The 72,089-nt window shown below is 36.6% G+C and overlaps 3 protein-coding genes across 6 annotated transcripts in view; all 3 read right to left on the bottom strand.

Annotated features, from left to right (window-relative positions):
- Positions 1-726: 726 nt before the first annotated feature.
- LOC306848612 (ras-related protein Rab-35) lies at positions 727-10,372 on the bottom strand. 2 transcript variants are annotated; one of them, XM_079383258.1, is made up of 6 exons: positions 10,088-10,372; positions 7,698-7,748; positions 6,311-6,434; positions 4,534-4,658; positions 3,885-4,009; positions 727-3,504 (listed from the first exon to the last, which is right to left on the bottom strand). In XM_079383258.1, the coding sequence occupies exons 1-6, from the start codon at positions 10,137-10,139 to the stop codon at positions 3,376-3,378; spliced, it is 606 nt and encodes a 201-aa protein (XP_079239384.1). In that variant the 5' UTR covers positions 10,140-10,372; the 3' UTR covers positions 727-3,375. The 2 variants fall into 2 exon arrangements, with proteins under 2 accessions (XP_079239384.1, XP_079239385.1); XM_079383259.1 differs by lacking the exon at positions 10,088-10,372 and adding an exon at positions 9,977-10,081.
- A 3,095-nt stretch (positions 10,373-13,467) lies between these two features.
- On the bottom strand, positions 13,468-58,763 carry LOC306848685 (stalled ribosome sensor GCN1-like). 2 transcript variants are annotated; one of them, XM_079383379.1, is made up of 58 exons: positions 58,716-58,763; positions 57,869-57,977; positions 57,208-57,271; positions 56,997-57,128; positions 55,797-55,905; positions 55,539-55,637; positions 53,617-53,751; positions 52,730-52,798; positions 52,537-52,645; positions 50,596-50,670; positions 50,391-50,519; positions 49,304-49,354; positions 48,737-48,835; positions 47,873-48,046; positions 47,634-47,786; positions 47,458-47,550; positions 47,309-47,384; positions 46,593-46,752; positions 46,324-46,513; positions 46,116-46,240; positions 44,906-45,084; positions 44,716-44,809; positions 43,851-43,964; positions 43,556-43,754; positions 42,024-42,164; positions 40,564-40,751; positions 39,089-39,169; positions 38,853-38,996; positions 38,646-38,770; positions 37,509-37,698; positions 37,207-37,277; positions 35,926-36,091; positions 35,245-35,439; positions 34,500-34,746; positions 33,771-33,892; positions 33,396-33,510; positions 32,391-32,570; positions 32,037-32,257; positions 31,047-31,115; positions 30,812-30,950; positions 30,485-30,681; positions 29,322-29,464; positions 29,121-29,238; positions 28,774-28,989; positions 27,861-28,025; positions 27,620-27,781; positions 26,734-26,826; positions 24,967-25,110; positions 23,820-24,089; positions 22,923-23,036; positions 21,298-21,528; positions 21,024-21,217; positions 19,997-20,111; positions 19,018-19,114; positions 18,762-18,910; positions 17,794-17,904; positions 16,554-16,775; positions 13,468-15,239 (listed from the first exon to the last, which is right to left on the bottom strand). In XM_079383379.1, exons 1-58 carry the CDS (start codon positions 58,731-58,733, stop codon positions 15,114-15,116), a joined length of 8,016 nt encoding a protein of 2,671 aa, XP_079239505.1. In that variant the 5' UTR covers positions 58,734-58,763; the 3' UTR covers positions 13,468-15,113. The 2 variants fall into 2 exon arrangements, with proteins under 2 accessions (XP_079239505.1, XP_079239504.1); XM_079383378.1 differs by having other exon boundaries at positions 42,015-42,164.
- Positions 58,764-63,653: 4,890 nt separating this feature from the next.
- Positions 63,654-72,089, bottom strand: part of LOC306848618 (paxillin-like) — a 41,552-nt gene continuing 33,116 nt past the window's right edge. Inside the window, exons 3-11 of one of the 2 annotated variants that reach the window (XM_079383267.1) lie at positions 71,865-71,947; positions 71,557-71,696; positions 71,253-71,445; positions 71,035-71,170; positions 66,103-66,249; positions 65,816-65,989; positions 65,256-65,337; positions 64,778-64,926; positions 63,654-64,431 (exon numbers count right to left, since the gene is read on the bottom strand). In XM_079383267.1, coding sequence (XP_079239393.1) covers positions 64,165-64,431; positions 64,778-64,926; positions 65,256-65,337; positions 65,816-65,989; positions 66,103-66,249; positions 71,035-71,170; positions 71,253-71,445; positions 71,557-71,696; positions 71,865-71,947 — 1,371 coding nt within the window. In that variant the 3' untranslated portion in view covers positions 63,654-64,164. Of the gene's footprint in view, positions 64,432-64,777; positions 64,927-65,255; positions 65,338-65,815; positions 65,990-66,102; positions 66,250-71,022; positions 71,171-71,252; positions 71,446-71,556; positions 71,697-71,864; positions 71,948-72,089 lie in introns of both variants that reach the window. The other variant, XM_079383266.1, reaches the window with a different exon arrangement.

Below are 72,089 nucleotides of genomic sequence, written 5' to 3' on the forward strand. Positions count from 1 at the left end.
AATGGTTCTCACCAGCCTCATTAGTGCCAAGTTTCCTTCCTTAAATGCACTTTCTAAAAATCGACATATTAAAAACATACATATATCTACTCAAACACTTTATCTTTGCAGTAAGTCTCAAAAATGGCTGCTAAAATACAACTTCATATCAACATGAACCTCGTTACATTTATAGTAATATGATACATTTAAATGTGAATTATTCACGCCGATTACTTGTTAATTCCTAGAATAAAACCTGAAAAAGTGTCAAATGGACTTAAAGCGAATTATCAAACGCATTTTGTAAAATTCTTCACTTCCAGACAAAAGTATATGTATCTGTACATTTGTAAGTAATACCGTGGTAAACATGTAAATAAGGAAGATTTTATACTTTCCATAAGGTGTTTGCTATTTGTACTCACAGTCAGTTTGATCCAATGTGTTTTTATAATTATTAAATTCTTATTTTTCCAACAGATTCCTTTAAAATATCAAGTTATATACAAATGCAGACAAATGTATGTCCATGTTTAAAAAGCTTCCAATGTCTTGACGTGGAACGCACTGTGATGTATCAGAATAATAAAAAAATACAAATGCAAAATCTTCAATTATCAGATATTCCAGTAATAAAACTGGAGAATCATTGCAGTCCTGCAATAAACATTAAGAAGAAAGAGCAAAGCTTGTAAACAAATGTGCAACGTGATGATGCTTAATAAAGACAAGGACAAACATGCTCATGTCAAATATTAATTCTTAAAATATTTATTAATGATTTAATTCATAAAGGGGAGATCCACTATACATTTCTTTTCTCCAGTGTATAATATAACCACAGCTGAAAAAGTGTTTCAGCCAGCACAGTTTGCACGGACATGTGCAAGTATGTCAAACGTGCAACGTGCACACGTACGACGAACTGAAGTCACATGACTGCGGTGAAATTGGCTCACAGCACATCCAGGGCTTGTGTGTTTTGGCTTACTAAATTAATCATGAAAATACTTTTATTGGTGAATCTCACAAAACCGCTTAAAAATAAAAAATCTTTAGATATAAAAAAAAAAATGAAGCTCATTTTAGGTTCCTTAATCTTTTTCCATGTTTTGCATATTTCAGTTTCGAAGCATTTATATATCATTGTACTACTTGTTGTAATTAATTAATGCAACTCTAAATTCATTGCATTACGTAACAAAAAAATCTGCAAAAAAATGCACAAAAAAAATCGTAATGACTTCAATACAGATATAAAAAGTAAAAATGTACTTATCTGCAAAAAATTTACATTTTAATGCAAAACAAGAACATATGCCTTTTTGTTGTTGTAATGACTTAAATGCGGATCTAAATTCATTGCATAAACCTTTGCAATTAATGCATATTGCATAAAAAAAACAAATCATGTTTTTTTTTCTGCAAATAAAAAAAAAGCTACATTTTTACACTACCATTTTAATGCAGAAGAAAATAATGTGCCTAAAAATTGGCTTCACTTTCATTGGGGAAAATTATTGTTGTAATGACTTTGTAGATGTCATTTTTTTTTTTATTCTTTGCAAAAAATGCTACATTTTTACATTAACATTACTTTTTACATGTCAATGCAGAAGACAACATTAATGTGCCTAAAAATCAGCTTCATTTTTTTTGAGAAATAACTTTCTTTTAAGGTGAATTGGGACATGTTTTGGTGAGATTCACCTCCATAGAGACGCCAATAGAAGATCACACAGAGGGATGGCAGAGGTTGTGTATCTGCCATAAAGACTACTCAGTCAGTGTCAATAGCGTATTCAAGAAATTTAGGGATGAACATGGGTCAGGTTCACCCTGTTGGCTTAAATACTTTAACATAACATCTCCCTTCCACATATAAAAACATATTACATTTCATATTAGCGATAGACACTTTGCATAAACACGTTTTTAAACCTTGTATCAGCATCTTCCGGGTCCAGATGATTGTACTTCATACAACCTCATATGGCACAACAATGGAGATACAGAAGATGAAATCTTGTTTTAACACCGGCTTCAATCGAATGCATCCACAAACCCAAAGATGCGACTCCAGCGTCCAGAGAAATACTACAACACCTGATAGAGAAGAGAAGTGTGTGGCAACACAGTTCTGAGGTTATGGCAGCATCATCCACCCTCATCCTCTTCATCTTCATGGGAAAAGCGAAAGCAGAAAAACACGAGCTTGAAGCGGCAGATGTCGTCATTGAATGTCAAAGGAGCTCTGCTGTCCACATCATGAAGACCCGAAGCCTGAACTAATGCAGTGAATCTCAAAAACATGTAAATCTAAAAGGCAAATAGAAATTATAATTTGCATGAAAAAATGAGGCCTACTTAAGGACCATGATGCTGTTTTTTTTAATTGACTTAATTTTCATGATAATGAGTCATGTTAATGCTCTTTTTAATGCACATTACTGAAAAGCATCCAGATGATTAAATTCTCATTATATTCTTATTACTATAATAGTCATTTTTAATGTACTACAGCACAAAAAAAAAAACTGTTACAATGATTTCTTTAAATAAGCATCAATTAAATGCAGCACAACAAATACTATGATAATATATGATTACTTTACAATGTATAAACGTCAAATTTCAGCAAGAATTTGGCATGAAATGTGCTTGATCCTAAACAAAGCCTTCATTTTCTTTATGCAAAATATAAATACATTTTAAATGTGACTTGGAGATGTTTTTTTGTGAGATTCACTCAATGAAAGGAAGGAACGGGTTTGAGGAACAACAAAAGATCCAATCAGAGAATAAAAACACATGATGGATCACTAATCAATAGTCTAAAATGAACAAAAAAAAAGCAAAAAAAGAAAAGAAAAGTTGTTGGCATCTGTCTCAGACTGAGTCCATTGTGAGTAAATGTCTGTATTTGTATGATTTCATAAAAAAAAGGGGGGGGGCAAAATGTTCTTGCAGGAAAAAACACTGGCATTCCACAAAGAAAAAAACAAAAAAAACAAGAAGCAAAACAAAGAAAAAAAAAATCACTCCTGAGATGGTGGAAAATAGAGAGATATATAAATCACTGAAGAGTAATTGTGAAAGCATACAGAAAACTGCACGGCTTGGTGATCACGTCAGCTTTCTGGTTCTTCAATAAAGGAGGATCTTTTATTAAATATCATGAATTCCACATAAAACTCCTCTGCTCTCATAAAATCTGCATTTTGTACATTTTCAATGTACAATGTACATTATCTTTTAAAAAGTCTTTGTGGTTTGTCTCAGTCCAGAAAGGACTGCATTTATCCGCACTGTGTTTTTGTGAAATCTTAACTGAGACGATCACAGTCCGTCTGTGTGTACAGAATGCCATGCAGAGGAACGTCTGTTCATCCACTAGCAGCATTTTTTCTTTCGTTTGCTATTCTTGCTGAGTTTAATCACATCGTTCTGCTGCTGTTGCTGCTGTTTGGCCACAGACTCTTTCTTTGCCCGGAGCACCAGCTCTGTGATGCAGTTAAACATCTACACAAAGACCAGAAACACACACAGATATGTTATTGCACCGTCCAAAATTGATTCGAATAAAGATTAACACATTTTATACAACATATACGGCTCTAAAATTTGATTAGGTGAGCCTCGTTTGAAGCCCCTGTAAAATAGATGTCACACAGAGACAGATCAGGTATTTAAATTTTGTTTTGACTACATTCAACTAGGGATGTGCACAAGTGATTCATTATTCAAGCGTTCATTCTGTGAAATATGAAATATGAATTAAATACACTAGAGCAGAGCAAAAGTACATTTTAGAGCGTTTTCCAGACCTGGTACATAAGTGAGTTTTAGGCGTTTCACAGCACAATCTGAATGGTCCTAATACAGAGCCCTGAGGAACTCACCTCCTCCACGTTGATGTTCTCTTTTGCACTTGTCTCAAACAAACTGATGTCCATCTGCTCAGCAAACTTCTGTGCGTCATTCGTCTCCACAACTTTAGAGTTTGGATCATCATTTTTATTGCCCACTGAAGGGAGAAAATGTAGACAGAAATTAATGCAGAATTCTGCTAATTCATGTACTACATGGTTCATATCATGGAAGTAACATCACAACCATGGACTCATTAACATGACAACCCACAGTGTGAATTAACACTATTTCATATGCAAAGATATTAGCCAATCAAAACAGTGGCCATTTACAAATAGAAGTCGACTTAAAAATAAATAGTCGTAGTAGTATATATTTTATTTAATGCCATGCCAGCATCTTAGGCTATTTTCATGGCAAAAACAATTAGAAAAAATAGGATTATAACAAATACAATAAAAACTAGCAAATAAACAAACAAGTTATATTACACAAGATTGTTTACATTAACATATGATAAAAATTCTAAAAGTTTTTCTGGCAAAATTATACTAAACTCTAAAGTGCGTTCATTTCATAAAAGGGTTTGGTACATAAATTGTTAAGAAATAAAAAACAAAACAATATACATAAAAAATAATAAAATTAAATAAAATGTAACATGCAACATTTACTCACCTAATATTCGACAGACATCATCGCAGTTCTGGTTTATTTCATGTAGCCATCGTTTGACATTGACAAAGGACTCGGCACTGGTGACATCATACACTACTATGACCCCATGGGTTCCTCTGTAATACCTGAGAATTAAAATAAGGAGTTTTAGGAGTTCAGCTTTAAAATGAACAAGAATTTCTCTCAGTAACTAACAGTGGATGGGGGAACAGCCCTCTGACTTCAAAAGCACAGGCCGTCTTCTGTCTCCAAACACAGACACAAAGACATGAGCGCACAAAGAGCTCTTTGAGAGGCCTGGAGTGACCAAACCCTTGTGTCATTGACCGAGCCTGTCACAGTTCTGTCACAGTCCTTAACAACAGATCAAAACCTCACATAAACATGCATGAACGTACATACACACAAACAAACGAGACACTAATGAAGCGGCATACATTCCCTTGTTAGCTACGTAATGACCAACCGGCTTCAGGCCATTGCACACTTCAAGTCCAAAACTTACAAAAAGTTTCTCTGCATTCTGACAGACATAAAAGTACTTTGAAGTCTTAAATATTTGAATGTAAGGCATAATTCAGAGAGTTTTTGCAGGTTTCATGAAGTAAATTTAAGACTTTTTAAGTAAATAAATTGAATGCAACTCAATGTCAATACGGTCTCTATATGTCTTGTATTGTCAACACTTAAAAGAAAAAAAACAACAACTTTCCAATAAATCTATTACTTTTTCACTTACTGTACAAAAAAAGGGCTTGAATATCTCTCCTCCCAACCACTAGAACATGGAAATAGCTTTTACTGCATCTTCTGATCCCACTGCAAAAATGTGTATTTTTGCCTTGTTCCCAAGTGCAAATTCTTAAAAAGATTCTTAAATCAAGATGCATTTACTTGAGAAGCAAGTCTTGTTTGAGAAATCTATCAAAATTAAGTGATTAAAACTAGAAAATTGACAATGGGCTCAGAAATATCAACTTAATTCAAATGGAAAACATTCCTTTAGCAGATATCGGTTTCTTGTTTTGGGTATAAACTTATTCAATTTTGTTCAGTTTCTCAGAAAACAAGACCTCATGTCTTCATTTTGCATCTCAAGGAAATGTATCTTGATAAAGATGTTTAGATATTGGAAAACAAAACAACAATAGTAAGGAAGTCATAAGACCTGCAGTACTCTAAATTGAAACTTAAGCTAGCTATTGATTAAATGTATTTTATGAGGCAAATTCTGTATGATAGCTTCTACACAAACAAAGTTTATGATGTAATGGTGTGTGCTTCAGGAAATGTAAGACACATCCAAACATCGCAACAAATAAATCCAGGAACTGTGAACTTAAAGCCCAAGGACAGCTTCAGTCCCAGAGTGCCGATGGTAGACGCTGACCCTCAGTCAAACAGCGGCTAGAAACCGTTACAGCACTAATTAGGGACCTCAAACAGATTCCCTGAAGCGTTCTGGTAGCATGCGCCACAGCCACGCTGGCACACACAACACCCACAAACAAAGATGTCTCGGAACATTATTTTCAATGTCTTAAAATGTTATAACTGAAACTAAGAATGAAAGCACCATTTCTATTCATTTCAAAGAGAAATACCATAATTTATTCAGACCAAGGAAGATTTAGTCTTCCTGTACTACACCTCCTTTGAGTACATTTCTGATAGTAAATCTAGTGATCAAATCCCTTTGTTATGATTTATTATGAAATATGAAAAGCACATTCATGTGCACATCATGTCTAGAACATATGTCATGCATTTGACTCACGTAGATGTGATGGTTCGGAATCGCTCTTGTCCGGCTGTGTCCCATATCTGCAGTTTCACCTTCTCTCCATTAATCTCCACCGTCCGGATCTTGAAGTCGACTCCTATAGTGGTGATGTAACTACCTACAACACAAAGCAACACCAAAGAGCATTGAATATGCCATCATAATAGATTAGCCTGGGCTTTTTCTAGTCCTTTATTTTCATAATACGCCCTTCAAACCTTGTCCTGAAGGATATTTTAGGAACACCACACTGTTGGCCTACATAGAGCTTATGCATCACACGACCCATTAGACATGATAATATGCCAAGGATTTCAGTCTGAGCAAAAATACTGTAAACATTTGTATTCATGTGGAATATTACTATAACTTCTCTATTTGAAAATATTTTAAAATGTAATTTATTGCGGTGATGTAAAGCTGAATTTTCAGCATCAGTCTTCAGTGTCACATGACCCTTCAGAAATCATTTTAATATGCTGATTTGCTGCTCAAGAAACACTTCTGAGGTTTCCCTGAGTGGTTAAGTCATATTTACAACACTGTTCCAGAACAGTACAACGCAAATATTTGAGTGTGTGCAGTGCATTTTACAGAGGACTATATCCTGATCCTGGGAGAGAGTAGCCTACAATGTAAACACTATGAATGGCTGTGAGGTGAACATTAAAATTGGGGCAATTCCAACGTCGCAAGGACAATTTGGTGCTTCTGACTCGCAGCCTGTAAGTTCATTTCGGTATTTAAAGAATGTGCTACTGACTATTCAAAGGCAAGTTTTGAGCTGTGTAGAGTAGTGCTTGTTTGACGTTTCTACAATCACAAATGCAGACATGGTGTTGTTTACGCGGTGCAACACATAAAAAGACCGTCTAAGTCATTATAATCAGTCATTATGTCCTCACTGAATGCAACAAATGCCTCGTTTATAATGGGTTTTATTGTTTTAGTCTCGCCGCGCCGGGACACTGCATCACAGCATGGGAAGGGGCGCAACATTTCCATCACACGCTTGAGGTATTCGTCCAATCGCAACGACCGGATAGCTGGCCAATCAGAGCACGCCTCGCTTCTCAGAACGACGAGGCTTTGTAAAAATCAGCAGAAAGGCGGAGCAACAATAATGTACAGTATGTGGAAAATAATGTGTTTTTTGAACCTCGAACCGCGTATTATTGCATTACACCAAATAATGTTATTTTTAGCAACATCATATGACCCCTTTAATTTAATGAACATAAGGTAGAGGACAAACAAAAATACTCTCAATCGCAAACAGCAGCTGTAACAGGCCGTCTTCACGCTCTGGGCTTCAGAAAATCTCAGGACTGTCTGTACCCTTCAAACATGAGAATAAATCAGACATGTTCATGCACCTTACCTGAAAAAGTGTTGTCTGCGAAGCGCAGGAGAAGACTGCTCTTTCCAACACCTGGAACGACAAACAAAACCAAAGAATGAGGAAAAACCACGCAACATATGATGCAGCAGATTTCAGCTGAAAGTGATAAATACAGCAAAACCAGACGAAACCTCTAGACTAACGCCCGCTCACCATTAACGTTCACCATGTGGTTTCTCACAGCTTTCAGATTTACTGCTTAGAGACAAAACCTAAACTCTGAGAAACATGACGTCCTCGCTGAGACGCTTTCCTTAAATGACATCAGGACCAAAATGATCTCACAAACCAGCATAAAATCTGATCCACACAGCAGATTATTCTAAATTTAGACAGGAAGAGACTGTCTGCCAATGACCCTGTAACGTTCTTCAGGGGTTTGAAGGTAATTCAAAACAGCAAAGTCAGCCAATCAGATTTGAGCAGTGAGATTTTTTAGTGGAATATGAATGTGGTGGTTTATGAACGGTCTGTAGGCGTGCCGTCTGAGACTACAGCCAACACACACGAACACTGACTCTCAGAAAGGAAGATAAACCAAGCAAACATCCTCTCCTGACAAATGACGCCACTAACACACAGGATAAAAGAGTTGACATGCTATAGAAATGCATCAAATCACTTGGAAAACACTCAGATTCCAGTAGTATGAGTATAACTTGTTTACTGAAGAACACGGATCACAACACAAATACTATAACAGCAGTTTCTTGCAGTGGACAACCTGCATTTTGATTCTGCAGACAGATATTCATAGCAATCGATCAGTCTCAAGTCTCTCAAAAAGAGAACATAATCGAACAAATCCAGCAGCAAGAAAACAGATCAAATGTTCCAGCTTAAAATGAAATCAAAAATCATATTACAAGCCAGGCAACCAGTGTCAAAAGCGAGCCTGTCTATCCATGTGGGACAAATCCAGCCGATTTTCTTTCATCACAGACCAGAGATCTGTACTATATCATTAGATCACTTCATTAGAGATCAGAACTGAAGCAGAACCCAAATAAAAGCCCTCAGAGGACAAAAAACTGAAACACAGAGGCCTGTGTGTCCATCTACTGTAGCCGACAGCGTCTCTCACTCGTGTAATCCATGCATGGACAATCATCGTAAAGAGATACACTTCATAGCTAATGTATAGTATAGTATATAATAATAAAATACAATAAAATTATTTGTTTATATTATATATACACAGTATATAAATAATTCATATTATAATGATTTCTGAAGGAGTAATGATGCTGAAAATTCAGCTTTGCATCACAGGAATAAATTACATTTTAAAGTAGATTAAAAAAGAATGCATTTATTTTAAATTGCAATAATTATTTCACAATATTACAGTATTTTTTATTTTTGAATGCAGCCTTAATGAGCACAAGAGACTTTAAAAAAACAAACAAACAAAAATATTAAATATCTTACTGATCCAAAACCTTTGAGTGGCAAAACACATTTATGATTATTTTAGTATTCAAACAGCAATTGAGATCCACTAAACAATGTGACATTTTAATAATATACAGTTCATCCAAACGGTTTGAGCTCATTTGAGTCGTCTGCTTCATGTGAGAAGGTGCAAGAACCGCAAGCTGTGATGTGTTGCTGGCTGTTAACCATCCCGTGAAAACAGGACACACTCGCCTTTGCTTTTGTTACTCACACCTGAACAAGAGGCTCAGCTTTAACACTTACAAACACCTGAAGTATCCAGATCTCAGATTCTGAGCAGTTACATCTGTTACCCTGTGAACCTTCACATGTAATTTAAGTAACAAATGAACCCGTTCACTTAAGTGACACTTAATGTCATTTATTAAATCTGATTCAATCTCAAATGCAGCCAGATCAATCTTCAGTTTTCTTCATTTTTGTATAAAGGTCAAGTCAGCTCTCCTCAAGTTCACACAGGTGTGGAGAATCACATGCACTATCAGCATATTCAAGCAAGTGTCTCCATACCATCTTCCTTTTCGACGCAGAGCTATTATTTGATCATTTTAAACCAATTATTTCAAATGTTTGGACTGTAAAGCGTTTATATTTTCAACAAATCGCTCTTCCTTTTATATTCTAGATTCTAATGCATTGATATTAAGCGTTAAGTACTTTCTGGAGCCACTCAAATCAATGCACTTCTGTTGTGGTACAGAATAAATGATGCATAGAGCAGGATCTCCGGATCTCGGGCCTGTGTGCGGCGACCAGCCCTAAAGCAGCGGCATAATGACAGAAACACGCTCAAATCAGACCTGCGCTCATTTACAGCCTCTCGGAGCTCACAGCTTTAACACGACACACGCAAACAGCCTCAGAGCCTCGCGCCAGGCCGCTTCCCGTCACGCATCCGCGGCGTCTCTTACCGCTGTCACCGATGATCAGCAGTTTGAAGAGGTGGTCGTAGTCGCGGGCCATGCCGGTGGTGGGAGGCTCAAACCCCGCGCCTTTGCTGCAGCTTCGCGACTCTCTCCAGCCGAACGCTTGGCTGGAACTCGTCTGACGTCCCGCTCGGAGAAGAGCGGACAATTTCCCCCGGTAGATGCCGAAAGCAACGGGTTTGTCGTCGGGGTTTGTCGGTGTCAGCAGCCAGTCACTCGCTCATTACCGGAAACGGCGCTTCCTCCTGCTGCACAGCGCGGCGGAGAACCAATCAGAGCGCGCCGACGCCATGCGACGTAACAGCCGTCAACAAGCCCGCGTCGCGAGATCAAAGCATGCGTGTGTTTGCTGTATATGGGTCAATGGCGTCAAGTGCATTTAATTATATATATATATATATATATATATATAAAATTAGAACAATGCTAAAATATATATTTTTTATTTCATTTAAATTGAATGGAAAGTGAGACGTAGTTTTTCCCTTTAATAACTTTTTTTTATCATGTTATGCAGTAACAACAACAGCATAATAAGTAATAATAATAATAATACTTAATGCTTCACAACTTCAGTGTATACTATAATACAAGCACTTGATTATTTTAAAGCGTTTTTAAAATGTATTTTCTAGGCTATGAATTCAATTCATGAATATCAAGATGTTTTTTGAGCATATTTATGTGTTATTAAATGTGCATTATTTTTATAGCATCATTACATTACAACAAAATGGTTTACTGGCCAAAAAAGTCACATAACATACTATGACAACTGCTTTATATACAGTCCCCTCCATAAGTATTGGAACATTAAAGAGAAAATTGCTCTGTTGGCTGTGGAGTCAAGACATTTACAAATATGATTAAAAGATGAATATGAGACAAAACTACAGAATGTAACATTTTATTATTGGGTGATTCAACACACACGTTTTACCAGCTAAGAAGTTCAGCACTTTTAGAGTTCATCCCTCTATCTGATGTGAGCATAAGTATTGCAGCAGTTGCCTCACAGGTCTTTCTAAGTGATCAGCTGTGTCCTGTTGCATTCATTCTTCAGATATTAAAAGCAGGGAATGTGTCGTATCAGTTATATCCATTACTTCTGTATTCTGAATCTTGCATTCTATGATGACACACACAAACCAGGATGAAGATGAGGGAGCTGACTTTGAGAGAAAAGCAAGCAATTTGGATGCTAAAAGAAAAGAGGAAGTCAGTTAGAGCTATAGCAAAAACAAAGAGCATGGAGAAATCAAGAGTTTGGAAACCACCAGCAACCAACAACGACCTGATCGGCTGAGAAAACAACAGTAGTTGATGACAGACAAATCATAAAAGCTGTGAAAATGAACCCTAAAAGACGTGTCTGTAAAATCACCAACAACTTCCAGAAAGCTGGGGTGATGCTCTGACAATCTACTGTCCTCAGGAGACTTTGACACAGAATTACAGATGCTACTCAGCAAGATGCAAACCTCTGACCAGCACCAAACATAGAAAGGCAAGATTAGAGTTTGCAAAGGAAGGGTACAAAACCATCTTGCCTACCAATATTCAAGAAAATGCCACCAGATTCATTGGGAAGTGCTTCATATTGCATCAGGACAATGACCCAAAACACCCTGCCAGTTCAGTCAAGGAGTTTATAAGAGCAAAGAAATGGAAAGTCATAGATTGCCCAAATCAATCTCCAGATTTAAATCTGATTGAACATGAATTTCACCAGCTGGAGAGGAGAGTAAAGGCAGAAACTCCCCAAAACAAGCAACCATTGGAATTGTCTGCATTAAAGGCTGGGAAAAGTATTTCAAAGGATGAGAGCAAGAGTCTGGTGATGTCTATGGGTCACAGACTCACTGCTGTGATTGTGTGCAAGAGATCTGCAACTAAATAATAGCTTTTAATCTTTTATATCTGCCTTATGTTCAACTGCTCCAATACTTATGCTCACATCAATGAGTGGGATGAACTCTAAAAGTGCTGTTCTTTTTATTTGGTACAACATATATGTGTTGAAACGGCTAATAATAAAATGTGACATTCTGTAGTTTTGTCTCATATTCATCTTTTAATCATATTTGCAGATGTCTTGACTCCACAGCTAACAGAGCAATTTTGTCTTTACTGTTCCAATACTTATGGAGGGCATTGTATATATATACACACACATACACACACACCTTTTTTATAATGGAAACATGACATGCTTAACAAAACAAAAAAACATGTTTTGGACATGTCTAATAATACAGTATTTTTATTTATTTTAAAATTTGCAAATACCATGATAACATGGTGATTATGTACTATAGTGTTGACAGTATTGCCATCTGATACCATCACTGTACCATGGTACCACCACAGTGCTTTTTAAAGCAATGTCTCATTTTTTCTTCCTTAGTGCCAACAAAGAAATGTATTCATGACATCTTAGCAGTTTCTCAGTGAGAGCCAGAAAACTCTGCGACTTTCCAAAGCAGTCTGAACTTTGACAGTCTGCCAGAAAACTTCGGATTTTATTTCCTCGGGATCAGCTGAAGATGAATTATGTTGCATATGAGCTCAGTAATGACACACAGATGGGTTTGTGATGCACTAAATCTGCAGATGTGTCTGATGACTGCTGAAACCCTCAAACCTTTCAATAAAGATTTCAGATCTGTGGCTTCATGATCATAGAAACTCCTTTGTTAGTGTATAACCCTATGATCTAATAATTCAAGATCTATCTTATATTTCTAGCTAAGTTGCAGCAAAATGTCGATGCTTTTTACCACCCAATAAACCTAGAAGTTTGAATCTGTCCTTATCATTTAAGACACAAAGACTACTGTAACAGACACCCCAAACTCAGGGAACAGCTTACCCAGATGCGGAGGATATATTAACAATGAGAACTGGCAGGACAACAGAAGAATTCCAACAGTGACTAATAAGGTAAATTAAACAACAACATACAGGAACAAGTTTCTTTTCACAAGAAATTAGTTTAAATGTGACATTCTTCAGGGAAACACAACTTCAAAACACAATAGGATTCAGAGAATAAACATGAAAACAGCCCCTTCCCTGAAATGGGGTGACTAGTATAATCAGGCTTTTTCAGTTCATATAAAATAAAAGTTAAATGAACAGAAAACAAAGATAAACTCATCCAGCAGAAAGGAAACAGCTATAGCTCATGATTCCAGAGAATTACAGGGAAGTCTGATTTCAGAGCGGTAAACAATCCAAAAAGCAAGAAATGGTGAGTATTTAACTTTATGTTCCGCTGTTTTGTGTTCATCTGCTTCTCCCATTTGCTCTTTTTACATTGACTATCACTCTATACAGACTAATACAATCAGATACAACAATTTCTCAAATATTTATTACAATACAATATCATTTGAACATTCATTGGTAAGCATTTGATAATTTGATTTAGATTGGAACTTTGGAGCACGGATTGCGAATCATTTGATTCAGATCTTTTTTCCAGTTTTACTACATACACCATATGGTTAGTGTAAAAACATTTACCATGGTTTAACTGTAGTAACCATGTTTTATGCATGTACAATTTAGGTAGTATGAAAAATTATTTTGTTATATTTTCTCTTTTGAGAAGTCAAACATTCCAAAGAAAACCTCTTTAAAACAGAAAAAAAGTCACAAAATTAGATCAGATGAACATTTAAAAAACTGACCAAAATTGAGGTTTCATTACCAAAACCAGTGAATGAATCTTCCTCAGAAGAGTGAAAAAACAGCATTTTTAATATAACTCCGATTGCAACATTGTCTGAAACTTTTTTTTTTTGGTTATGCTGGTTGAAAATCTCTTTACATCCTGATAGCAGTCACTAAGTGAAGTGGTCTAAATGTATTTATATAATCTGTGAAAGGCGTAGAACCGTGAAATGTTCGTCCAATTATAGAATGGAAGGTGTTATTATTGTAATATTATGTGCTTTTCTTACCGGTGAATGAGACAGAATCTGACAGCACTGCATTCGACCCTCGGTGCGGTCTCTCATCGTCTACCTGTGCGCGGTCATGTGTTTTAGAGGAGGCGTGGCTTTGGAGAGTGATATGCAGGGAGGGTGGGATCTTATGCTTTTAAATCTAGCTTGCGGTTACTGGTCTCTCTGAAATTGCTTACCTAACTTTCATGTGTGATTGTGACTTTCACTGATAGCATAACTCATTAGTTTAAACCACTTTAAACAAATAAAGAGAATTTAAATTTCAGATCATTTCCTTTTTATCAACTCAAAATACACGCAAAAAAAAAAAAATACATCTACTACACAAGCAATGGTTCAGTTATTTGAATTGTAAAACCAAAGTCAAGATTCCAGGGTACACAATGTCTTAAACAGGTGATTTCTCTTGAAAATTATACTTCAGTTGAGTAATTACGAGTTTTCAGATGTTATAAAGATGCATGAAATGTGGAGCAGGAATTAAAACATCAAAACACAAACAAATGTAATTTAAGTCAAACCGTTTATTAAATCAAGGTTTTCATTTTCTATTTATTCATACAACCATTACTATTGGACACAGCGCTAATTGGAAAAATCAGCATCACATCCTTTGGGTTATTAATGGCTCACGCGTCTCTCACACACACACACACACACACAGAGAAATCAATTACAACAGCGAGAAACTGCTCACCATCCAAACTAAATATAAAAGGGCATCAGAGCATCAATGTTTGAAAAGAATTGGCACAAATTAATACTCCATCTTTTAGAAGAGAACCAAACGAAAAATATACATTTACAAATTAATAGCCAATTAAGGACAATGCAGATTTTAGATGATGATTTTAGGGACTCAGCACAATAAATACTTTCCCAGGCTTTCCTTGTGGTGTAAATGACACGAGTCAAAGCTAGCATGAGGAGAGTGTGTGTGTGTGTGTGTGTGTATGTGTGTATTTGACTGACTGATGCAAGATCTCTGAGAACAGCAGCGGCTACAGGACTGGATTCAGAGCAGCTGAAGATGTCCATCATGTCAGGATGGTGTCATCGATCTCTTCGTTGGAGTCGGGAAGGCTGGAGATCTTCTTCAAAGACCTGCGGTGACATTCTGACAGCAGCTCATTACTGGCCGAGTCCAGGATTGCACTGATGCTCTGAAACGAATTTACACATGCAAACGTTATTCCAAGTGCTGTGCCATGACTGCTTACCAGACGCATTGTTTAAGAGGTGACTTTTAAGGTGTTTTTTGATCACTGGTCTGTTTTTATTGTATGGAAAAAGCTGTTAATATTCTGCACAGCATCAATACAATACAATAACGTATTACAAGTAATGCTATTTATGTAATCAGATTACTTTTTAAGTAACATTACTTTGAAATTTAAATTCATTCAGTTCACTTTTTGTGTCAAAAGGCCTTTACAGTTTCCAATTTTTGTTATTAAACAATAAATAAGCAAGGTGAAAAACGTAATGCAAAAGTAACAATGCATTATTTGATATAAAAAGTAGCACAATTAGTTACCGTTTTAAGAAATAATGCAATGTTGTAACATTACTTTACCCAACGCTTTCAATAAAACCACCCTTCATTAGAAGCTATGTCCATCCACATATTTTATGCAAATTTTGAAATATTGCATAAAAATGCTGTTTGGAGATGGCAAGACGTGCATCAAATCTTAAAATGCGCATGAAGACTTGTGTGCTCAATTGAGTTGGATACATTTCTTATCTGATAAGAAAATGTGCATATGCATAAACAAAATGTGAAAATTTTGCGCACAAAATGGAAACAATGAATAAATTCCTCAATGCGCAGCAAAAAAACTGATGTGACTTTGCCTCAACTGACCTGTGACTGGATAACTGGACTAATCAGTGCACTGATCTCATCACAAACCATGCATAAAATCATACAGTACACTCATACACTGAATATACACACGCAACACTTCTGGTTTACTATCCTTGTGGGGACTGTCCATAGACGTAATGGTTTTTCTTCTGTACAAACCGTATTTTCTATCACCCCACACCAACCTTGCGCCTAAACCTACCCCTCACAGCAAACTTTCTGCATTTTTACATTCTCAAAAAACACCATTCTGTATGATTTATAAGCTTGTTTACCCATGGGGGCCTCAATTTAGGTCCCCACCGTGACACGAGTCCCCATGAGTCTGTGTGTATTCAGGCTCAAGTCCCCACCAGGATATAAAAACAGGTACACACACATTTTTTTTTTAAACATCCTCATTCTTATTTTGTGGAAAAAAAAACTAAGCATCAGCATCATCTGATTAAGTAATATTAGTTTTTTTTTTGCAAATCAGCAGATTCAAAGATAGAGGCCTGCATTTTCTTTAATAATAAAAAATACACTTTTTACATTTAGATAATTCGATTTAGATTACATCATTTTTATGGTGCATGGAAGAGAGCAACATCGTGTGATGACTGACCTGCATGCCGTCTTCTCCCTGGCGCAGCCGCAGCAGGCTGACGAGTGTGTGTTCGCTCTGCGCTCGGACGCTGGTGTTCTTGTCCTTGGTGTTGTCCAGCAGAGCTTTGATGACCGGTTTGACCAGACTGGGCTCCAGAGCGGGAGTTTCCGCCTCCTTACACACCCACCACAGCACGCGCTCCGTCACCAGACGAATGTCACTCGACTGGTTCTGCAGACACTGTGGGAGGAGCCAAGGAAGAGTCCAACTAACGTGTTTGAGTTTGTTCGCAATGGTGTACAATAAACATCTTATGGAATATGTATGGAACATAACCAGATAGTGATAAATCAATTTATCATTAAGTCCATATTGACAAAGTTTTTTTTTTTTTTTTAATTTTCAATATTTTGTAGAAATTATGCCAGAAATGTATTACTATTGTACAGTAAATGTACTTAAAGTAATAATCATAATAAAAACATGACAATGATTTACTATTATTAGTTTTAAGGAATATCATATAACCAAGATATTTTTATTCATGTACTAATTTATACACTATACAACTTTTCTTGTGCAGCACCTCATTTGACAAGAAAAATAAAAACTGCTAATTGTTATATTAACATTTGATTACATTTTAAAACATTGATTAAATCATTGAAGTTTTATGATTTCACCTTATACCTTTTTAATTATACGTGCCTAAAATACAATTAATTTCACACGTCCATAAATTTATTTACTCAAACTAGTTGTTCATGTTCATTGTTGAAGTCTAACAAATGTCAAATGCATTTCCTTCCCTATTAATGGTATTAAATGAATATTTTAATAGCAATTTTGAATGATATGAAACAAAATTATATTCTTGTCCATATTATCCAGCCCTACACGACATGACAAATTGTCTCCCATAATGCAAAGTGCTCTAATGAACCAGAAACAATAGTGATAAATTCACTAGCAATGAGAAATACTTCTAAAGCATTTATTATGTTAATTTCAACAATTACTATTACTTATTAGACCATAGTTAACATTACTAACAATAACCAGCTTTATTTTTATTAACTAATGCTGACATATATTATTAAATACTAGAACAAATGTATTGCTCATTGTTAGTTAATGCAAACTAACTTACTGTAAAGTGTTACCAAACATATTGACTATGCAGTGTGCATTATACAGTAATCTGTACACTACTGTATGGTAGGTGGTTTATCTCAGTGTTTGCTGGAGTCAGTCTCACCTTGACGAACTGCGTGATGATGCGGGGCGAGATGCTCTCCGGTCCTCCTGAGCGGAGCTGGTGTCTCATCAGGTAACCCATGGCTCTGATGCCGCTGCAGGCAATGGGGATCTGCAGAAAACACACACACACACACACACAGAGAGATGAGAATCAAATGTTTGCACCACAGTTACACAATAGAGCGTTCATGAATGCATAGCATAAAAAAGCAAGATCTTGTAAATATAATGAGCTCTAATCTCATTGGCTGGTGTTAAACGATGTCCAGAAGTCAGGCTTCCAAGGTTCTTACACATTTTCCATTTCAAATTCGATACTATTCCATACTCAAATGTCCAGATTTTTCAGACCATATTGAACATGTGATAAATTATTTTATGTATTTATTGATGATATTATGATGCCTTATCAGTAGCAATGGCTATTCAAGGCAAAACCAACAGTATTATGGATTACAATACAATTTCAATACATTGTTTACAATAACAATTTTTTTTTCTTAAAGCATATAAAAGTTTACAATTTATTCAGTCATGGACAATTGTGATTCCCTGCTCTAAATGTCACGAAAAACCACTCTGCTTGAAATTAAATTTATGATAAAAAAATTTTTTTTATTTAAATGTAATAAATCAATTAACTTATTTATTATCTTTTTTTTTTTAAGTTCTTAATTTTACATTTTAAACATCAGGATAGGGACAACAGTCTGGAAACACATATATGACTAAAAGAAACCCTGAGCTTTATTCAGTATGAAAAGCTGCTGCAGTGAGCATTTATGAGGAAGAACCAGTCAGTGGCTTTAGGAAAGTTTTAAAGGTTCAAGCAATGAACAAACATTTGAATATTCCTATGTTTTGACTGTCAATTTTAAGATTTATTTGGCCCTAAACAGGCATTTTTTAGCCTTACTGGGTTGCAACACGAGTGGGACTTTCTGCTGATTCACTGCGGTGTCTTACTCTGTCTGCGGTGGCACTGGATAAGACGGCCTCCAGCACAGTCGAGCTGTACTCCTCCGAACACAGCCGAACAGGAGTGGACTTCACCGCAATAGCCAGAGCCAAACTACGGCCGTGACGCACCATCCAGTCCACGCCAGACACATCCGCTGCAGACAAACGGATAACATGAGAGGATTCAGTTCTAGATTGAAGTGCTTTTCTTGATGCATCTCATCCCAAAGCACTGGCAGGCCCGAGATGTGTGTGATCTTACCAAGGACATGCTGCTGTAACACATTCTTGAGCTCCTCTTCTGACAGGAAGGCACACAGCTCGCCAACACAGCCTGCAGAGGCCATTCTCGTAGCATCCTACACACACACACACACACACACACACACACACACACAGAGAGAGAGAGAGAGGTAAGGCAACAATGACACACTCACAACCACATCCTGTGCTAGTTACTGTTTTAAAGACAAAGATCACATCCACTCATATTCTTGCATATCTTCAAACATAGAAGTAATAATAGGAGTAAAAAAGTTTTCAGATAATATATTAATAAATGCAAATACATTTAAATATTAATATTTTACACACACAATTTACATACAAACATACACTATAAATAGACAATCTTTAAGTATTGTCTATGCATGCATATATATATATATATATATATATTTATTTATTTAGAGAGAGTGAGAGAGAGACAATCCTTAAGTATGGTCTATAATAGGACTAAAATAATATTATAGCAATAGCAATATATCTATATTTATACTATATTTAATTATTTAAAACTTCTGCATATACACACACACAATATAATAAAATGTTATAAGAAATATAATACAAAAATATTTTTGTTTACTCGACACATAAAACTATTAAAATTACTACATTTATATTTGAATCTTTTGTTAATATATGTGTCGAGTAAAAACTAAAAATGCAATACTAGCAGTGTTATTGTAGTATCAAGATACTACTATAGTTCTTATTTTGTTTTAATCTTAACTACCTAAAGTTCTAGTAATTCTGATGTATTTTTGTCATTTTTATAAGTTTTAGTTTTTTCATTTAATTTGAATATGTCTATATAGTTTTGATTCATTTTGTTTTAGTAATAAACTAAATGCAAATGAGAAATGTTGGCTGTGCAACCTGTTTAAAAAATGTATTTTATATATGACATTTTTTTCATAATTTTAGTTAACCATAATAACCCTGACTAGTAGCTGTACCTCATCATGTCCCAGCATGCCCAGCAGTGTGGTGGTGATGCTCTTCCTGATGGTGGGGTCGACCTTTGCTCCTGCACCCTGGATGACGAAGCGCAGGGCCTGCAACATCGTCTCCCTGCAGAATAAAGACAACAACAGAGTGACTGACAAACTTAAAATAACTTTTCTCTACAGAAGATACATTAGAAACCTTAATTATGAGCAAGAGCTAATAATAATTAATAGTGACTAATTAATTTGGCAAAAACTATAGTGGTTATGAATCAGCTACTGCCAGCTAGCCTTAAGACAAATGTTTGATAAAAAATACATAATAATTTCAGACAACTTTCAAAAATCATTTATTTTCCCAAGGGTGAACACAAATTTGTCAGTATCTGTGGCCTTCTGGGATATTTAACTCTGATTGGTGTCATTTTGTTATAATAAGCATCGAACCGTAAAATGGCTCATCGCACCAGTACACACTATTTCCTGAATAGTTTGTTTCATTTCTTGTCACTCTGTACTCTTTTTATTTTCACCTAATAAAATTATTTAAACAAACCAACATTTCATATTCAACTACTTCGTAAGAAAATTCATATTTTATTCAGCAAGGATGGATTAAATTGATCAAAAGTGAAAGTACAAAAATAAATGCTGCTCTTTTGAACTTCCTATCCATCAAAGAATCCTAAAAAAGGTTTTTACAAAATCTTAAGCAGCACACCTGTGTGATGATAACTGAATTATTTCATTGATATTATGTTTCTTGAGCAGTAAATCAGGATATTAGAATGATTTCTGAAGGATCATGTGACACTGAAGACTGGAGTAATGATGCTGAAAATACAGCGCTGCATTACAGTTACATTTTAAAGCATATTCAAATAGAAAATGGTAATAATATTTTCATAATATTACTGATTCTACTGCATTTTTGGTCAAATAAATGCAGCCGTGTTGAGCAGAAGAGATTTTTTTTCAGTACAGTACTGTATTTGCAATCTTCATGCCATAACTGCTGCAGAAGTGTGTTTTTTACCTGACTCCAGAGTCCTCTGCGTTGCGTATGGCCGACAGCTGTTCTGTGAACAGTGGATCTACTTTAGTGTGTATGGAGACCAGCTGACCCAGAGCCTCTGCCGCCCGCAGCCTCACGGCCCGGCTGGAGTCCAGGAGGGCCTTCAGGAAGGTGGTCTGGAGCTGCGGCAGGAAGGGTTTCAGAGCAATGCCCACCTGCGCATGAGAGAGAGGAGTTATGGGTGTGAATGAAGGGTCTAACTCAGCATGAGGACAGAGGCGTGATGGACACTGACTTTGGCCAGCAGCAGAGTGAGCGTCTCCAGCAGAGCCGTCTTCACAGACCAAGCGAAACGGTCTCCTAGGATACGGATGAGCGGTCCGGTGATGTTGACCACAGAGGGCCGCAGCGCCTCCGCTGATGTCAGTTTAATGACTCCGCCCAGCGCACGAGCCGCCTCCTCCTTCTGCTCAGGACTTCCTGTCAGCACACCCTCCCTCAGCACGGGGAGAATACACGTCACTCCCTGAGGAAAAATACACAGAACGTCACATCAGTGCTACTGCAGGATTATTCATATACTATTACAGTATTTATTGCTATATTGAATTAGCTTATTTTTATATTTTCAGTTTTTATGTTACTTCGTTTTTTTTTTTTGTAATTTTAGCATTTACAACATATTTCAATTAGTTAACAAGGCAACATTTTAAATATATATATATTTTTTTTAAATCTTTACATTAGTTTCTTTTTTCATATTTCATATTTAATTTTTTGTGATTTTAGTACTTACACATGTCAGTTAGTTGCCAACTTTGCCCGTTTTTTTTAATCTAATACTTATATTTGCTTTCGTCATATTTTGTTTTTTAAATAATTCTATTTAGCTTTAATTTTAGTTAATAATAACAATATTCTCCCATTCATAAATGCTGCATTCAGAATGGAATACTTTGTTTTTTTTCTTTTAAAATATATCTATTTAACATTAATTTTTTTGCAGCTTTTGTTGTAGTAATTTTAGCACTTAAATGTATTTTCAGTTAGATACCAATGTAAAATTTAAATTATGCTGAAGTCTTTTTAAAAAATCTATTATTTCTATTTTTTTCAGCTTCATTTCATCTACAGAACATTATTTTTTAGAAGTTTTACTTAAAAATAACGACATGTTTTCATTTTCATAAGGCTTCACTTTGCTTTTGTCATTTTTATATATTTTTTTAAATATAATTTTTAAATGATTCTATTTAGCTTTTAATGCAATTCATGTTTTTGTTTTTGTATTTTCAGTACTTCAACCTAAACGTATTTGCATTTCAGTTTAAGTTGAACTTTAGCTAATACTTATATTTCCTTTTATTCTAGAATGAATTAAATTACAGACAATTATTAACAATAGTTTGTTTACAATAATGACACTTTCATATTCATATTGAATTGCTTTTATGTTTTGTTTTTTTTACCGCCACATACATGCTGTATACTTCCTACGACAACATAATAAATACAGTATGAGAAATGGTGTGCAGTATAACAGTGTTTCCAACAGTAGTTTGACAAATATCATCAACTGGAATCAATATGCCACACTGCAAGTGACATCCAGTTATAATCTTGACAATAAAAACTCTTTTGCATTTTGAATGTCATACGTGTTCAAAATTTTGGCTCTCCCATCAAATAATGAGTCAAAGAACAAAAAGTTAAAAATCATAGTTGCTCCAGTTCATTTATGACAGCTGAATATATTTTGTCATATGCAGTAGGCTAACTGGGTATTCAAAACCGTATACTAATTTTTTCACAAATATTAGGCAGTGTGTCATTCTGAACACTTCCATATTGATTATGTGCAATCAGAATCAACATGTGCTGAATTTTGCTCTGTAGTTTGCCACTGCAAGTGATTCTTACCTTCTTGGGCAGACAGAAGCCAGGTAGGTGTTGACCTCTGACCTCAGCGGCAGCAGAGCGGATGTCCCTGTGCAGGTCATCAATCAAGGACAGCTGACTGCCAGCATCCAGTTTCTGCACAAACACAGTGAAGTTATGAGAACTGTATCAACCAAACGACAATACCAGTCGTATTTTTATTCATATTTCTTGTTTAAATCCTGGTAGTAGCATAAATCAAGTAATAAATATAGGAGAAAGAAGTCACTTCTGCTCACCAAGGCTGCATTTATTTGATCAAAAATGCAGTAAAAAAGTATGAAATTATATTAGTATTTAAAATAATTTTTTTTATAAATGTATTGTAGAATGCAATTTATTTCTGTGATCAAAGTTGAATTTTCAGCATCATTACTCCAGTCTTCAGAGTCACATGATCTTCAGAAATCATTCTAACATGCTGATTGGTTTCTCAATATTTCTGATTATTATGAACATTGAAAACAGTTATGCTGCCGAATATTATTTTTGTCGAAATTGTGTTATTTTTCAGGATTCTTTGATGAACAGAAAGTTCAAAAGAACAATGTTTTTTTTTTAATTTGAGATAGTAATGTATATACAGCAAAATATTGTAATATTTTCTTACAAAAACTTTAATACATGAGTAAAGTGAGTGTGTAGATATATATATATTATATGTGTGTGTGTGTATATAACTTGTTTTTTTTTTTGCTACTGTATTTGACACTTGAGATGTTATTTAAAACATCTCCACCTTACTAGCAGATCAAGGATCTTAAAAACCCAGTTTACTTGTGGCTTGCGATTGGATCGCATGAAATAGATGATAATAGCAGGTAAAAACATGGACTTTCAGGAGTTCCGCTCAAGTACACGGATGAAAGCATCGCTTACCTTTGTGATGGAGTTGATGGTGTCCCAGCTCTGGCTGAGCACCTCGGGGTTGGGGTCGTTCATGAGCCGCATGAGGCCAGACAGCAGCATGCGTGTGTGAGTGCTGTAGTCCAGCCGTGTTCGAGAGAAGTATCCGTTGAGGATGGTGACAGACGCCTGCCTCAGCCCAGCGTCTGCTCCTCGCGTGGCCTCCAGCAGATCCTCAATGATGATTCTCTGGCCGACTTCTTCCTCCACCGAGAGGATCACAGTCTGACAGTTGCTCAGCTCCTGCAGACGACCAGAAACACCACATTTACACTGTTGTTCATTTCTGTTGCAGAAAAAGTTGAGTGCGTGTATTATTGGTCAAAATGATGATTTTTGTTAATGTTTTATAAAGAAGTCCCGTCTGCATTTACTTGATCAAAAACACAGTAAAAATTGTGAAATAATATTACAACTTAAAATAACTGTCTTGAAATTAAATATATTGTGAAATGTAATTTATTCCTATGATCAAAGCTGTATTTTCAGCATCATTACTCCAGTCTTCAGTGTAACATGATCATTCAGAAATCATTATAATATACTGATTTACTGTTCAACAAACATTTCTGATGATTATCAATGCTGAAAACAGTTGTGCTGCTTCATATTTTTGTGGAAACTGTGATGCATTTTGTTTTTCAGGATTCTTTGATGAATAGAAAGTTCTATGAAACAAATCTTTTGTAATAATTATACAATTGTAATATTACTCACTTTGTTTTATTAATGGCTCCTTTGCGGAGTGTGTTAATTTCTTTTCTATTTTTTTTTTTTTTTTTAAATCTTACCCCAAACCTTTGAATGTTAATATATCATGGTTTCCACGACAACATGAAGAAAATTAGCGATACAACTGTTTTCAACATTGATAATATTATTAATAATAAATGCTTCTTGATCAGCATATTAGAATGATTTCTGAAGGATCATGGAATAAATTACATTTTACAATATATTCAAATAGAAAACACTTGAATTGTAATAACATTTGATCAAATAAATGCATCCTTGGAGAGGAGAAAAGACTTCTTTCAAAAACATTAAACTATCTTAATTATTCCAATGTTTTTGACCGGTGGTGGATTAAGTAGAAATGATTGACAGCTGTCGTGCTCACCTGCAGGCACTCTTCTGAGCCCAGCTTGTCTTTGAGAGAGGAGAGCAGAGCGGGCAGAATCACCCCGAGGTGTCGCGTCAGAGCGTCTCCTGCCACCGCAGACAGGAAGGCGAGGACACGCGTGTTTACAGGAGGAGCCGTCAGCTAGAGGATAAAAATAAAGCGTTAAATAACATAAATCTGGAATAGAGTCCAATTTTAACAGTGAAACAAGTGCAAAGAATAGTCTAGTCTCCTTCTGAGAGACGCCCACAGACGGCCGTGATGCACACAATAACGGCTAGAGCTTTCTTAAAACAGAGAGATCCATTCTGATTGGCTGGCTTTATGCAAATGTGTGGTTATTATTGTTAACTAAAACTAAAATCATAAAAAACTAGGCCTGGTAAGCTATTAAAATTATGAATCTAATTAAATCCCAAATTAGTCGCACATCAAATTTGACTGAGAAATTACTCCCAAAAGATCATTTAAAGTCATTGTTGTGTAAAGCATCAAACAGACATTACAAAAAGTAGATTCAGCAAGAAATATTTTGTTTGATAAAATGTATTACATATTTTGGACCATGAGGGTGAGTAAATGATGAAACAGTTGTCAATTTTTGGTGGGTGAACTGTACCTTTAATAATTTATTTTATGAATTTTATTATTATTACAATGGAAATATGAAAATATTTCTTTAAAGAAGTGATACTCTAAATAATAGTAGGTGCAGTAGGTGGTGGTAAATGTCTTGATTAAGTCACGAGTCATTTATTCATTCATTTGATTCGTTCAAATCGCTGATTCATTCAGGAGTGAAGTAAATGGTTCATTGAATCATTAGGTTTGTTCAACTTGAAGCAGATCATCATCATCAGATCGATCGGTTTGGGACATCAAAGTACCGCAAGAGCTACAGAGAGCAGACAACTCCTTATGCTTTTGAATCGCTCTCGCGGTACTTTGATGTTATACAGCGATCGATCTGTGCAGTGCCGCTTCAAATCCAACACGCCTGTGGCCAATGGTTCAACACGCCAAATGGTTCGCCCAATTCATTCAAAACGTGCATTAAGAAATTAAATGCCACTGTGTTGCTGGGAGATGAACAGATCTGCTTCGTCTTTATATTTTCATTGGCAAAATTTAGCAAAACAGACAACGTGTCTAAAATAACACAATATTAACTTCTTACTTACTGAACTGTTGTATAAGATCAGTATCACATTTGCACTGATGTGATATTGCACTTAGCCTACTGCTATTGCTTAACTGTATGATGTAAATATGAGACAAACACTCAAACAGAGGCATTTTTGCCCCATATCTTGAACTTTAGGGACATTCTAACTACGTTCTCTACATATCAATCAACTATATGAAATGTCAGATGACCAACAAAGGTCTGGGGCAGGGCAAAACAGAAAATAGGCTATAAAATCTAATTCAAAATATTAAGAAGAACAATATTAGTTCATCAATAATTCTAAAATAACACTGGTTGGATGTACAAGGTATTGGGTGGATATAATGAGTGGCACAAGTTTGACATTTTTCGAGGTTTGTGAGATCAAATCTTTCAAATATAAAGAGCTTAATCTTGATAAAACATTGTAAATAATTACACAAAATAACACTGTGGTTGGTCACTTTAAATGTCAGTAAAGAAGTGGGCAGTTCTTGGCCCAAAAAAAAGCTTTTATTATACTGCCTTTGTTATTCAAAAGACTGGATATACAAGGTTATTAATCTTTGTTTATGCCTCTATTAAAGAGAACTCACCTTAGGCACGAGGTAAGGCAGGACAGATCGACTCTTCACAGACATGACCTGTTTCAATCCATCCAACGCAAACTCTGAGGTCTCCTCGTCCTCCTGCAACAAGATGCAAGCACATTTTAGTTCACCATGCATACTGTTTTGAAGCAGCCTGGATGGATGGAAACTGGAAATTGAGAATAAGAGAACTAACAGTACTATATTTATTTATTTAATAATCAGAAATGTTTCTTAATCAGGATATTAGAATGATTTCTGAAGGATCATGTGACACTGAAGACTGGAGTAATGATGCAGAAAATTCAGTTTTGATCGCAGAAATAAATTACATTTTAAAATATATTACAATACAAAATAGAATTTTAACTATTTTTGATCAAATAAATGCAGCTTCGGTGAGCAGAAGAGTCTTCATTCAAAAACCCAAACATTTGAATTGAAGCATATGTATATTAGATCTACTGAGCATGACTTACATTATTTATCTTTTTCTTATTTATTTTTTTGTTTCTTAAAAAGAGTGCACCCAAAAATTACAATTCTGTCATCATTTACTCATCCTCAACCTGTATGAATTTCTTTCAGCTGTTAAACACACAAAAAAAGATATTTTGAAGAATGTTTGTAACCGAACAGCTGACGGTAGCCATTGCCTCCCATAGTATGGAAAAAAAAAAATACTACGGAAGTCAATGGCTGCCGGCAATGGTTTGGTTACCCACCAAACTCACACAGGTTTGGAGTGGTCAGTGGAGGGTCAGTAAATCAATTTTTATTTTTGGGTGAACGATCCCTTTAATACTATTTTGTTGCTTATTCATTTTTGAAATGTCTATCCTCTCTTTATTTTCTGAAAGTAAAGGCGAGGATTGTGGGAAGGAGGCAGTACCAGTTGCTTGAGCAGTGTGGGCAGGATGTCGTCGAGGGCCTGGTGACCGATGGTGGTGTGGAGCTGCTCGAAGGTTTTGGCAGCCGCTTCACGAACCTCCTCCAGAGGATCACACAGGGCCTTACGCACGGTGGGAACCAGAGACTCGGAGAACACCAGAACCTGACACAAAAACACAGCGTTACCACAGTGACATGAACAGAAGGAACCCGCTGAGCATATTTCATCAGCTGACACTCACTGCGTCTCTGCTGGTGGACTTCATGATCTCGCTGAGGCCGATACACACACCCTGCCTCTCGTCGCTCTTGTCCGAGCGCAGACCCTCCTCTAGGATGGGAATGATTTCAGGCAGGATCTTCTCACCCAGTTTCTTCACCAGGTCACCCAAAGTACGAGCAGCGATCTGGAAACACAGATATTAAAGTAAACAGCATAAGCAATGGAGGCATTCAAATTTTTCTGTAGAGAAACATGGACTGATGCATCATACATCATTTTCTATTACTAGCTATTAGAAACATGATTTTCTTTAATATTTGGAAAGTAAACATTTTCTTAAAATTAAAAATTAATTCTTTAATATCTTTAAAAAAATTATATTATAACTAACAAATACTTTAATTTATTATTAAGAAAAATGTTTAATATTTATTTTTAAGAGACAATAAACAGCAATTTAAATAATTACTTAAATATTAACAAAGTAAACATTTTCATTACATTAAACATTTTCTCAATTTATTAAGAAAATACAGTCCTTAATATTTTCTCAAAAATATTGAGAAAATAAACGATTTAAATATGAATTACTATAATAATAATAATGTGCTATAATGAAAATTATTTTCTTAAATATTAAGAAAATAAAAAATTTCTTAACATTTCTCATTTTCATAAAATTAACAAATACATTCTTAATTGATTATTAAGAAAACATGAATATTAATATTTATTTTCTCAAATAAATATTACAAACATTCATAATTAATATAAGATTTAAAAAAACATCAAATATATGAAACAATAAATTATGGCATGCTTTGTATGATGCTAAATATACGTTGTTAACACGGAAAAAAATCCCAAAAAACAAATGCATCTTTTGCAGGCCACAGAATCAAAAGGGAGTGCAGTTTGTCGTTGGATTGTACCGTTCTCTTGTCCGGGCAGGTGGACGCCAGGAAGCCCAGCAGCAGCGTGAAGAGGGTGGGCAGGATTTCTCGTAGCGTTCGCGGCGTGTTTGACACCACGATCTTCCACACGTGGAGAGACGCCTGTCTGACCACCAGCTGTATGTCTGAGCGGCCCATGTAGAGCCCAGAAAGCACACGGTTGCGTCTCTCTGCGCCCAGAGCTCCAATAATGGCCTGGGGAAATATTTTACAAACATTTACACACAAAGTTTCCTGGGACACAACAGGAAGCGAGGGATATATTTTGGTCTTGTAATGAAAGCCCGGCCGTACTGTGGTCTGTTCCAGAGGCTCATTACTGTTACCTTATTCGACTGGGCCGTGCCAAAATTGTCATCCTCTGATGCCGTCTCTGTTGTCATCTTTCCTGTTACCCCGGAGATATGGAACAGCAGGTCGCCTAGCAACTGCACCGAGCTGAATCTAAGAGAACACAAACACTCAGCATCAGCATCCATCGCTGTGACAGCCATCCTCTGAAGTGATGGAGGGCAGATGTTTGGTACCTGATCCTCCAGAGATCGTCAAACAGGCCCTGCTCCAGCTCTGGCAGCAGCAGAGCGATGGCCGTCTCGGCGTACATGCTGATGATGCGCTGGCCGGCGCGCAGGGCCGTGTCTCGCACATACTCGTTCTCATCGGCCAGAGCCTGAACACACACACAATCGCCCATCAAATAGTTTAGCTATGCTAAAGAGACAACTAGATGACAACAATATTCCTGTATAAACAACCAATAAAAGACAGCAACAGATCAGCAATATAAAGCATGTTCATTTGCTGGTAGCCATTGACTTCCACTGTATTTTTTCTCCCTACTATGTTTGGTTACCATTATAATTACTGTCGGTCACTATAAATTTATTTATAGTTACAAATTTTTTTCTTTAGTGAAAAGAAAAAAAAAAGTTTTTTGTTAGAGAAACATAGATTGATCCATTGCTGCAGATTAACCAGCAACATTTACTAAGAAAATAAATATTTTCTTAATTTGTTAGGAAAATTAATAAATTCCTTCCCTCAAAACAAGATGATGAAAATAAGCTATTTATTTTCTTAACATTTATCAAGTAATAAGAATTAAAATAAATGTTTTAATATTTATGAAATAATTAAAGAATTTCATTCTACTTTATTATTAAGAAAATACATGTTGTAATATTTCTCAAATAAATAAATAAAAACATGAAGTTAAATCTCGGTTAGTTTAAAAAATGATTTATTATTAAGAAAATAAATCTCAGTATTTATTTTTCTAAATATTAAGTTAACATTTTCTTACTATTAAAATAAACATTTTCATAAATATATTTAATAATTTATATTAAACTTCTTGAACTCCTTCATGAATAACAATTTATAATAATTTATTATTAAGAAAACAAATCTCAACATTTCTTTTCTTAAATATTAAGTAAACATTTTCTTACTATATAAATAATCTATTTTTAACAGTTTGTTAAACTTCGACTCATTCTTATATTAAGAATAATAATAATTTATTAAGAAAAATTATTTCCTGAATATTAAGAAAGTAAACAGCACCTTAATATTAAAATAAACATTTAATAATAAATATATTTTTAACAATTCAAGGGTTTACATAAAGTTTTCAAACTCATTAAAGTTGAACGATGTGAATCTAAAAGTTCAGTTCATGCGTTCTCACCTTGAGGATGCAGGGAATGATGGGACCCACGTATGGGGTGAATCTTTCCCCAAAGGTCAGAGGGAGGTAGATGAACATCATGATGTATCCGTCTCTGACGTGAGAGGCGATGTCCACCTTACTGGCCGTCTGAACCACGTCTGGCATCAGTTTATCCAGCTTCTCCACACCTAACGCTGCCATAACTTCAGCCAAACCTAAAGGACGAAGATAAAGAGGAATGAAGAACAACAGAGAAGTAGAAAGACAAACACACATGTGCAGGTGTAATATATGTGTGGTGCAGCTCTCTGCTGCCCTCTAATGGTGCAGTGATGGCTCTCTCACCTTGAGCGGCACCGGATCGATCCACAGAGCTCTGTTCAGACGCCAGCGTCTCCATGAGCCACGGCAGCAGATCGTCGAAGGAGGACTCGCCCATTCCCTTCACCATAGCACCCAGAGCCTTAGCCGACACGGTCCGCACCTGATCGACAGACGCCGTTAAAAACACATTCACATATAACACAGTTAATGCCAGCAGGCTTCAGAAGCTCTCGCGGATCAGTGCGGCTGATATTACCTCGGGCACGGGGTCCAACAGAGACGCTTTGAGTCCTGGAATCACGCTGGGGAGATATGGAGACAGATCCTGCAAACAAATACAACACATAAAGAGATATTAAAGCCAAGATCCACTCAAGGCCGTGAGTTACAGTGATTTACCACAGTTAAGAGGTGATCTTATCTAAAACTATGGTGTCAATAAAGCCTAAAGTGGCTTGTATTCTAATGATAGTTTTTCTGTTTGTTTGCATTGACTTTTTGGCTCTACGCACCAGAAGCAAAAAGATTTGACTTATTTGGAGTGCAACAATTTCTTCTAGTATATTGATTCTAATAATATTTCACATCTGAATGAACAATTCTTTAACCAAATGAATCCAACTATGGATGCTTAAGCAAAAATGATCTGGTAAACAATAAATAAATAAAAAATTGCTGAATAAATAAATAACAAAACTGAGAAAAATAAAATAGTTTTTGATTAATTTTGTTGCCAGTACTAGTATTTATTTTACACTACTGGTTAAACATTTTTTTTTTAATGTTTTAGAAAGAAGCTAATACAAAAGTACAGTAAAAACAGAAATGTTGTGAAATATTATTACAATTTCAAATGTAAAATTACTGTAAAATGTAATTTATTCCTGTGACCAAAGCTGAATTGTCAGCATCATTACTCCTGATCCTTCAGAAATCAGTCTAATATGCTGATTTGCTGCTCAAGAAATATTTCTGATTATATCAATGTTGAAAACAGTTTTTTCAGGATTCTTTGATGAACAGAAAATTCAAAAGAACAGAATTCGTTGAAGTTGAAATTGTGTGTAGAATTATAAATGTCTTGTTTGATAAAATTAATGCATCCTTGCTGAATAAAAGGCTTTATTTTTTTATTTTATTGGCTCATCCAATCTGAAAAACCTGAAACATTTGTTTATAAAAATTAAATTCAAACTTAATAACACCAGCTTTGGTGGAAAAAAGGAAACAGAAATTATCAACCCACCTTCTGGTCAGTAAGCGAGTACATGTTTCCGATGATCTGCGCAGCCATCTTGCGTGTGTCGGTGGAACGGTCCTGAAACGCTCTCTGGACGATGGGCATGATCAGAGCCAGAGACGGGGCGTCGATGAAGTGCACAAACTTGGTGTCCAGCAGCATTTGCAGGCAGTGGTGCGTCTTATGAGACGGGTCGGTCAAAGCATCCAGCAGGATGGGGGTGATCGCTGTCCAATTCACAATATCGGTTCAGTGATTATGTATGGATCGAACCTTAAACGCTTCCATTAAAGCCCCACTGTGCTACCCTTTCCACTCAAACCAAAAAGCATTAAGCATTTAAGCAATAATATTTCATACCCAGGATCTCAGGGTTGCGGATGACGGAGCCGATCTGTCGGAGCGCTTGCTGACCGGCCTTCTGCACCTTCACATGAGAGTCCGTCAAAACCTCCGTCAGTTTGGGAACGATGTTCGGCAGACACGAGGACAGCTGCTTAGGAGCACAGAACGCCATCGCACCCAACAACTCCACCGACCCTACAGACACAGCCATGAGAGCATTACAAATAATACAAAAGCATTATACTTCTGCATTTCCATGTGAAGCACTGGTAACGATTAATAATAATTCTTATAATAAAACTTATAATCTTATAATAAAAAACATAAAAAAATGTCCTGCACTTCCTTATAAGACAGTAATAATAATCAATAAAAAAATACTAAATGCATAATAATAATAATAACAAAAACTATAAATTTAATAATTAAAAATACTACTACTAATAAAATAAAAATAATAAAAAATTTTTTTTTATAAAATACTAAAATAATGATCTGCATTACCATCTGAAACAGCAATAACGATTAATATAAAATAGAAATCATAAAAATGAAAAACTATACTTACAATAAATAAAACAAAAAATATTATGTCAAATAGATAATGCAATATATAATAGGTAAAAAATAAAATACAATAAATATGACAAACAAATGCTATAAAAAAAATTATGCTATGCATTTTCATGTGAGACAGTGATAATGAATAAATAATTGTAATAATAATATTAAATAAATAATTACAAAAAACTATCAACAATTAAAATAACATACTATAATAAAAACAATTCTATAATATAATTAAAAATAAATAATTAAACAATGCTCTGCATTACCATATGAGAGAATGATAATAAATGATAACAATAATAATAATTATAATAATTTAAGTAAAATATACTATATTTAAAAAAAATACTAAAAAACACAAACTAAAATACAAAACAATATTCATATCTCTTCAGCAGACAAAGGCCTGAACACAACACTCCCAAAAATATTTTTCATCCCAAAACAGACCTGCTTTGGTTCTCCAGGACTCCTCCTCCAGAGCCACCAGCAGAGACGGCAGCACCAGCTTCACGCCGTGAGCGCTCAGATTCCTCATCACAGCCTTAGCGCAGTCATCCGCCGCCTGACACACAGCAAACATCATGCAACATCTCAACGGACAGATACATTCATTTGCAACCTCAGTCTAACTAGATCAGACACAACACGGTTTTAGAGAAGTAGTTTGTAGGATTTACTGAAAGCAAAAAAACAAACAAAGAACCCTGCCACAAAGTTGCTGAAGCTTAATGTATGTAATGCAGGATTTTGGACCAATGAGATTTCACTGTGGACGGGGCCACCAAGTTCAGCATGATGAATTTAAAACAGAAGAGTTTGTACCTCTCTGACGTACTGGTTCCCATCACCAAAACAGAGCAGCAGGTGAGGAAGGACATGGACCACGTACGGTTCAAACAGCTTCCCCAGCATGTTACACAACATCTCAAACGCGAACAGAGCACCTGTCACAGAGAACATGACTAGCTTATTTCTACCTTCAACTCTTACTAGTCATTTACTCTTTCTCTTACTTTTTCTTCATTTTATAATTTTCTTTCTTTACTCTGTCTGCATTTATATTTATTTGGGTTTATTTAATAAACAAATATCCAAGAGAGAAGACAGAATTATCGAGAAAAAATTAGGGAACGTGAGCTGTACAAAAGCTGGACTCGAACCTGATTCACCCATATGAGCACCACAACTCATGCACTGGCTCAAAATAGGTTGAATTTATTTTGCATCATTTTGTTCACCATTATTTAATTTATCATCACTTGTTTACTTTATTTGCATTGCATAAATATATTATTTGTCATGCCCATTATTTGTTTAACCCATTAAGCTTTTAATTTAAGTCATTAGTTTTCCATGAAGCTTCATGTTGCACTTTATTTTAATGTAGGTGAACTTACAGTGTACTTCTAGTGTAGCTACCTAAGAGTACTGGTAATATAAGGTAACTGCATGGGGTAGGCGTAGGTTCAGGGTTAGTACCTAGTTACTATAATAAGCACATAGTATGTACATGAGTAAAGGGACTGTAAAATAATCTGCAGCTGTGCTCACCTTCTCTGCGTCTGGAGTTCTTCTTGTCCTGGATGGCGTCTGTCAGAGTGGCCATGATCTCCTGCTGTTTGAGAGACAGGATGCCCAGACCTTTGACCAACCCGGCCAGTCCGTACGCGGCTCCCTTCCGCTCGGCGTATTTGTCACTCTCCAGCAGGAGCTGCAGGAGCTTGCGCACCATCCCACCGGCGTCCTCCTTTATAGCAGGAACCAGAGGAGGAAGACAGCTGGCCACCGACTCCTGAACCTGAGGACAACCAGAGACACAGAGAGACAAGCACCTTAATACCAGGTGACCAGACCATCTGAGATGAATGCAATGTTATTACTGTCGACGGAAACTAAATAAAAATGCAATAAAAATGTATAAATTAAATTGTCCTATTTAGCTCCCAGGAGCATTTGTGTTCACATGGCCAAGCAATCCGTGTAGCTTTAAAAAGCCTCTACAGTTTCTAAAACATGTTTGTTTCTAGTCAGCAATTACAAAACATTTATCAGTTAATTATTTATACCAGTTAATTATTGTTAACTACCAAGTAACTTACTACCTAATAAAAACTAATAAAAATGACAAAAAAATAAATTTATCTCAGGAAAGAAGTTAATAATACCACCAGAACTATATCAAATCTTTACCTGAAATTAAATTGGGGAAAAAAATAAATAAAAATTAATTAAAAAACAAATACCATATTAACACTGGATGTTAATTAAAACTAAAGACAGAAAAAGAGATGCAGACCTGCTGTGAGGGAGTGGAGAGGGCCGTGATCAGCTTGGCCACGATGGGTTTGACTTTAGGGTCACTCTTGTCCAGATGTTTGGCCAGCGAGCCCATGAGGATGACCACGCTCTGCCGCACCGAGTCATAGTTGGCGTCCTGCGGCGCGCTCTTCAGAAACTCCTCAAACACGGGCAGCAGAGAGTTCACGTTATCCTGACAGACAGAGACAGAGACAGTCAGGGAAATTAATTTTAATTTACTGTTATTTTGCCACAATACATATTCACTTTAGAGATGCCAACTATATTAGCTGGTGAAACAAAAGCAATTGTTTTTTTGAAAATATTACTATTTAGGTTTCATTTCTTTTTAGTTCAGTTTTAGTTTTTCAGTTAGTAATTTGGTAAAACTTCATTTTAATGTGTCCTTGTTACACGTTACATGTACTTACTGTTGTAATAATGAATTATGCACAATTAAAAACTCTGTCAAACCCTAATCCTAACCATATAGTAAGTGCATTTGATTAATTAATATTACTCAGTACTTGAAGGTATAATTACACTGTAACAAGGAAACCTTAAAAGAAAGTGTAACCAGTAATTTTACGGTTTTTAAGTTTTTGATCTAACAATTAGTTTTAATATTGTTCCAGGTTTATGATGTTTTTGATGGTTTGTGCTGGGCTGGACGGAGTACCTTGCCGTGTGTGTTGAGGGCGGACAGCGCTGCGTCCAGCATGCAGCGTCGCACCTCCGTGTGTCTGTCGTTCAGAGCGTCCGGCACGAAGAACAGGAAGAGGGGCGTCACCTGACTCTCATCCAGGAACTCAGCCAGTTTGTTGAGCGCCAGAGCGATGCCGCACCTGCACACAGGAAACGCATCACTCACAAGCCCTATTCATGGAGCAAACTGATTTATCAACTCCGCTGAAGAAACATTCTGGGTGATTTTCAACTCGACACTCATGGACCACATCTGTAGCATGATGCTGATTATCACAAATATTTCTGATCAAAACATTCAAGGAATATATTGTACGTATAAAGTTCTGCAGGCAAATGTGCAGCACTGTGAATGTTAAAAAACAGGAAAGTATAATCAGAACGTTATATATAAGCGTATAAACATGAGAATGACATGACAAGCTTGTCTGTGCCAAGATATGCAGTCATTTAACTGCCATGACCAGCTAAACAAAAGGGTTTTCTTAGTTTAATGGTTAAATGTTATAAGGATGAAAATGAAAACTAATAGCCAACTAAAACAAAATAAGAAACTAAAAAGTAATCATGTTCAAAAAATAATTAAACCAAATAAATAAGTGAAAAATAAAATCAAAAACACAATTAAAAAAATTCTAAATAGCTATCATTTCTATAATACCTCACTTTAATAAATCTGACATTGCCACAAATGTTTACCAAAGATATAACAAATAAATAAAGGAAGGAAGGAAGGAAGGGAGAAAAGAGGAAAGGAAGGAATAAACTAAAAATAAAGACTAAAACTAAACTGAAATTGCAAAAAAAAAAAAAAATTTCTTCTAAATAATCATCTTTTTTATATTTCTGCCATTGCCGCAAATGTTGTTCAAAGACATCATAAATACATAAATGAAAGCTAAAAATAAAGACTAAAACAACTGAAATCAAAAAGCTAAAAATATTAGAGACATTTTCTAAGTAACTATTTTTTATAACAACTAACATGTCCATAGATGTTGTCCATATAAATCATAAATTAATGAATAAATAAATGAAAACTAATAATAAAAACTAAAACTGAAATAAAAACAAAGAGACTGAAATCAAAAACAGAAAACTAAAAATGAGACATGTTCTAAATAGCTATCATTTCAATGAACTCTGCCACAGATGTTGTCCAAAGATATCATGAATGAACAAATGCTAAAAAAAACAAAAAAGACAAACTCTCTAACTATAATTTCTATAATAACTCATGGAATCATTCTCTCACCTGGCCTCCCATTGGTCAGGAGGAGCTTCAGAAATGACGCGTCCCAGAGTGTCCAGAACCGGAGGAGGTCTCTGAACACAAGCATCACTGAGCGTTAAATCAAAGCCGTCCCATTCACTCACGCAAACCACAATCCACAACGACTCACCTTCACAATGATGGGCTTTAAAGTTTAAATAGTAGGCAATGAATTAAAAATGACTGCCTGAGTGATTTATGACAGTGAACACAGCAGCTTTAATTTCGTCGTTCTCTCTGGGAGGCTGCGGTGACGAAAGATTGATGTGGGGTGCGAGACTCACGTAGAGTTTCTGGTGGTAGAGCTCCGTGAGCTGGGCCAGGACGGTGGCCGACTGCTCCCGGTACTGGCTGATGGCGCTGGACAGAGCCTCGGCCCCCGCCGAACGCACCGCCTCCTCGTGGTGGATCACGTCCTCAATCAGGAGCGAACACAGCTCAGGGACCAGATCCATACACAGAGCCTGCCAGAGTCTGAGACAGACACACCGCATGAGCAAGACTCACCACTGCACAACATCTCAACTCTAAACTTCAGTTCATTTATTTATTTTTATTTGATTTATTTATGCAAATGCATAAATGCCAATTATTTTAACAGGTGAAATCATTAAAAAAAATATATATATATTTAATTATTTTCATTTTATTGTGACAAATGCATATTCACTTTAAAAATGTCTATTTTTAGCTGTATTTTTATTTACACAATTGCATAATCCCTTTAAAATTTCAATTATTTTCACAGGTGAAATATGTTTATTTAATTTTACTTTGATATAAATAAATGTTCACAAAATATTACAATTTTATTTCATTTAAATCCATATTCACTTTAGAAATGTCACTTATTTTAGCTGGTGAAACAATATATTATCTATACTATCATTTTATTTACAAGTGCATATATTTACTTTCCAAATGTTCATTATTTTAGCTGGTAAAATAATGATTTTTTTTATTTTATTTCATTTTGACACAAATTGGCATTCACTTTATAAATATTATTTTAGCTGGTGAAATAATATTTTAATTTTATTTTCATTTTTATGTGTATTCGCTTTAGAAATGTCCATGATTTTAGCTGGTGAAACATTTGTTTTTATTATTATTATCAGCTGGTAAAATAATTCATTATTGTTTAATTTTATTGGCACAAATGAGAAATGTTATAATAAATATTAGCTATAAAAATCCTACATCAACAGCAGTTCACTTCCACAAACGAGCCCGGATTGCTTTCATTAGAACTGGAACGGCACTGGAGTACCCATGATGAACCATTTCCCAGATCCATGTCTTCAAATGAACTTGTGTGTTTTTTCCTGCTGTGTCTGAGTTTGGAAAGCAGCTTTAGCACCAACTAAACTCCCATCAGGACCAGCACCAGAAGCTGGAGTGTGAAAATGTGCATGACTCACTTCTCTGCCAGCGCTCTGCCCTCCTCCTCCACATCAAATTTGGCCACCCACAGTCTCCTCAGCATCTTCAGACCGCTGGCGTCAGCGCCGTCGGTGGGCAACGCCAGCTCCATCTCAAGCAGACCCTACAAGAGCGAGTCGACGGGCTTCGATTAAAAGGATTTCATAATACGATGTCACATGCATCAGAAAGAGAGAGACACTGACCCTGAGCGCAGCGTCTCTGACAGAGAAGCACGAGGACAGTAAAGCCTCCAGCAGAACGTCAATCTCAGGTTGTTCAGCGAGCGCACATCCCTCCTGCCCTCCAGCGCTGGCACACAGAGCCGTCAGACAGCCTGATGCCAGCACCTACAACACACACACACACACACACACTCCATCACAACTCTCCTCAAACACTATGTGTGTGTCTGAGTGCTGATCTGGATGTGAGTCTCTACCTGAAGGCGAGGGGTGGACGTGCCGATCACTTTGGTCAAGAGCAGCAGCATACTGACTCTGGGCAGCAGCTCTGGGCCGTTCTGGACAAACAGAAAAAAACGTTACAGACGTGGATAGAATCATTATAAATGTGCATTTCTGACATTTTTATGAGATTTTACTTTAATAACATGCACAGATAAAGCTACATTTTTATTAGTGAATATTTAATATATTCTTATTTAATTTGAACATTAATGAAATTTACATTTTTATATAGATCGATATGTTTTATTACTGAATTTGTAATATATATTTTTAAACGAGTATAATTTTAATACTTTCATTTTACTTAAGTTGTATTTTTTTTTTAGATAAACATAACTGACTAATATATATATATATATATATTAAACAAATATACAGTATTGTCTTCATTTAAAATATATATAAAAATAATGGGGAAGTCGTGGCCTAATGGTTAGAGAGTCGGACTCGTAATCGAAAGGTTGCGAGTTCGAGTCCCCGGCCGGCAGGGATTGTAGGTGGGGGGAGGGAACGTCCAGCGCTCTCTCCACCCTCAATACCACGACTGAGGTGCCCTTGAGCAAGGCACCGAACCCCCAACTGCTCCCCGGGCGCCGCAGCATGGCTGCCCACTGCTCCGGGTGTGTGTTCACGGTGTGTGTGTGTGTGTGTGTGTGCATTTGTTCACTACTCACTGCTGTGTGTGTGCACTTGGATGGGTTAAACGCAGAGCACCAATTTCGAGTATGGGTCACCATACTTGACAATACGTCACGACTTTACTTTATAATAGATTATTAAAAGTATATTTAGTTTAAAGAAATTCAATATATATTTGTTTTACAGATTTTATAAAAAAATATTTAGTTATACATTTACAACCAAATAAAATAAATTAAATAGCTAAAGTTTTTAAAATAATATTCAGATATAAAAATAAAAATGTAGTAAATTAATGAAAAATTATTTATATATATATATATATATATATATATATATATATATATATATATATATATATATATATATATATATATATATATATATATATATATATACACACACACACACACACATACATACATATATATTTTTTTATATTATATAATACAAAATATTATGTATGGTATAACTGAATTGTTTTTTTTAAACCTGAATTGACATAACATAGCACAATCCAACTAAATTCAGTTAATTTCATAATATCCTTGGTGTATGTAACTGAGGGTAATCATTTAACAATTCCCTAATTCACTACAAGTCATGAAAGAAAATCAAGTCACATGTGCTGGTAATTAAATATAATAACACTTAAATGCCTTTATAAATCTTGATTTATTCCTAACTATTAATATCTGATCAAATTCAATCCAGACGTGTCAAAATTTCAGTAACTGCAAAGTTGACAAATCAATAAATCAAAAACACAGATTAATGACAAAGCAATTAGTTGAAAACCCAACGGTACCTCGTCTATGAGTGTTTCGGTGTCGTTGAATTTCGCCCGCAGCTGCGCATGTGTGTTGATGACCTGCAGTGCGCGGGTCATCATGAGCTCGGTCTCCTCTGAGGATCCGCTGCTTTGACTCAACACCGCCTGCAGCAGCGGGAAACAGAAGGAGAACGCCGGCGCTGACAGGACAAATGCACCTGATCCTGCAACTCACACACAAATACATCTCTAATGAGCCTTTAAATCAAAGAAACACTGTTACTTCAAACTATATGTCTTTAATATTTTTTGGACCATGAAGTCTAGTTCTTGCACCAAAACCTGTTGTAATATGGCAAGCCATTTTAACGTTTAATGCTTAAAACCTACTAGCATCTATTTTAATGATACTGGTACTTATTCATTAGCTACTGAGTGCTTATTTTTAGCCACTAGTAACTTTTTAAAGATACTAGTACATATTCATTAGATATTAGTTCTTATTTCAATGGTGACTAGTAACTATTCTGCTGTTACTGGTAACAAATTAGACATTTTTGGCATTGACTTCTACGGGGGTCTGTCATTCAGATATCAACTATTCAATTCTGACCAGTATGTATTCTAATTGTGACTAATATCGTTTTTAAATTATACTAGTCAGTATACATTTGATACTAGTTCTTATTTATTTAATAGTAGTACATACTTAATCGATACTAGCAGTAATTGTTTAGGTACTAGTTTTTATTATTAGTACTTTGCTAGTCAGAATGCTCACTGTAGAGTTCAATTAAAAATATTACTATTAAAATAAAAAAATATTACCAACAACTTTTGGAATAAGTACTAGTATCTAATAATTGTGTACTATTATATAATGAAAATGTATGAGTATCTAAAAATAAGAACATAATAAATTCTAATATGTAATAAATAAATAGCAGTATCCATTGAAATCTAATGAATAAGTACTGGTATTTAATAATAAGTACTCGTATCTAAAAATAAGTACTAGTGCCTAATAAATAACTAATAGTATATAAAAATGTACTAGTCACTATTGGGATACATACTATTCAGAACTGAGTAGTTGATATCTGAATGACAAATTCCCATAGAAGGAAAGTGCGCAATATATATTTACATATTCATCCAAACGTCGCTCATGTTCGGATGCATTTTCCCTGAAGCGATGTGTGTGTGTGTTGCATCCTGAACTACAGTTTTGCGCTACAGACTGTACAAGACCGGTCAAACCGCAGTATTGCAGGCTCTAACATTAGGTCATATGAGATCAAACGACTACTCGCTAACAAAAATATTTGACGTTGTCGATAATGTAGACTAATCATTGCAGCCCTACTATGAAGTACTAGTGGCATGAAAACAGATCCTGATGTTTTATAGATTAAATGTTAAAACGGCCTGCCATTGTTGTAATTTATTTTTGATGATTATCCCACGTGTGGGTGTGTGTTATTCACCGGTCTTGCCTTCTCTCTGAAGTGCTGTGTTTGTGTGCAGCAGTGAGATGGTTCGTTGTGTTGCTGTGTTCAGATCTTCTTGAGCCCAGGCAGGATCCAAATCACACTCTGGCTTCAGCTGACGCAAGGTCACATGACCCACGAGAACCGCTAAATAAACCGAGAAAAACACAGATTTGAATCACATGAAACCAAAGGCAAGACAACTGTTATTCACACATACAAAAATTATCTCAGGCAGCTTTAAGCACACACTGGCATTAAACTCACATGAATCATTTATATGTGAAACAAAGAGCTAAATAAAGTTAATCGAAGACATTTAATGAACGTAAACGCTTTGATTATTTTTCTAGTAGCCCATTACTGCTGTATTAGGCATTTAAAAATCACTGTATGGAGATATCATGAGGAGATTACTAGCTGGTAAAAATTATGTTTAAAATTGTATTATTTTATTATTATTTATGCATATTTTTTATTCAGTTTTATTTACACAAATGCATATTTCACTTTAGAAATATCAATTATTTTAGCTGTTGAAATAATATATTTTTTATTAAATGTTATTTAGACAGATGCATATTCAGATGCCTATTGAGAAATATTTTAGCTGTTGAAATAATACTTTTATTTTGTTTTATTTGCACAAATATTCATTTTAGAAATGTAAAAAAAAATGTAAAGAAATGTTGAAATTTACATTTCTAAAATGAATATCCATTTGTGTCTAAATAAAATAAAGTAAAAAAAAAAAAACATCTGTTGAAATTTATTTTATTTAGACAAAAATTGATATTTCTTTTAGAAATGTAAATTACTTTAGCTGTTGAAATAACATTTCTTTTAAAATGTAATTTAATTTACACAAATACATATTCACTTTTAAAATGTCAATTGTTTTAGCTGTTGAGATGATACACTTTTTAAATTTTATTTTATTTACACAAATGCATATTCACTTGAGCCACAATCACACACTAAAACAAAAATACGACATCTGTTATTGATATGTGACCCTGGACCACAAAACCAGTCTTAAGTGTCAATTTTCATCTGAAAGCTGAATTGATGTATGGTTTGTTAGGACAATATTTGGCTGAGATACAACTATTTGAAAATCTGGAATATGAGGGTGCAAAAAAAAAACTAAATATTGAGAAAATCGCCTTTAAAGTTGTTCAAATGAAGTTCTTAGCAATGCATATTACTGATCAAAAATGAAGTTTTGATACATTTACAGTAGGAAATTTACAAAATATCTTCATGGAACATGAATTTTACTTTTGGCATAAAAGAAAAATGGATAATTTTGACCCATACAATGTATTGTTGGCTATTGCTACAAATATACCCCAGCGACTTCAGACTGCTTTTGTGCTCCAGGGTCACATATGCAAAAACAATGTTGGGCAGTAATAAATGTTTATGTGCAATAAAAAACAACAACAATTTATATGTGAAAACAAGGACAACAAAAACAAGTGAAGACATTAAATAAGAGTAAATGGTTATAAACAAACAGGAAAAGGAAGGCATACCCAGGTAGTGCAGTTCTTTAGGCATGAGAGTAACGCCGATGTGCAGGAAGACCTGTTTGAGGCGGGGAGCAGCCAGAGGAGACTGAAGGAGGGGCAGAATAACCTGCAGAACTCCAGGAAGATGCATCCAGATCAGAGGAGGACGACGGGCCAGAGCCGCCTCCAGCAGACCGACTGCACACTGCATCTCCATGTCCAGCTGAGACAGAGCAAGAGAGACAGAGACACGGCTCAGTGGTTTGTTCACAATGCTGGGCGTATCTCAGGTGGTCTTTGGTACCATATGACCTCTCACCTCCTGCAAACGCTTGCGGATGCCTGACTCTTTCTCCAGCTGGTTCTGCATGATCTCCTTCTGCTTGCTGGTCAGCTGGATCTCCTCTTTGATGCCTTTCTTCTTCTTGATCTCCTACAAGGCAAACAAAAGGGGGAGCTCAATCAGTATAAAACAGAGAGCACTGCACCAGATACAGTATCCCACAATGCAATGTGCTTGTTTCCTTTCCAGTGTGACTGATTAAGTAGAGCCAAAACAGCCCAGATATTTATTTATTTTAATCTGATTCCCAAAAGTTGTATATGTATATTGATCTATTTTTATATATTTGATCATTTTAATGTATCTTAGTTATTTAATATATCTAATATATTGACAATATATATTGACAATAAAGCAGACTTGACTTGACTGACTTTATTTATAATTTAATATATTTTAGTTCATCACAAACATTTTTTTTTTTAGAAATTATTATTACTGGATACTTTTTAATATGTATAAAATATACAGAATTGCAAGATGCACAAAAATTGCTGAAATATAAACTCATTCATTATATATTTTACAAAATATTATAATACTTAAAAAAAAAAAAAAAAAAAAAGAATCGGACTACTATTTTTATGCAAAATATTGTTTTATAAAATTGCAAAATAATGGTTTATTTTCAAGATGACAACTAGACATCACTCAAAAATCAACAGGTTATGCAGTGAGGTGAGCATGTTGTGCATTTCAGTTGGAAGTGTTTCTCGCTGTGTACTGTAAATACTATTTTTGACTAAACAGTGTACAGTAACTACACCGTCTGCAGTAGTAAACAATGTCGAGTCCTGAATGAATGAATGAATGAATCATTTGTTGTATTTCTCTCTTTCACCTCTTGAAGCTCCAGTTCAATGATCTGCTCTTTGAAGGAATATGCCTTATTCTCTCTTTTCATGTTGCCTTTCTTTGTGCTCTCCTGCTGAGCGCTGCCAAAAACAAGACAAGAAATTACCCGATCCATGTGATTCTCATTCTTTCATCTCGGAATGTTTATTCACTCCGTCTTGTTCAGTTGACTTTACCTCATAATGACGCTCTTGTCGTGAAGTTCTCCCTCTGGTGTTTGCATGATTGCATACTCCTGACGCATCACCTGCCTCAGCTCCGGATTGGACAAGTGCTGGGTCACATGATCCATGACACGCGGCAGCAGTTTGGTGGGAGACAGACGAGACAGAGAACCGACAGCATTCTGAACAGCCTACGGAGAGAGATGCACAATATCAATCATAAACGCAACATAAATCTGGCCGAATGTCCTATTATGTGACAACACAATGTGACTAGAGTGTAACATGACATATTGTTAAGTTTAAAATTATTACTTCTATGACATATATGGAATCCTGTTTACACCACGGAATAAAACAAAGTGAAAACTCTCACAATTCTGTAAAAAATATATATTTTTTTTAAATAATAATAATTGTGAGATATAAACAGAATCTTGTTGACTTTCTCACAATTCTGACTTTTTTTCTCAGGACTCGCAATTGTTTTTTTTTTTGTTTTTTTTACAGAATACATTTTTTTTTTTAAAGTAATTGTGACTATCTCATAAGAAAAAGTCACAAAAAGACTCAAGTGTGAAATGTAAACTCTGAATTTTGCGCTATAAATGCAGAATTGCGAGATATAAACTCAAATTCTCAGAAAAAACTAAAAATTGCAAGATAAACAGATATGTGACATATGAACTTGAATTCTGAGGAAAAAAAGGGTCAAAGTTGTGAGATGTAAACATGCAATTTTGCATTTATATCTCGCAATTCTATTTATTTCTGAATTTGGACTTTTTCAGAATTGTGACAAAAAAGTCTGAACTGTGAAATTGCAGCAATTATCTTTTTTGTTTTTAATCCATGGTGGAAAAAAGCTTCCACAGACACATGCTATCCAGCTAACAAAAACGCTCATTAACCAGAAAAGAATAGAAAAATTCATGATTCCGCTTTGCTAAAAATACAGTGTTTTGTTAGACAAAATATTTAAAGTATTGCATTTTATTAAATAATGTATTCTAGTTTTAGTTGATCAATGTAATTACTATAAAATCTATACGATACTTAATTAATAAACATGAAAGCTCAAAAGGGTGAGCTTCCGGGTGGGTTTACCATATTTGATGCACTCTTTGTATATCAGTGTTGATCATTGTTTAAATTGTTGTATAGTGATATATATCTACAGCACTAAAAATAACAATGCAGCAGTAAATGCAGCCAGTCAGACCTGATTATCTGTGTTGGCTTCTAGCAGGCGAGGTAGAATCATCTCCAGGTGTTTATCGATGAATTCAGCAGCGTCCAGCTTCATGGTGGACAGCAGAGAAGGCCACATCTCAGACCTGAGGGCCACTGAAAGAGAAAAAGCGATATGAACACAGGATTCAGAAGCAGCTGTTGGGATATTCCTGTACGGATACATCAGAGAGACGGACCGATGGACGGATGATGTGTTACGATGAGAATATCCAGGGCCAGTTTCTCAGTCTCCGCCGGGTCGTTCCACTGAGCCGCCACCGAGCAGATCACGCTCAGAGCGTCCAGCAGGATCCGCGGGGCGACGTAAGAGCGTCCGATCTCTGTGAGCTCGCCCGTCTCCGTATAAACAACATCCGACGGCAGAATCTGATTCAAGAGACGTAAGAGTGAGCAATACAATACACATGAGTGTAGAGTAATCATTCAGTTCCTCGCCATCCCTCACCTTGTGTTTGTTGATGACGACACGCAGTTCTCCCAGAAGGCCGTGTGCCAGGCTGGAGCCGCCCAGCGAGGACAGGAGTTTCTTCACAGTCTGCTGAGCACGCTTACGCACACGCCACAGACGGGAGAGCAGCGCCATCACTGTGGCCTGATGGTACATCCTGAGGACAGCAGACAAGCGTTTGAGTCACATGATCACTTCTGCATGTATGAAGTAAAGATTTTGCACTATTGTTGAAAGTCAAAATTGACCTTGTTTACTTTCTTAATGACTATTCCTGGTCTTTTGTGGAAAAATATAAGATTGTACATTTTTGAATAGAAATATAACTTTTCCGCTGTAACTTCTCTCTGGAATACTTTTTTTGTGATCAGCAGTGTTATTATATTAATTTGCATATTAATTTGGTAAGTAGCTGTGTAATAAGTGGCTTAAGTGCGTTCTTTAAAACATTTTTAGGGCGATACAAGATCCCATTAGGCTTTAGTTTGCATATCATAGTCCACTTTTAGTGATCCTAGTGTCGCTTTAAAAATACTAATTTAGGAAACTTTAATCATTACGAGAATAAAATGATTTACAAATGCTTAATTTATATAATTATTGACATTTGTAGCATAAATAAATAATATACTGAATAAATAAATTCATAAATACATAATGAAAAATTCTATTCTTCTATTTAAAACATCCCAGGGGAAATTGCAGCAACTCACTGAGACTTGCTGTTGTTAAGTCTTTGTGGCTGATCCAGGAACAGTCTTTCACACAGCAGCAGGACGGTGCACAGAGCTGCGGGTACAGGACAACATTAACATTGGCAAAAAAATATACTGGATCAATTCAACAACTGGAGAGTTCTGACCTTCTTCACTGGCCTGAGAGAGGAACTTCTCGATAGTGAACAGAGGCTTCTTTTCATCTAGTATCAGGTTCCAGAAGGACGCCAGCTTCGCTTCTGAAGACACAGAGGAACATGAAGATAAACGTTTCCAGCATGAGACACAGGAAAACTCTATTGGTCTCCGTGTGAGCGCTCACCGGGCACAGAGTCGAGTACAGACAGCCGACAGAGCAGCACAGAGGCAGCCACGCCTTCAGACAGCAGAGAATGCTGGGTATTCTGAGCAGCAGCTTTCTCCACAGTCTGGATGAGGAGAGGCAGGAAGTCCACAGCCTGACTGAGAGCGTCGCCTGAACAGAGACACAAATGCTGTTCATTCTGGCTAAACATCAGCAACAGGAGGATAAATCTGAAGTGTCCCAGCAGCCCGACTGACCTTTGAAAGCCCCGATCAGGGCCTGGAGATACGCGTGGCGCACAGGGGACGTGGATGTCTTGAGGGTGAAGGCTTTTTTAAACCATTCTCTTGACTCTGAAGGCACGTTCACCGTGAAACGGCTCGTCCACTGAGATAAAACAGACACCGCATGCACCAGCGTCCCCTCATGGACTACAAACACACACATACACATGAGGAGAGAGAGAAAAACAACCAGCAGATATTAGGTTTTTGTACATGTTTAAGAACTTTAAGACTGTTTAATGCACATCAAATTACAAACGTATATACATTTTGCAACAAGTAAAAAACTATATTAAGCCATTAAATAAATAAATTGATAAAAATAAATAAAATCTTGATATTTATAGATTTCCAAACTGTTTTTGTCAATGTTTGACCTTAAACATTTACTTGAAGCCCCGCCAGAAATTGTGAGTTATTAAATTTAATAATATTTAATATTATAGTAATATTTGCATGTTCACAGCTCTCTGATATCGCTTACTGGTCACATGACATCCAGGTAAACAAATACAATATTTAATCTTTTTTAGTAAAAGTTTTATTTTGAATGTTTTTACTTCAACAATATTTATTTGGCATTTACATTTGTGCATTTAACAAGCACTTTTTTCTAAAAACGGTCGACAGAAAAAAACAAAAGCTATTCTAGGTTAGGAAGGTTTTTTTAATGCAAATAATTTGACATAATTATGATTTTCTGTAAACAAACTCATTGTTCCCTTACAAATTCTAATTTATGAAAGCAGACTCAATCATGTATGAATTGGCATGAAAAATGCATATTAAAAGAGCTATTTTTTTTTTAAGTATATTAAAAAACAGTACGGTTCTCACCTTCCTGTTGCAGGTATGGAATGAACATCACAGCCACGCTGGAGCTCAGAGACTGAGAGGAAGCGCCAGAGACGCCATGATGACTGCAACTTCTGATTCCTGTTTCAAAAACACTCGTTAACCATGATCAGCATGATAGCAGGCACTTCCGTGAATGCAAAAGTCTCACAGATTCACTCAGAAGAAAGAATGTGATTTGGGAGCTACGCTTGAGGGGATGATTTTCAAATGTTGCATTTACAAAAAAATAAGGTCTTGATGCACGTTTATTAAAAGTGAAACTTCTAGCTTGTTCTAAAAATGCAGCGTTCATTTGCGAGATGCTGCAAAAGATGCAAGATGTGAGTGCAACAAAGATGTAGTTTAAGTTTACATAATAATTAAGCAGTGCAGTTGCATGCAAAAACACATTTCCTTATGCAAATTAGCAGTGGTAAAGACTTTCAAGATTCATCGCCATAAGATCTAATTTTCTCTAAATACAATAGAAAAACAGTATGTAAAATCATGTACAACTAAAACAGTCCAACTGAGCGTATGAGAGAGATAGAATGGCAGAATATTCACCTGACAGAACGCTCATCTTCTGCGCCACAACAGTGAGCTTCCCCTCGGAGCCTGAGCAAAACAAAACAGAAAATTAGCAAAATCCTGCTTGAAATATTTAGCTGATTCTGGTTGTGTACAAGATCTCTTGTATCCATAAACCCATACTTCTTCATGATTGTTCCCATGACTTTCCAGTCATTAATGAACTCAATAAAATGAATAATTTGACTGAGCTGAGTTTATTGTGCTTTTCCATGTATGTCTGGTTTCAAACCTCATAATTAATATATTGAAATGCTTATTATTGTACACTATTTTTGACACAGTTAGGGTTTAAAAGACCACTGTCAGTGAACTGAATTGAGCTGATAATGACATCGACACTGAACAGACTTGAGCTGAATTACAACACTACGTTACCATGTTATTACAGTTACTAGCACTTGTTCATTAATCAAAAAATTGAAAAATTATTTGAAATTTGAAAATTATGAATTGTAGATAGATAGATGTATAGATAACTTAACGATGAAAAAAAGTGATCAGTTTTTCATGCTGCAATGGTTGTTCAATAGGTGTTTATCATGTTTATCAACAATATTCAGTCCCAGAAATGTGTGAGATATGGGAAGGACTAATTACATTAATGATTAAATATACAAGATTAAATAGTTGACACTAATATAACTTCACAGATAATTTGACAAAAAGTATTTTTGGCACCTAATGGTACGCCATACGTAACCAGCTCCAAAATGACCCGAACACAAAATGTGTATAATTTTTTAAAACAGTTATAGCTCTTTAAAAAAAGTTATAAAACATAAAAGAAATTGTATTTTGAGTAAATGTACACTATGTTGTTTTTAGAAATTTTTATGTATCTTTTCAGTGTCAAAACGGACCTGAATGTGTTAATGAGGGTTAAAGCAACTTTTACTCCACGCTAATATCTCTAAAACCAACAAATAACCAATGAAATAAATAAAGCTGCACATTTTTAAAATCACTAATGAATTTGCATGCTATTTTATGGCTTTGCAAGTCACAAAAATGGTCATTTTAAAATTCCATGACTGCCGGAGCCCTGAAAGCATCCACTGACCTCCAAGGATGCCAAAGAGGTGTTTGACAAGGTCCTGGACGGCGCTGGGGTCACTGCACTGCTGGGCCAGATTCTGGAGGGCCGTCACCGCCTGCTCCATCAGCTCTGGGTTATTGGCCTTCAGCTGACCTAAAACACATGAAAACTACATTAAACCTGCACACGACACCTCAGACGAACATCAATCATACAGACAAGCACTCACTGGAGATTCCCTTCCCGATGTCCAGCGCGTACTGACTCAGATCAAGAGTGAGAGACGCCAACATGCAGGAGATCGCTGGAGGAAAGAATGACAGAGAGATGGAAATGTGTCTATAAAACATAATATGCCAGAATTCTGGATTGCTGAGAGATTAAAAATCAGTAATAGCAGTGACAATTAAAGTAATAGCTTGTTCATGCTTGGTAGAGAGCAAGATCCAAAATGTTTTTTTTCAAAAATTTTCATTCACTCATTCATTAATAAACTAATACATGCATTCAAAAGCAATCATCAGTGGATTGTCAGAAATATTTTTTGCCAACTTCATAATTTTATTATATTTGCCCCCTTTTAATAAAGTTAAAAAGCAACCAGGGTTATTATAGTTAACAAATTAAAACTATAAAAATATTTCCGTTACTAAAAATAACCATTAATTGAAATAAAGCTATTATATATATATACACACAGGTGCATCTCAGAAAATTAGAATATGGTGAAAAAGTTTTTTCTTGTAACTTATTTCAAAAAGTGAAACTTTCATATATTTTAGATTCATTATATTTAAAGTAAAACACTTAAAGTTTTAATTTAGATGATTAGAGCTAACAGCTAATGAAATATTTATATTTGAGTTTCATTTAATGACCATCTCTACAGTATAAATTCTGGGTATCTCTTGTTCTTTGAAACCACAATAATGGAGAAGACTGCTGACTTGCCAATGATCCAGAAGACGAACATTGACGCCCTCCACAAAGAGGGTAAGTCACAGAGGGTCATTACTGAAAGGGGTGGCTGTTCAAGGAGTGCTGTATCAAAGCATATTAAATGCAAAGTTGACTGGAAGGAAGAAATTGTGTAGGAAAATGTGCACAAGTAACAGGGATGACCGCAAGCTTGAGAATACTGTCAAGCAAAGCTGATTCAAACACTTGTGAGAGCTTCACAAGGAGTGGACTGAAGCTGGAGTCAGTGCATCAAGAGTAACCACGCTCAGACGTCTTCAGGAAAAGGGCTACCAAGCCACTTCTGAAACAGAAACATCATCAGAAGCGTCTTACATGGACTGTGGAGAAAAGAACTGGACTGTTGCTTAGTGGTCCAAAGTCCTCTTTTCAGATGAAAGTAAATTTTGCATTTCATTTGGAAATCAAGTTCCCAGAGTCTGGAGGAAGAGTGGAGAGGCACAGAATCCATGTTGCTTGAAGTCCAGTGTGAAGTTTCCACAGTCAGTGATGATTTGGGCTTTCAGGTCATCTGCTGGTGTTGGTCCACTGTGTTTTCTGAAGTCCACAGTCAACGCAGCCATCTACCAGGAGATTTTAGAGCACTTCATGCTTCCTTCTGCTGACAAGCTTTATGGAGATGCTGATTTCATTTTCCAGCAGGACTTGGCACCTGCCCACACTGCCAAAGGTACCAAAAACTGGTTCAATGACCGTGGTGTTACTGTACTTGATTGGCCAGCAAACTCGCCTGACCTGAACCCCATAGAGAATCTGTGGGGTATTGTCAAGAGGAAGATGAGAGACACCAGACCCAACAATGCAGATGAGCTGAAGGCCACTATCAAAGCAACCTGGGCCTCCATTACACCTGAGCAGTGCCACAAACTGATCAACTCCATGCTGTACTCCATGCCACGCCGCATTGATGCAGATATTTCACTCAGTGTAATGAATCTATATAATATAAACAAGATAGGATCTCGCAAAACATATAGAGCCGAGTCTTCTCCTTTAAGCAGAAATGCATTAGTCAAATCTGTCAAAATGTTATTAAAACTATTAATGTATCTCAATTACACTAAAATAACACTGTCAGCAGCATTCTTTCATAATAATTAGTTCTGAGCATCAACGATTGAGCTCTAATGATGATATCATGATCTGGACACATGTATCCTGATGAATGACTGTGTTAGTTTGCGTGACTCACTCTGGATGGAGTTCTCTGGGCTGCGCAGCAGAGCTTTCTGTAACGTGGGCAGCAGCTGCTCCTTAAACTCCACGTGAGACATGTGGCGAAGCATCGAGCCGCTCTTCTCCTGAAAACACACATCCGGCTTTAGGATTTATGATTTCAACACTACAAAGACTAATTATACAACAAAGACAAAGCAGATTCTCACCAGAATGTGCTGATGGGGTCTGGTCTTACTCATGAGGACCGTCTTCATGTACAGGTCCAACAGAGCCGCCTGAAACACAACAGCGTTGCTGCTGTTAGAACTACATAATACCTGTTAACTAATGGTAAACTCATAGTTAAACTATTAAAAACTGTATTCATTCATCAGCATAAAGCTGAAATCAAATAAAACTGAAATAACAATAAAAAAAACACTTCAAAATCAATGAAATAAATGTTTAAAATAAAGTACTGAAATTACTTAAACGGAATAAAGCTAAATATATAAAAAGCAGAAATCTTAAAAAAAAACAAAAGCGAAAAAAAAATTAAGTTGACAAAAGAACTAATAAAATTACTAAATATTAAACTAAAATTTAAAATATAAAAACAATCAAATCCAAAATATTAATATCATATTTTCCAGGAAATAAGTCACACCTGGGTATAATTCGCATTGTTGAGAGAAAAAAAAACAGATAAGTTGCATCGGTGTGTAAGCCACATTATTATTAAATTCAGCAATAATGTAAAATATCGGCAAATGAAACATTTACAAACTTTATAAACACTTTATAATCATTATTGAGGCCTTTATTATAAACATAAGTATCTCTCTTTTTCAGCACTAATCCAAATGTTTCCATATTCGCAATGTAGAGTAACATTTGGTTGCTAAATTATTTGTTACATAAATTATTTTTTTCTTTTATATTACATTATGAATAAGTCAGAGCATGTTTGAGATGATAAAAAAAAAATGGAACTTATGTTCCAGCAAATATGGTAAATACTATTATGGTAAATAAAACTACTGAAATAAGACCGAATCAGAAGCAGCAGTGCAGTCGACACGTGACAGGTTTAGCACAGGCTTGAGTTTTCCACCTTGTGTTTGTTGATAGTGGCGATGTCTCTCTGCGCAGTGCAGAAATCCACACACAATCCCAGCAGCGGCACAGACACACAGCTCTGATCCAAACACAGCAGAGTGCTCATGTACTGATCCACCAGACCCGGGTTCTGCAGAAGCACAGACCGTCTATTAGTGTAAAACTACAGGGTGTCAACTTTAAACATATTACAGAAAGACTAGTGTTATATTTCATCTGAGCAACAGTAAAAATTGAAGAGACATGAGCTTCAACATTGGCAGAGAAAGGTTTAGATCAATACGAATACTTTTAATCAATAAGGGTGCATTAAATCAAACAAAAGTGACAGTAAACACATTTATAAAGTTATAAAATAATATAAAATAAATGCAGTTCTTTTGAATTTTCTATTCATCATCATCATCATCTCGTTTGGCTCTGTACGAAGGCGGTCGCATTTTTCTTCCCTCCCTCCCTCCTGAACTTCCCTGCTTGCTCTCTTGTATTGTCCTGTCCTTCTTAAGAGACTCTCGCTGCACTATTTACAAAACCGAAATTATGGATCTGATCAACTGGTCTCTAAATGCAATTGACACCATCTTCTCGAGTAGGAAAGCGGGATCTGGAGAACCGAAATGTCCCGCTGGGACGTTTGCTGCTGGCTACACGATGGACGCATGGGAGAGATGGCGGGTCGTGTGTCTGGCGGCTCTCTCCGTGGAGGACATTGAAGACATCTTCTTATTCGGAACAATGATAACTGGGTTTCTGCTATTTGGATTAGGCGTTGCCCTAAATTATCAGAAAATTAAGGAGACGGGACTGGCTATCCAAAACCTCTCACGGCTGCCCGTCATGAAAAATTGATGGACATGGAGATCAGAATGGACAATGAGAATAGCTGTGAAACTGGAAGACAGCTGTTCGCCCTAAGACAAAACAATCTTATCTCTTTCCGGCTTCCCACAACAGAACGGCTTGGCAAGGACGCTCTGGTATCAACTCTCCGGTGAATACTGCAGGGAGACGCTCTTTCTTCCATTCCCTCCTCCCAAAAACACCTTGTTATTGTCGGGCGCTTGTGCTCTGTCCAAGGACGTTTCCATGGCAATTGCTATGTCGCATCACAACCTGCGAACTGAGTCGACTGGTTTGGAGTGCTGGCGAAACGGATTTCAAGGCATACGAACTCACACGAACTTACACATACACACACTCATACACCTCCCTAACCCCATCCCACGCCTTCGTCGCTTCATCCTGTCAGGTGTTAACGGGTCCGTGGGTTTGCGCTGTGATGGCTGCTGGCCGGATGGCTGTTTCGTCTGAACTAGGATTACTATGCAAGTTATGTTCCTGTGTTGACTGTGCTTTATGCTGAGGTTTTTTGTCTGTTCTCACACTGCACTCTCTTCCAAGAACGCAGTGCGAGGACACTTTTTTTTCTCCTCTCTTTCCTCATGTTATGCTGTATTTCTTCTTCTCTATTGCATTTCGTTGCCTTGTACCTACATGTGCAATGACAATAAATTGAATCCAATCCAATCCAATCAAAGAATCCTTAAAACAAACATATCACAGTTTCCAAAAAGATATTAAGCAGCACAACTGTTTTCAACATTGATAATAATCAGAAATGATTCTTGAGCAGTAAATCAGTATATTAGAATGATTTCTGAAGATCATGTGACACTTAAGACTGAAGTAATGATGCTGAAAATTCAGCGCTGCATCACAGAAATAAACTACATTTTAAAATAAATTAAATTAGTAAACAGCCATTTTAAACTGTAATAATATTTCACAATATTACTGTATTTTTAATCAAATAAATGCAGCCTTGGTGAGCAGAAGAAACTCTCTCAGAAATCTTAGCATCCTCAGTCTTTTTAAGTGTAGTGTACGAGACTTCAGACTGAATTCATTTAGCTTTACCTCCTTCAACAGCTTGTTAAAGCGTTTGCTGATCGACTTGAGAGCGTTCCCTGAGGCTCCGCCCACTGCCTCCGCCAGCAGCAAACTCTGAACCTCAACCTGATTGGAGGAGACACAGAGAGAGTATGTGATTGGACAGACAGCATGTAAAAACTTCAAAACAATAATAAACAGACGTACAGGTTTTGAACAATAGCTAATCTGAACTATGACTAATAAAGATAGTAATGCAACTGTCTAAGTGGCAAAACAACTGACCAGTTTCTTCCAGTTGGCACCTTCTCTTTTGTCTGCGGAGGGGAAGACGGTCCGAACGATTAAGCAGGTCCAGGGCAGGGCGCAGCAGGCTCCTGAAGCCGTGCTCTTCCTGCATACATGTTTTGACATTATACTTGATTGTAGCTCATCATAGAGTCATTTGCATCTGATAACTATAGGATTCCTGGGGCTCTATGAAATGCGTTTTATTTTCTCCCAAATTCTGTGTATTACGTTTGAATTTTTCAGAATTCCTTTTTAAGGTTTAAATTAAATTTAGTAATCAAATGTCATGACATTCATACAATTTAACATCAACTTATTAAAAGTTTCATAAAGAAATACATTTTTAGGGCCCTATGAAATCCAATTAATTTTTTCCCAAATCCCATTTTTTCTGTTTGAATTTTTCTAAATTATATTGTTGTAATTTAAAAACATGTCTAATTAATTAAAATCATAAAACTTATACAATTTAACAACAATTTATTAAAACATTAGCAAAAATTACATTAAGGCCCAATGAAATCCTATAAAAAAAATTCTGGATTCAGTTTAAAGTAAAGTAATCAAAAAGTATGTCTAATCAATTAAAATCATACGGCATATACAGTTTTACAGCAATTAATTACATTTTTAACAACAATTAAATTTTTAGGGCCCTACATATCCATTTAATGCCCCTCCCACAAATTCCATGTTTTCTATATTTATGGCTTACTATTAAAAAAAGAAAGAAAACTTTAAATAAAAAAAATAATGATATTCCTTAAAGATTTAGTCGCTAATTATAATTTAATAATTTTAATTATCATTATTACTTTAATATGTACATTCTACCGCACTATAGTAATATATTTTATATTTTTTTTTATTGACAGGTCTGTTTGTATATATAACGTAGCGATAGTCTCTCAAATTAAATGGTGAAATGCTGTTAAAGTGACTGTCTGGAGATGCAGACTTCATATTTAAATAATCTTTTTGCGAATTAATATTCACAAACACTAGTTTATGTCATGATCTGATTCCCTGTACCACCCCACTTTTGATTTATTTATCTACATTTTATATAATTTCCTGACATTCCATGTTATACTATGAAAAAAAAATAGTTTTTTTATGATTGGATTCCACAATTCTGTCCATGTTTGGCACATTACGGAAATCACAGTGTTCTGTATAAGTGTGGTCACTCACCCGGGCATCGTGCCCTTGCTGACCACCCCGCAGCTCAGCAGACCGGGAGGGAGGTTGGTCGCAATGGCATCAGGCTGTGATTGGACGAGCACCTCGATGACCGAGAGCAAAGCTCGCCGAGACGCAGCATCCCTGAGAGGAGAAATCAAACCAACCTTCAGAAGAAGAACATGCTTTAGTGGACAGAGGAGAGGAAACGGCTCACACTCACCTGTATCTGTGCAGAGTGAGATAGAAGAGCTTACACAGTCCTTTAATGGCCGGCTCAGGAAGATCTGAGGAGAGAATTTAACCACAAAGCATTAGAGGGTTTCACATCACTCCAAACTCATATCTGAATATGCACGTGTGTGCATGCAGAGTAAACAGACACTACTGCTCAAAACGTTTTTAAAGAAATTAATACTTCTATTCAGCAAAATGGCATTAAACTGATCAAACGTGACAGTAAAGACATGTATAATGTTTCTACTTCAAATAAACACTGTTCTTTTGAAATTAATGTTCATCAAAGAATTCAGAAAAATAAAATGCATCACAGTTTCCAAAAAGATATGAAGCAACACATCTGTTTGATAATAATCTGAAATGTTTATTGAGCGGCAAATTAACATATTAGAATGATTTCTGTAATTTATGAGTTAAACTGGATAAATTACATTTTAACATATATTCAAATAGAAAACCGTTATTTGACAAGATTTCTGTTTTTACTGTATTTTTGATCAAATATATGTAGCCTTGGTGAGCATAATGGACTTTAAAAACATGTAGTGCATGATTTCTAATAACAGAATATAGTGAACAACTGATGCTTTAACAGTGTTTGGTCACTGTAATGACACAGAACATCTTTAGTCTGATAAACTCACCCTTTCCTTTCACACATTCCTTCAACTCTCCAAGAATTGCTTTGCGCTCTTTAACGCTGGATGAGGTGACTTTCACAGCGAATCTCTTCAGTGTGTCTGAAACCTGCCCCTGCAAACACACAGATAGCAGCCATCAGTACTTACTGTGGTAAACCCTCCAGCACTGCTGATCAGACACATGCAGCTAAATCATATTACACTTTACCATGGTAAACACTGTTACCGACACAATATGCATCACTCCATGTAGTGTTACTATAATAAAGCATGCGTTGGCATTGTATTAGTCACCACTGTCATAAAACAACAATACAAATGGCTCATATACCGACAGAGGGATATTCACTCATTAGCAGTTCAGGCATGAATTATATTTACATAAGTGACTCCTACAGTGATGGTATCAGGTGATTGTTTGATCAGGTTTATGTAGCACGGCATTTTGAAGATTACCGTGATATTACAGTGCTATATTTCCAAAATAACAAAACAAAACATGGTTTTACCATGATACTGTGTCCTTAAACATGGTACTTCTGGCACTTTCTCGTTAGAGTCTGAAGTGAATGCGTGTTTGAGATCAGCAGATGCACAATTAAGTCTCGTTCTCTGTCATATTACCGTGAAATCATAATAAATGCGTGTGTTATGCAACTGTGGTATCATTAATGTATCATTATTAACACCTTCACGCACTAGCGCGCGCGCGCAGCGTTTTCTAGTGTATCTGAACAGCACGCGCTCGTAGATCATGCATCATCTTCTTAGAAAACTCATAAGAAAGAGGTGAGATACTGAAGAAAAGTTAGCGTTTTAATGTTCATGCCGCGGATCGAATCACACCAACCTGCGTGTCCGCCGCCATCTTGCCGGCCTCGATTTGGAAAGGCTTTAAGTCGTCACTTCCGGAGTCATTACCATCCTCGGCCACGTGCTTCTGCGGGTTTGAGTTTGTATTTCCTCCGTAGCGCTTCTACAACAAATATTCAACAGGCCTGAAAGGATTTTTCCCCCTAATTTTCAACAAATTATCAGTGAATGAAATAATCCAAAATTCTATTTAAACTGAAAGTTTTTAGCATAAAATAAAATACAACAACATTTTAATACATTCCCCCCAAATAAATCTGCCACAAATTAAACTTTTAAAGTATACCAATATTAAAAAAATAAATAAAAATAATTCTGCACAAAAAAAAATTAGTGTAGGCCAGGGGTTCTCAAAGTCTACATTCAAAGGTCCAAATCTGAATTTTCATCAGTGTCAAAGGTCCGGATCAATTGGTTATTACAAAACGTGTTTTTAATAAACATACATAACATATAACAAATAAACACTCATTTAAAAAAAAAAAAGGTTCCCTTTGCATTCAAAATACTTTAATAACAAGTGCAAAAGTGGCAAAACAATTAATTTAAGTGTCAGCAGTAGAAGTCGACCTATAATGTTTTTTCTCTGGCCAATGCCGATATTTAGAAATCAGGGCAGCCTATGGCCGATATATGATGCTGATTTTTTGGGCCGATTTTCTCTTTTTTTCCCTTTATATCAAAAAAGAGTTTGCGTAAATGCAGGGCACAATATAGTAATAGTAGTAGTAGTAGTAGCCTAATTCATAGTAATAATACATGGCTCAAAACTTAAGCACCTTCTCAAAACAGTTCTGAAGCATGCTTTTTTGTTTATGTTTGCTGACAGACACCAGTGTTTCCCGCAGACTAGCAAATGCAAGTTGATTCTCTGCCAGCAGGAGGCGCTGTTGGAGCGTGATATATAGCTGTTTCCCCGGTAACGACTGTAATCAAATAAGCGCTACTATCAGCCATTACAGGAAAGACCAAATGAAAATTGACATCAAAGCTTTTCTGAAGAAAACGGACGGTTCTTTTAAAAGATACGTTCATATAAAAACACCCGCGCAGCATTTTATTTTTGAAACGCGCAGTGCTCAGTTTATTCAACGAAGTATAAGCCTTTTGGAAAATCTATTTGTAGCGGTCAGTTTTGATATTGTGGCAAGCCGCCACAAATAAATGTATACACTGGGCACTGCTATAAGACAAATTGCCATAATATAAGTGATAGCAAAACAAAACAAAAAAATTAAAATATTAGCGTGAAATGTCGCCCGATTACGTCAAACGTCATACGCTCACTGGATGTCATGATGACAACAAATATCATGAAGGAAACGTTTCAATATCTCGCCTGCAATTTCGGACCTTCTCCAAAAGACATAAAAAAATAAGAATAAATAAACAAATGATTTACAAGTTTAACGTGCGTTTATCAAAGTATGAAATATAATTAGTGTTCTTGAAATATGAAATAGAAGCGGGTCCGGATTGAAGTCCGGACTTTGAGAAGCACTGGCCTATATATTTAGCAGATTGTGTCAACACTGATATTGTTATATGACTTTAATTGTTAGATACAGCCGATAAGATTAAATAAAAATACTGTTTTGTGTACAAACGTCTAGGCAAATATGTTTAAATATTCATTTAATAATAAACAACATCAGGAGGAAAAATATTCAGTGCATTAAAACACCAAATTTATTTGTATATAATTGCATGAATTGAAACAATAACAATACTCACAAAACAAAATGTGACAGTGTTACAGGAGAAAACAAATATGCATAGCTGATTTCACATTGGGTAAATGATAATACTGTAAAGGGACACTAAAATAATGACTGATGAACAGAAATAGAAAAGCGTCAGATCAATTGATATGATAGAAAATCTCACAATAAACAAAAGGCACAACATTCGACCAGTGTACATGAGTAATTAAAACACATAAGGATATCATATGATCCCTAGATTTCCACCGCAGCTTCTTTTGGCACATATAGCGATTAGGAGACAGCGACAGATTATTACAACGGAGTTATCAAAGAAGGCATATTCATAGTGAATTTAATAAAACAAACCAGAACAAGTATCTTCTACTTTCAAAGTAGTGTTTTCTCAACAGCGGATGAGACCGAATGACGCACAGATCTCTGGCACATCGGGTCATATAAAAGCTTTCATATAATAAGCACTTGCTGGTATATTTATCCAATGCATCCAACAAATCATCAGGCATCCAGAAAGCCACACCGTTCCAACAGACTCCAGGAACTGTATTCATTTTCTTGATCTGAAAATCACTTCTGATCCAGTGACAACACGTCTCTAAAAATATAAGAAAGATTCACCCCTTCACGAGTTTTCAAAACTCGCCTTTTAAAATGATTGAAAGACACTTAAGACTTTCATGCAAAACAGAAAAAACATAATTAGTATAGTATATCATCACAATATCATAATACAGCAGTTACAATATTGTCTAGAATCGTCTCTGAGAGTGAGCAAGACAATATCAGATACTCATTTCCAATTCTGAATTCAAAGGGTTGAGAATTGCACAATATTGTCACAGCTATTTAGATGAACAATATCACATCTTTGAGTTCTGTTAAAGCAATAGTTCACCTAAAAATTGTAATATGCTGAAGGGTACTCGCCCTCAGGCCATCTAAGATGTAGATGAGTTTGTTTCTTCATCAGAAATATAGCATCACATCACTCTGCAGTGAATGGGTGCCGTCAGAATGAGAGTAGATAAATCCAAATAACAATAATCCAAAACATCTCTAAAGAAATATGTGGGTGGATTTTGATGCGAGAGACAACAGTAGATGGACTTTTCACTTCTCAAGACATTAACTGATGGACTGGAGTGGTGTGGATTATAGAGATGTTTTTATCAGCTGTTTGGACTCTCATTCTGACGGCACCCATTCACCGCAGAGAAAAAAGAAAAAAAAAAGTAAAGTCGTGACGTATTGTCAAGTATGGTGACCCATACTCGAAATTGGTGCTCTGCGTTTAACCCATCCAAGTGCACACACACAGCAGTGAGTAGTGAACAAATGCACACACACACACACACACACACACCGTGAACACACACCCGGAGCAGTGGGCAGCCATGCTGCAGCGCCCGGGGAGCAATTGGGGGTTCGGTGCCTTGCTCAAGGGCACCTCAGTCGTGGTATTGAGGGTGGAGAGAGCGCTGGACATTCACTCCCCCCACCTACAATCCCTGCCGGCCGGGGACTCGAACCCGCAACCTTTCGATTACGAGTCCGACTCTCTAACCATTAGGCCACGACTTCCCCCAGAGGGATGTGATTCTATATTTCTGATGAAGAAACAAACTCATCTACATCTTGGATGGCCTGAGTGTGAGCACATCTTCAGTAAATGTTCACATTTGTGTAAACTATTCCTTTAAGTGGATTATTAGAATCGTCAGTGGTTATGTAGTGACTATTTTGTGATTAAAACCTAATAGTCAGACATCCTAACTACAAAACATTTCCAAAAATGCTATATGTGACTGGTTCCTTCAGAGAAATATTCTGGGTTAAATAATAATAAAAACAAACTCTATTGACACCAGAGAATATAGCTTCGATTTATCAGTGTAAAAATGAAGGAAATATATGACCCTGGACCACAAAACCAGTCATAAGTGTCAATAATTCAAAAATGAGATTATACATCGTCTGAAAGCTGAATAAATAAGCTTTCCATTGATGTATGGTTTGTTATGATAGGACAATATTTGTCTGAGATACAACTATTTGAAAATCTGGAATCTGAGGGTGCAAAAAAAAATATTGAGAAAATCACCTTTAAAGTTGTTCAAATTAAGTTCTTAGCAATGCATATTACTAATCAAAAATGAAGTTTTGATATATTTACAGTAGGACATTTACCAAATATCTTCATGGAACATGATCTTTACTTAATATCCTAATGATTTTTGGTATAAAAGAAAAATGGATAATTTTGACCCATGCAATGTATTTTTGGCTATTGCTGCAAATATACTCCAGCGACTGGTTTTGTGCTCCAGGGTCACATATGTGTTTACAGTGGAAGCCGTGTCATGGTTTTACTTTCAAAACTGTAAACACATATTTTCCTTTGATTTAACAAATTAAAGAACAAGTAGAAATGATTTTCTGTATCTTAAATTGTATTTAATCCCATATGTTCCTTTAATAAAATAATACTTTGAGATGAGACGCATAAACTCCCACAAATTCCCCGCAGACGACGGCAGAAGTGAACGATTAACAGTAGGATACATTCATATCTATGGGTTCCAGATGTCATTAGAAGCTACTACACAGAATAATCTGAACTTCAGTCTCTCAATTACAACTTCAACACGGATTAGAATCTTTGTGTTATATCTTGTATGCAAAACTACATATTTGGTATAATTTGTCTCTTTTAAATTCAGTTAAATTTGTAATACAAAACAAGGCACTAAAATTAGCATTCATTGAGGTGAAGTTTAATGCTAAAATGATGCAAATGCAACAAATAGACATTTTCCCACCAAGGTGAAGCTCAAAAGAACACCATCCAGGCCATATTTCACACCAAAATAAAAAAGAAAGAACAATAAATTATATTTTGCATAAAAGAAAATGAAGCCTATTTTAGGAGTTATAACAATGAAGGATTTATTTAATTATTATTATATTAAATAAATATTATTAATAATAATAAAATATTATTGGACAGGATATTTTTTTCATTATATTACTGTAATGAGAATGATGTTTTTGGTAACACCATAATGGAAGATATAGTATAAAAAGTGTTCATTTTGTTTCTGAAAATAATGTCACAATCCAAAAAATATTTCATATTCTTAAACTGGCTTAAATGTTTTTAATGCAAAATATGATTTCTTATCTTTCCTTTTGGTTTCAGACTAATACTATATGACCTGGACATTTTTTCTCGAGATTGACCAGTAATTATTAGCTCCAGTTGGTTATTCGTTTGATTTCCAGTCATTGCATTATCTGATGTTTCGTTTCCTTCTGTTGATTGTGTCTCAAACGTTCATGCTGCACACGTTTCCCATCATCCCTTCTCATCATCAAACATTTTCTCTACAGCTCATCCAGTGAGCAGAAAACATTCACACACTTTCTCAAAAACACTCTACAGTCTCACCTGAACTTTCTTCTAATACCCTCTAAAACTACCTGGCTTTTGAGAGCACGTTTTATGGCACCATCGTTTTAACCTGACCGGCAACGTCATGTGGGGATGTCGAGAGTCAGACACATTCACATGAATAACAAACACACACACACACACACACACACAAAACAGGCAAACAATACAACATGCAAACTCACACACACATACACACACACACACACACACACACACACACACACACACTCAGTCAGTCAGGCATCTCTCTAGCTGAAGAGCTTGATGAAGCAGCCCTGGCAGTAAGGCTTGTCGTTTTGCTCTTTGAAGGTGCCCTTGTTGAGCTGCTTGAGGCAGAAGGCACAGACAAAATGCTCCGGATGAAACTTCTTGCCCATGGCTGTGATGCAGCGGCCCGTGATGGGTTTCTGACAGCCGGAACACAGCGAACCACGGCGGGAGTGATAATGAACCTCGCAGTACGGCTGACCGTCGTGCTCGAAGAAACTGCCGTTGACAAAGGGTGTGAAGCACTCCTGAAACACACACACACAGTAAAAACAGTAATATTGTGAAATATTTTTTACAATGTAAAATTAGTGTTTTCTATTGTAGTATGTTTTATAATGTAATTTATTTCTGTGATGCAAAGCTGAATTTTCAGCATCAGTGTCACACGATCCTTCAGAAATCATTCTAATATGCTGATTTGCTGCTCACATTATTTCTGTTTTTACAGATTTGTTTAATCAAATGAAGGCAGTACAGACTACTTTTAGAAACATTAAAGAAACTTAAATTATTCCAAACTTTTGACCAAGTGTATATTCAAAACTAAAGCAACAGACCACTCAAAAAATGATTTTATTATCATATACTCACCCTGCACACAAAACACTCTGGATGCCAGAGGGCGCTCAGGGCAGAGATGTAATTCTCCAGGATGGCACGAGCACAACCGCCACATTTAGGAGCAAACAGGTCGAAGTAGTCCTTACGACAATACGCCTTCCCATCCTTCTCATGAAATCCTGAAAACAAAAAAAGAGCAAAGATGTATTTATACTAAGTATTCACTAATCAAACAAAGAAAAGAAATGAGATAGCAGTCAACAGTTTCGTCAAAAAGTCTCAAATTTCTATTTTGCTTGAAATATTTCAGAGTTCTTTTGAATTCCAGGATTTGTTTTGTCACCCTTTTAAGTTTAAATGGCATCTATTATGTTTTTTTTTATTTTTAAATGTTGCTGTTTGTGCATATAAATAATTAGCAAAATGTAAGTAAATGTATTCTAGCAGACCCTTAAAATAAATGAACAAAATATGGGTACTTTGATGACAGCAGCCACTGTTTACTCACCTTCAGGACCAAAGAACGCCCCACACTGGGCACAGAAAAAGTGCTCAGGATGCCACGTCCTGTCTAACGCCGTCACCACTTTCTGTGAGGTGAGAACAATGAACAGTTTTATCATCTGTAGCAGTCAGTTACAACAGGAACTGGTTTCCTCTTGTGTCTCAACATTCTAAATGAATAACATTACTCACTTACAATGGAAATGGCACTAAATCAGTGGATGTTGTGCTAAGTTCCATTCACATCTAACATGATTTCAAGTCAATAATAGAATCCACCAAAGAGCAAAAAAACTTGTTTGTTATGTTTCCAAATAAGAAGATTACATGCAATTCTAGCAATCCACTTTATTTTTATAAAGTGCAAAAGGGTGCTCAGTGCATGTTAAAATCAACAGATGTTTTCCTAAATCAGTGCATACAGGCTGACATAATAAACACTGGCTTTGTTCACGCTGAACACAAATCTGGCCACATATAAATATGGAGTGCATCGACTGAGTAAACATTTTATGTGCTTATTCTGCTGTTCAGACTGAAAAAAAAAGTCAAGTTTGTTCTCACATCCAGTATGGGTCCGTTACAGTAATAGCAGCGTGGAGAGAATAAATGGTGGTAATCTCTCTCACAGTATGGCTGTCCTTCCCTCTCAAAGAAGTTTCTGGAACCGATCTCCTCCTGGCAGTGTGTGCACACAAAATGCTCTGGATGCCATGTGCGCCCCATGGCAGTTACTACCTGTACAGAAACACACATACATCCTTTGTTTAGATGTGTCCAAACACAGCATGCAATTTTAGCTGAAAGATAAAATCCTGTATGTTTATGGTGTAGCTCTCTGGATCCTTTACCTGACCAACAATGGGTTTGCAGCAGGCACCACACACTCCCTTAGCAACCGTCTGCACTCCCAGCTTGTGGAGGTCAGACTGAAGACTGCCCAGCATGTTGTCCAGTTTATTAACCTGTGGTTGTGGACCCTTCCCCTGGGCCATAATCTAAAGAGATAGAACAAAAGATCAAGAATCAAAAAAATCTTCAATGCAAAAAATTACGCACAAGCACAAAACACAAGCACCTAACAAAATCAACAAGATGACAGTTTCTGAAGGAACAGAATTGGTTAAATAATTACTATAATTATAAGTTCATTTCTTCCAAGTTACAGTCCTTGATCACGTAAAAATATAAAATCTGATGTATTTTTTGTCAGTGTCCCACTACATTGTGGGAAAATGTCCCCCAATTTATATTTGTGCCTTAAGCATATTTTGGACAAAATGTTATGGATTATACCAAAACCTAATTTTTAGCATATTTAAGATTTTATGATACTAATAACAGCATTATAAAGAAAATAATTGTAAACCAATCACATCGTTCTCAGAACAAATATTTACACCCCTAATCAATACACATGGTATCTGCAGTATTTATAAGCTCAGATTTGCATATGCGTGAGGCAAGGCAATGTCTATGGTAGCATATTAAATGACTGGAAAAACCATTACAGTTCAGATACAGGTATTCACAAAAAACTAAAAGTTTTATTTAATCCTTTAAACCATTTTTAAGAAAATCAATTAGTCAAAAGTATCAATTATTATGTTAATTTAAACAATTATCAATCAATTTAACAATGAATATTATTATATTCATTAAATAATGTATAAATATATTTTACTGTCTCAATTGTTTAGATTTTTATAATGCATTATATTCTTGTCAATCCACCAGTTCACATTTACAACAGCCTGTTAGCAGCATAAAACCATGGGTTGATTTTCACATTGGTCTGAAATTGCCAATTTGTTCTCTGCCAGCAGATGGTGCTTTTGGATCAGCAGAAATATAGTGGTTCCTTCTGTATCCGCAGAACACAAAGCAGTGCAGCGCCTGACTTTGAAACATGCAGAACTGATGATTATTTAATGAAATCAGGCTCACATTAAGCCGTATGGCAATTCTTATATTTCCCTCCCCAGATTTAATGCTGCGTTCCAGACAACTCAAAATTCAGATTTTTCCCACCTCCTACTTGGAAATAACGTCTGGAACACCACTTGAAGTCGGATATCTGACCTGTGAAGTTTATAAAATGATACCTTGATCTTAGCTTTTCGTCAGCTGTTTTCAGAACGAAACGCAGCATTTTGCAAATTTTTTTCTGTTTCTGACAAGACCATGTGGTCAATATGTTAACATGATGTGATTTACTGGAACTCATCGAGGTTTGAAGTGGGACATTTAAACTCAGATGTTCCCTCCTAATCATAATGAAGACTTTCTTGTACAATTTAAGATTTTTAACAGCCTTAAATTTGATGCAACTAAATAAGACTTTTTAAAGACCCGCGGAAAACCTGAATACAAGATGGTTTTAAACTGAGTACTTGTCTCAAACTCTCCCTGAGGCACATCTAATCTAATCTAATATTCATGACCAGGGTAGGAGGCTGAGTGTGCGCAAGCTCTCAAGCATACAACATTCAATTTACAAATCCATAGAAGTTCTGTGATTATTCTAGGAGAGGACAGTAAGACAGAAGCTTAGCCAATGACAGCATGTCTGCACCTGCAGCGGAGGGAAGAGCGGGTCATACTCCGTCTGGCAGCCAACTGACATCAGCACTTTGGGCGGGGCCACAGGGGCAGGTGGTGGGGTAGGTGTGGGTTGGGGTGGAGGGTTGGGTTTTGGGGAGGGAGCTGGAACTTCCACAGGTTCAGGGGTCGGGGGCTTGGGTGGAATTGGAGGTGGAGTTAGCTGGGGAGGAGGTGTAGGCTCTCTAGGAGGTGGGGAGGGGGCAGGTGGTGGGGGTGGAGGCATAGGGGCAGGAGCTAATTTGACCGGAAGGGACCGCTTTGGTTCTTCAACAGGGGGAGGGGGGCGAGGGATCGGGGGAGACTGGGGAGGTAGGATCACCTTTCTCTGAGGAAGAGGAGACTCAGGAGGTATGATTATCTAGATGAAGACACCAATAAGAAAGAAGAAGAGAGAGAAAGAGATGGAAAGCAGGAATGAAGAAGAAAGAAGCAGTTGATTACAAAGAAACTTCAATGCAATTAAGCAAAAGAATTGTACAGGAATTGAATGGAGTGAAAATAGAATGTGCTGAATCTGTAGATCCTTCCCATCTACCTTATCCACCTCCCTATTGTGGTCCTCCCGTGAGCGTTTGGGATTGGACATGACAACGACGCCTTCTGTGAGCCAGTCATCCGGCTGTTGCTTTTTAGGACGATCCTTACGGGCAATTCCCAGCTTGCCTTGCAGTTCCTCAATGAGCCGGTCCTGGGAGTTGCTCTTGTGGAAAATGAGGGGGCCCATCTTCCTACGTATCAGGCCGTCTCGGTACATGGGATGGACGTTTTGAATCTCCTTGGTACGTCTAATCACAGATTTGATCTGGGACAGCAGTACAAACTCCTTGAGATGCCACATGCCTCAAGAATTGTTGATTATTGTCCAAAGAAACCAATAAAGGCAAGCAGGGATCTAGGGAAGCATTCAGATGTAATCCAGGTGCAAAATAAGTTAGCATGAAAAAGTTGGGCGTTTGCATACATGGTGGTGGTTAGCACTGGTTATCAAGTTGCTATTGGTTATCAAGTGTACAGAGGTACCATTGGTACCACTGGTTTTTAAGCGCACACACAGCAACATTCAAGTTCTTACAATTACAATTGACCATAAATAGAGTGAAAACTACTGTAAATAATTAGATTAAGGATAGCTCAGTATTTCAGGGTGTAGAGGAACAATTATGACTTATCCAACTGACTAACAGGTTTCAGTTACATCAGGCTTGTTCAATTCTGAATCTGGATGGCCACTTTCCAGCACATTGTAGCTCCAAGACACTTGCTTTGGAAGTTTGTAGTAATGCTGAAGACCTTGATTAGCTGGTTCAAGCTAAACTTTGCAGGAAGGTGGCCCTCCAGGAGCAGAATTTGACACCCCTGATTTACATGCTGGCAATCAAACCACTGCAAGACTTGTCTGTAAAAACTCCAAACCAAATTCCACAGCACTCCAATAAACAAGCATTGCAGTCCTATCCGTACGTGTCCAGAGGCTGAGATCCTGTCCATTGTGCCAGCCATATGCAGCATGGGAAGGTCCATCTGGGCATCTGGGGTTCCAGGGCAAGACGAAGGAGTAAGAGAGTCATCCATCCAGCTTGCCTCGGTCATTGGGGTCATGGAGCCATCAGGTCCTTCGTAGGCCATCTTCAGTTCCATGTCAGCCCAGTCAAGATCACTCCTGCAGTCCGACTGATCCTCCAAGAGTCCATCCTCCATTTCACTCTCTGTATGAGTGTCAGGATGAATGTTGCTGCGATCCGCTGCTAATATTGTGTCCTCATAGACTTCTGAATGTACTTCCGAAGCGAGCTGTGAGGCCGCTGCTGCGGTGGTTGGAGCCTCGTTCTCAGGCCTACTGAAGCTCATGGCAAGGAGTTTATCTAAGGCATCGTCGAGAGATGGCTCATAGGTTGGTGGCTGAAGTCCAGTGGGAGGCTGTCCTCTTAATGGTTTTGGGCTTGGAGACTTGGGAACCACTACAGACGAGGAAGAGGATAGGATTAGAGGGGGTGATACGGCTTTGGGAAGAGACAGAGATGTTGATTCAGAGACTGTAGGAAGTGGAGATCTGGAAAGAGATGGCATTGGACTTATAGGTTTTGCTTCAGAGTTGGAGAGATACAGATCAATAGATGCTGGTGTCATCAATGGACTAACTCTTTCGTTGGTTCTGCTGACAACTGGGGCACTTGTTGGACTAGGAGACTTGGTGATAGGCGAATAGGCCTTCAGCCCAGAGCTGGTCAATTTGGCAGAAGGACTTCCCTCCCTGAGACTACAAATGTCTCCACTTCCAGGTGTGGTAGTGGTGGTTATAGTCTGAGACAGAACCACTAGAGATTCCACCTGGGAGGACAGCAGGGAAGCAGAGACATCAATGGAAGAATCCAAGTCCAGGTCAGGTACTGGAGAAAAACGAGGACTGGATGCTACAGGTGGAGATAGCCGAGAGAAAGGCTTTGGGACAACTCTGGACGGTGGAGGCACAGCCCCTGGTTCACCCGAATCCTCCACAATGTGCAGTTCAAAGTTTAAAGGAGAGGAGAGACCTGGGGAATATCGTCTTGGTTCCACTGGGAGGATAGGGGACAGGGATTTGGACACGGCAGTCATAGGAGGAGAGTGGATTTCAGCAATGGTAGTAGTTTGCTCAAACATTGGCTCAGAGTTCAGGGAGCCCAAAGAACTTGGCTGGAGGACATAAAGGAGGGACAGGGGAAAAAAAGAGGAGAAACAGAAGAGATTGACAGATTAAGGGAGGCAGAGAATGAGAAATAATTAAGAAAAACCTTTAATGAGATGTAGAGAACAGCGGAGGAAAAAACAAAACAGATTCTGGATGCAATGTTGATTAATGAGATGAAATTAAAGCTAGAATTCATAGACAAGCAGGAAAAGATTTGCAAATAAATAAACTGGTTATAATGGTCAGATGATGACCACCCAGGGTAGTGTTTCCCAACAGCACCATAAGCCCAAGAAGATTGTAGACACCATTGGCACCAATGGACTCAACGATCTGCTTATAACGTTTTTGGGAAACGCAGCCTAGATTGTCAAGCAGTAAGTCCTGAAAATAGATCACCCAAACAACATAGTTCAGCACACATTCCCAGACACAACGTCTCTTCAACTCACTTACACTGTCCTGTAAGTGTCACATACACACACATACACACACTCACATTGCTCTGCACCTTAAAATCTGACAGGCAGGCCATGAGCTCATCCAGTTCTCGTGTAGCGGAGGTGGCTGATATTCTGCCTTGCTGCTCGGAAGTTGTGTCCACCTGCCCGTCTGTCAATTCACTCATCAGAGTACAGGGGCTTGGCCTGTTTATGTAAATTACAGCATTCCATTAAACTCCTCAATGCAAATCCATGTTTCTCCATCTACAGTTGAGAGTGATCTTACGTTGGGGAAGGCACAGAGCTCTCCAAATCATTCAGAAGACTTTCCACAGTGGGACGACTGTCTTCTGTCCCCTTCGTTCCATTCTTCTGAGGCTCATCCAGGGTTGCCGGTGTCAATGTGATGCCTGGGTGGGCTCCATTTTCCTGGATATAGTGGGCAACACTGCAGGGTGGCAATGGAGGTGCAACATCTTCTGCAAAGAGGAAGTTTCAAAGTACAATTACCTGTTTAGTATAAAGCAGAATAAATATTAATGCACGGCAATACATTTTTCAGAATGCCTTAAGTGTGTCTTCATCTTTACCTGTAGTGGAGTAAGATGGCGCATTTTGCTGTACAGCATTGAGTTCCAGAAGAAGGCGGTCCAGTTCAGACAGGTTGCTGCCCAGGGCAGAAGTCATGGCTGCGGCCGATGAGTCCGAGTGCTTCTGTTTGTTAGGAAAACTGGACCAATAGAAGTGTGCCATTTAGGGTTTGATTTTTCATAATAGCAGGACATGGGCAAATGGAAGCGATTTTATGGTGGATCACACCACAGAATGACTGATACCCATTTTGTTTGACTATTATCAGTACGAGCTGTCAATTCTCATCTGTGATACTGTAACTCACCTGTAAACGTGGTCTTCTTCTGTATGCGAGGCTGGTGGACTGCTGTCCCGAGACAGCGTGCTTTTATGAGCAGAGCCCAGAGACTGAATTTCAACACAAGAAAACCAAAATGCATAATTTTTTTATGCAACTCTATATTGCAAATGTAATAAATCAGTGATTCTCAACTGGCATGGCACAGTCCAAAATGGACTGGGCTGAGCCAGTTGACTATTTCAGTATTTT

This window comes from Barbus barbus (genome assembly GCF_936440315.1).
Source record: "Barbus barbus genome assembly, chromosome: 28".
Lineage (NCBI taxonomy): Eukaryota > Metazoa > Chordata > Actinopteri > Cypriniformes > Cyprinidae > Barbus > Barbus barbus.

Coding starts and splice junctions, on each gene's coding strand:
- LOC306848612 (XM_079383258.1), bottom strand. CDS start 10,139: ATGGCCCGCGACTACGACCACCTCTTCAAACTGCTGATCATCGGTGAC. Junction 4,010..4,533: donor TGATGTCTGTCGAATATTAG/GTGAGTAAATGT, acceptor TTCTCCCTTCAG/TGGGCAATAAAAATGATGAT. Junction 3,505..3,884: donor AGAACATCAACGTGGAGGAG/GTGAGTTCCTCA, acceptor GTCTTTGTGTAG/ATGTTTAACTGCATCACAGA.
- LOC306848685 (XM_079383378.1), bottom strand. Junction 29,239..29,321: donor GACGATCTCTGGAGGATCAG/GTACCAAACATC, acceptor GTGTTCTCTTAG/ATTCAGCTCGGTGCAGTTGC. Junction 28,026..28,773: donor CCTGCCCGGACAAGAGAACG/GTACAATCCAAC, acceptor CTGTGTTTCCAG/ATCGCTGCTCGTACTTTGGG.